Source organism: Pseudoliparis swirei, chromosome 9 (assembly GCF_029220125.1).
Source record: "Pseudoliparis swirei isolate HS2019 ecotype Mariana Trench chromosome 9, NWPU_hadal_v1, whole genome shotgun sequence".
NCBI classification, from domain to species: Eukaryota; Metazoa; Chordata; class Actinopteri; order Perciformes; family Liparidae; genus Pseudoliparis; species Pseudoliparis swirei.
Window position 1 is genome coordinate 15121462 of NC_079396.1, and position 62277 is coordinate 15183738.

Here is a 62277-nt window from a genome sequence, read left to right on the forward strand (position 1 = left end):
AGTTAGTTCTATAAATTGGTACAAGTAACTGATTGCTTAGTTCTCCTTGAATCAAGTAGAGCACCTTGGATGTGAGATTGCAGAGGGAATGTCACATCACATGTCTTAACAGACTGGGAGTGTTTTGACTGTTGAGGTGTGAGGTTCATGCCTGGAGGTTTGCGGGGGCGGTAATTGAGCTTTTCCTAAAGAGTGTGATCTCTCAGAAGCATACCACTCTTATTTTCTCTCTGTTGCATGCCAACTATGTACAGTAATCAGCCGTAAGGTGCTCACCAGCTTTTACCTGTTTGCAAAACTATTACGATTAGTCAGTGTTGGAAACACCCTGGGATCTCCATGGTCGCCATGGTTGCCATACAATAACTATATCTGACGGATGTAAACAAATAGTTTGCCCAATTATGGCTGTTTCCAGCCCTTTAAGGGAGGTTCTTAATTATTTTGTCTGTAATCAATGATGTACACTCACTTATTGGGGTACGATGGGGATGCAAATTATTGTTAATTAGCGTTTTTGCTTGCCATGCTAGATACTGTCGACCATTACAACAAAGACACACTAAAACACCCTACAGTGAAAATGGAGCATCTTCGTATCAACATGCAACATTAAACCCATGTCATGCTTAAATGCTGTATAAAAAACAATTTAAGAAAGAAAAAAAAAATTTCACAGGTTGTATTTGGACCTTATATATATATAATATATATATATATACATAATATATAATATATATATAATATATAATATATATATATATTATATATATATACTGTATATATATAATATATGCAAGAGTGTACATGTTGACCCGGTTTAACCCTTTGAAAACACCCTGTGGTGTTTCCAAGGAGTAAAGCCAAGCCAGCTGCTTCTTTGTCTTTACTCCCAGGTGTCTCTCTAAACTCACCCCTCACAACTTCCTTCCTTCCTCCGCCTCCCCTTCTCGCACTTTACAATTCACCTTCGCCCCCTGCCTCAACCCTCTTATCTAACTTTAGATTATGTTCTGTCGTCCCTACAAACACCTTATTTGCTTTATTGATACACAGATGTGTGATTCCATATGATAAACTTTTTACAAACTTGGCCAACATACAGTTGCATCCAGTTGTCATCAATGTTTCGTTTATTTCCAACAAGTCTGTTTCAGTATCCCTAACTTTTTAGAAACTCTAGGCCCCCTATGTGTTTTCACAAATTCATTTCACAAAATTTCACAAATGGTGACGCCTTTCAGGAATATATTGACTCCCAGTGCTGTCAATCTTACTTTGGTTTTAAGCGCTCAATTCTACCAACTCCGACGTTTCCAAAGAGGTGTCGTTTTCTGAGATCGACCCATCCCCCACAGAGATAGAGTGGTGCATACTTGTTTTATATAGGAAAATATACTTTTATGAATTTTAAAAAATTCATTAATCCCAAATGTGCCAAAATGTCCACTTTGGAGACCTCGCCTGAACTCTCCGTACTTAAACCTCTCTAACTTTGTTCTGCTTCACTTTTTTAAAGTCAAACTTTGCAGAGAGAATGTTCACATATTGTACTATGATTTGGAAGAGATTTAAATTTTTCAACTGGATTATTCCAAAGAAATAATCATCCTGAAAGTGCATTTTTTCAATTCGGACCTGAAACTTTTTTATTGTTGCTATGTGCCATCTATATTTATCTTAACCAGTAACATATAGACGTATATTTACACATCTGAACCAAAGAAGAAATATTTACAAATTACAAAAATAAAAAAATATTCGAATAACCCGAGTGGTTTATAGCCTTTTTAGTTTGGGCATGCAATTTTCGAGCAGAGGCCTAAAAATAGCAATCACGCAATAGGTGTGGCCATATTATAACTGCATGAAAATAAGATGGTGATTGGTTGGTGATGGTAACATGAAAGCTGTTATTATATTATGGCTTAAAGCCAACATATGGCATGACACGCTCAGTCATAAAATGTGTCAGCTAAAGCTGGCAATTGTCAACCCTGTCTCCTAAAAAACTAAGTTCACACACAACTGAAGTGCATTCTCAAACACGTTTCGATGGAAACTTATTTTCTCCCGCATTACAATTACAGCTTTGAACATTGTGAATCAACACTAAACCATTTGTTTAAAGTACTTGAGTAAAAGATCATGGTGTGGCTTTAAATAATAATATTTTTTATGTAACTTTGGGTAATCAAACGTCACAATAAACATTATTATTTTTATTAATAATAAGTCATGTGTTTGGTTGACCCATTCTTCCACTCTGACCTTTTTCTCACTGAGAATTTTGTATTTGTTTTGTAATCTGGGAGAACACAAGTTGCCCTCGAAAGGAGACAACGAAGGCCTCTCGTTGAATGAGAACATCGTCTTTAACAGGCCTGGCTGCTCTGTAGTATTGTTACCGAATACTGAATTTCACAATGTTGTTATATTCAAGCGTGTAAATACATTTTTAAATGCACTGTTATCGCCTACGCCAGGAAGCATTTATGACCCTCCATAAAAATCACTATTTTACACCTGCGCAGCCATCTGGCAACACAGTCTGATTAGTATGTGAGAGACAACACTGGTTATGTGTAATCAGCTATATCTAAAACACAAAATAAGCAGTCTTGCACCAGTTAGAAGAGACTTGACAACAGTGCAACGTATTTCATGGGCAGTGAAACATGGAATATAAATTGCGTTCTTCTGATGTTATTGACTTTAAAATAAATATACCTTTCAGCTTTATCAGACACGACAGGATATTTAACTCATGTGAAATATGGGAAACAGAGGTGCGTTGAAAGCTTTAATGAAAGAGGGATGTTGACTGCTGTTGCAAAGGCTGCTCGCTTTTCTGCTGCTTATTTTAGAAAGTCTGACTGTACACAAGCATAAGATAGTAGTAGCTTTATTGTCAATTTCTTCACATGTTAAGACATACAAAGGAATCAATAGGACGTTTCCCACTCTCCCACGGTGAAACATATAAAGTGCACAGGCACAACAGATAAGACAAGACATTTCCTAATACTAAGTAAACATAAAGATAAAGATTCACGTACAGTTGTTATAAATACTATATATATATAAATACTATAAATACTATATATATATATAAATACTATAAATACGTAATACAATTTTAAACAAGTGAATACAAGTGATTAAAGTGCAGAGTTTTGAGTGATTGACTGATCAATTGACTGATAAGATGACATTAAGTTAGGAGTCATATTAAATTCCTATTTGTTAAAAAACAAAAGCCTATCAAAATAGGTTTTAATGTATTCATTCATGCAGTTGGATTATTAATGTGTTGGGGAAAGTCAGCGGAAATCTCCCCAACAACATGATCTAGCTTATTCACCGTGTGGCATCATGAAAACTGATTTTATTTTCTTTGAGCATTGGACACTGTACTTGTAAAAGACATTCATTATAGAGGTCTCGATCATAACTATGAAAAAGGTGCAAGAATGCAGCTCTCCTGTCAGGTGTCCCTGAATGGACCACCGCAGTATTGTGTGTTTAAATTACCCCCCCCCCCCCCCCACCCCCACCCCCACCCCCCCTGTAAGCCATGCAAGTGTATTAGAGGTCTGCATCCGCTCTATATCTGACTCCTCAAATGCTAAATACTCCACCATGTTCCAGTGCACAAAAATAAAGAAGATACAAAATAAGGATATTGCAGTGTGTCAATTAAAGGAATAATTTCAATGGTTGTCAAGTGTTTTTATTTTGTGTTTGTTGGCAACAGCACCAAAGAAACGGGTACCTCTTTGTGCTTGCACTCATTAGTTATGTGGAGTGAATGACCACACAAATTGAATTGAGTGGAAAATTCTTTGACAAATTGAGTGCAAATAATTATCGGTCTAGCGTGATGCGTAGCCATTAGATGACGTGTTGTGACGTGTTCCGACGTAGGATGTGAGTCACAGAAGATGAGGAAAGTGGTGGTTTTATAAGACCTTTTGGCTCATATATATGGAATTTGCATTAAAGTGGTCAAATTTGTTTATCATAAAAGTAAAGAATTGAAGGGAGAAACCGATGGAAATTGGATTTCATCAAAAATCATGAATGATTTTCGATATATTTACACCATCTTTGGAACGACTGTTTGATTGCTGCTGTCAACCACAAATTAGATTTAAATATGTGGTCGAGGACGCGCGCCAAAGGGATTTCCTGCTTCATATCTGGTTCCATTTTGTAGCATTTATTACACATGGGAGCTGTACTGTATGCAACTCCATGCATCCTGTGTTTGCTCCAATATTTTTGAGATTTTATGAAAAACATTAATGGCTCGTTTCTATTACCGTTTTTTAAATTGTGCTGTATTGGTAATATAGTGCATGTACTTTAGAGGGATTTCCCAACACTGTGTTTTGAGGCAGAGATCTAAGCCTACACATCTATGAGTTGTGAGCTGTGAAGCCTCAGAGCCTGAGGCCAGGGCTCCATTACCGGCCACAATGCCCTCTGTGTGTGAGAAACAGCCAGGCGCTAAACAACTTTTCTATAGAGTTGGGTTATTCTGACGTGATAGAATCTATTGTATCATAATGACTATGATGCTGACACGTGATTTAGATTAGCCTTTTCGACACTACAACAGTCATATCTGAAATCCCCAACATGTCTTTTTCTTGTTTTCTAACTTTTTTCCAAGCAAAGTCATAAACACATATAACCAGGTTAGAGTTTAGGAGATGACATGTATGGATTAACTAGAAAAATGTATAAGTATTATCATCATACAACAACAACATAGTATATATCGGCGTCCAGCTATGGGATGCACAACAGCATGTGATCGTAAGACTTAAGCTCTCATCACAAGTAAAGGTCCATCTCATAACTTTGGCACGGACCCAGATACCAAATTAACACAAGATGGTAGATTCAACGCTTCGGCAAAATCTCTGGGAACGGGCTGCAGTAGCAGTGGAGCGTGTCACAGAAACAATGGTGAGAGAGGCTAAAGGTTAATACAGTTACTTATCCAGCACACACAACCACAGCAACAGAAACAGGCACACATAAACACACACAGGGACTTTTGGTTTCATGAAGTGCTGGGTTTCCTCTGAGAGATTAGGGTTGAAAGACAAACTGTGGGAACAACCGAAAAACGATTCAGCGTGTGACAAACGTCTTGATATCATGTGAGCAACTGGTGTACGTAAGTAAGTGCATCTCTGTGAAGGTCCAGGTATGTTTCGCTGTTGCTCTGACTCCATCTGTACATCCTGTGCACGGGGCGCACAGTGTGTCTGGTGTGAGGCCGGCTGTTTGCGTGCCTGTTTACACCGCATGGCGGGACAATAGCGGGCTTCTGCCCAGCAAGGCCGTGGGAGGAAGAGGACAGAAGAGTCAATGAGTGAAGAGGCTTCTGGGATGCGTCAGCGCCAGGCCATGATGAGGGTGTAGGAGGACGAGCCCTCTAACTCAACAATGCGCGGAGGAACAGCCATTCAGTCATCTGGCAGGATGACACGCACATGCATACAGCCATAGGCACACACAGTCAACAAAAGGTGCAGGTGAAACTCAGCCATTCATCCACCTTTCACCAGATATATGGGTGGTTGGGTCAGAAAACCTCAATCAATGACTGATTCTTTAGTGTCGGTTCTCGCTGGTCATTAGGGGCAAAGAACAACAAAATGTGATGGGAAAGGTTAGAGGAGAAATGAGTCATCAATCATTGAGGAAAGTCCGATCAATACTTGTGCAAAAAAGAAAGGATATGTCATCTTATCATGCTCATTAACAGGGATAACATGTCATGTCAGAGATCAGATTCATAATGTGTGCTTCTACGTTCATTCTGCAGGAACATTCTGCAGGAACAAATCATATCCTTTACAAAAATGTCATGTATTAAAGGAACTTATAAGGTAGCTTATGTGACCATGCTGGAAACCAGTGAATATTTCTTCTTTTAAATAATTTTTTGACAATTCATTTTAAAAGGGGCTCAATATAAAATTCAGAGGATCCTTATTGCCTCAACATGGATCCAGCTGAGCCGATGGCAACGGAGCTGACAGCCACCAGTGTTCACCTGAGGCCCAACTGGGTGGGCGCGACGGCCAGAGGTGCATGCTCACATGCATTGGTGGCTTACTTTCATTTATTTATTTATATTACAAGCCCGGAAAGGTCAGTTTACACCACCAGAAAACAGAAACATCTTGCCCAGAAACAGCGTCGCTGTATAAATATAACACATCGAACCAAAACTGTCTGAATAAATACGTGATTTTCTTTTAAATTTGAGTGAACTGACTCTTTTGGCTTGACCACGTGGATTACTATGAATCTTATGAAACAGTGTGATGGTCAAATTGAGAGAAATATGGCTTCATTCCTTTTGGATCAATGCTTCAATCCATGTGTGAGTGTCAGCAGGCCTGGGCCTCCCTGTGCAGCCCGTGGTGCCAGGAGAAACCTGTCCAACCGCCTTCTTCAGATATCGCTGGAATACATATCGAGCGTGGCTCAGCATTCGCCTGTTAAGAGCTTGGAAGAAAACCGTATTTGTGTTTGGATGTGGATTTTATGCTGATACACTTTAGTGGTGCCCTTCAGCAGAACATCATTATATGGTTTCAAACCATGCAAATGATGAAGATGATGTAGTACTGTGCAGAATGCACCTCTATAATTAAGCACTGGGTGGTAGTATCAGAACAATACATCAGGTCCTTGCAGACGTTCACTGAATCCATCGAGCTGTAGATTGAAGAGCACACATGAGGGCTGCATTGTGGCTCATCCCTGGGACAGCATTGATTTTGTGTTCGGAGGAAGGTGTGTTTTTATTCGTTTGTCATTATTGAACAGTTACATGTCCCTGATATACGTGTTATAATAGCTGCCCCCCTCCTTCTGGAACTCTCTTCCCAAACTCATCCGAGACTGCACTGACCTTTCCACTGACCTTTGAACCTGCATTTAGGTCTCAACCAGAAATTAGAGTCAAATTCATGCACACAGGTCCTCCGAAGCAGCCGCGGCGGGATAATGCCTGAAATATGAGGATATTGGTGCACTCTTGACCTCCTCTCTACCCTGCGAGCCCAAACCGCTCACCCTTCCAAAGCATTTCTCATCCTTAACCGACCCGTGTAGGCTGCAGGGTCAGGGTTCACTGTCTGGGGGGTTTCCCATTTCAGGCTCAGCCTCAATAACGAGGGCCAAAGCAGCTTTGACAGGGACACAAGCCTGTGTACGCACACAAGAAACACACGTCCGCACACACGCACGCAGGCCGCACACACACACATACGCACGCAGGCCGCCGCCCCCCCCCCCCCCACACACATACACACACACCCTAGAAAGCTCAACAACAATTCAACCAGCTTCAAAGAAATGCCCACTTGGGTTTGAACGCCTCAATGAGGTTCAATATTCTTGAGCAAAAGTTTTCCCCTGCGTTATTTCTTCCAGGGTCCATTTACACACAATAATTAGCATTAATGCCAGCTCAACTCAAAAGTAAAATCATTTCAGATGTGGCAATAGGAGGAGAAAGGGATGACACTGACACGCAATCCTTCCCTTCTCTTTTTCTCCTCCTGTCTGTCTGTCGGAGCAGAGGGGTGGGATGGCTGTCTGCTCAGCGCCAGAGGCTCTGACAACGATACGGTTCAGGTCAGAGAGAAGCTGTGAAAGAGAGAAACGCATAGAATCAGAAAGTGGGTGAGAAGGCAAGATGGAGAGACGTGAAAATATAGATGCATAAACAAGAGAGGGAAAGAAATGTCAGAGAGGGGCTGTTGTGACACTGGAGCCTGGAGGCCTGAATGCAGGGTGTGGCAGAGCTCTGCCCAGAATGAGGGGATATTGTAGCTGCATGGTTTGACTTTGCTTGTTGCTCCATCTACCGATTTCTCAAATTTGTCATTGTCTAGTAGCACGGGATGAATTATGGCTGCAACGGACCATCAAAGTTCTACTATTGTAGCTCCATGAATTGAATTGAACTAGAGACAAAGTTTACTTGCAAAAGACTGAGCATATTTACAACATAAGAAATGGTGGACTAATGACGTTGAGGGTTTAACCACAAGCATGTCAGAGGCACGTTGTTGTCTACGTACATGTGCCAAGATAGAAATTACTCAGGTGTGGAACAACAATGAAAATCTTGGGAAGCTGTCACTGTACAGGATAAACCCTGACCTAGCTATTCGGTGACGTCAAGTCTAATATGCAAAGCAGTTGAATGATCCCAGAGGGACGGTTCATTTCCACAGATCTGCGTAAAAGAGACCAACATGAATTGAGAGGATAAATATCAGCAGCTTGTTGCAAATTATGAGCAGCTGTACATTTTTTTTTCTTTTTTGTCACACACCATGTGGAAAGGGTAGGCACTAGGACCTGCCGTGAGCCATACAGGAGGGAGGGAGCAGCTTTGGGACTCCTTTTACTAAACTTTTAGAACAATCCATTTCCCAAAGAGTGTGGGAGGGAGACAGGCAGAAGTGAATGGCACAAGACCTGGATTCACAGCTTTAAAAGCAGGAGGATTTGGAGACTGGGATAATTCTGCCCTGGCCTGGAGAGAGTGAGGTGGAATATAGCAGAGCTCATCTGGAAGTGTTCACTCACTGGGAAAGCAGAGAGGCATTAACAGGGTGGTGAGTCCTACCTTCTTCTTTTACAACTCTAATTGAACACGGTGCTAATGTGTGGGGGGTGTGTGTGTGCAAATAACAGAGACAGAAGAGGGAGAAGAGGAGAAGTTTTCTCCATACCTGTCATTAAGTGAAAGTGGAGCTTCTGAATTGAGATTGAGCTCAGCAGCAGCCAGTTAACTTCTCCGTTGGGGGCTGAACATTCCAGCTGACTACCACACACACACACACACACACACACACACACACACAAGAGGTACTAACAAAAGTTTAGATGGGTTATAAAAATTAAGTTTGCGTTGGCTCAGTACGGTACAATGTTCAGTCAAACAGTAGCTGTCCAGGTATACATAGATGGAGAGAGGTAATGGCAGAGGAGAAGATGTACGGTGAAACAGAATAGAGGTGAAGACTACAAAAAAGAGGTTCTCCAAACTTCAATGGGGACTAGTTCACTGTTCAGAAAGCTCCTGGGACATCAGGTTACTTCATTCTTTCGCTCCCCTTTTTTTCCTGTCTGTCTGTCTCTCTCTCTCTCTCTTTCACCCTCTTTTTCTATGTGTCTCTCTCCGCTCATGTTACACAACCCTTAAAGGACTTGTAGATTCTGATGAGCTCCAATGTCTGACATGAAGTATGTGTTGCTGAGGTTATCCTCACGACTGGGTGGGGCCCGGTGGTTGAATGGGTGTGCATCTGACACTCACATTAGCAATAGTGTGTGTTCATGGAAGCAAGCGTGTGTACTAAACACAGACCTCACGCCCGCCACTCCTACCAGGGAATTCCTGTTGGGCTTTGACAGGAGGAATGTCACCGCGGACCAACGTTTACACACACAAACAAACGTCACAAACATCAAAGGCTTCAGCAGTGTCCCATTGACACAATAATGTGGCCTGCCACATTAAAGATTGGGTTACGTTGATTTAATTTGAATATGAAGTTGTTGGATTGGGGTTTTTTAAAGTGTGTTTGTGTGTGTGTACATCTGTTTTGGATATGAAAACGTATCAAAACTGTCAGTGTAGGCAAAGGAGTAAAAACTCTCTTTTAAGAATAAAGGTGCTCAACCTGGCCAAAAATAAATACTACAAATTGTCTACGAGCTTCAATGTTGCTGCCGGTGTGTGCCGGGGGGGGAGCCAACTGTGTTTTCATCACCTCTCTGTCGGTTCATCGAGGAAGAGGAAGGACGACTGTGGTCGGTGGTTAGCAGCTCCGTCTTTCTATCTAGTCGCTGTGTCCTTGAGTAAGACACTTACCACTGAGTTGCTTCCTGTCGCTGTGTCGACGGGGTATGGATGTCACGTGATTGTAAGTCGCTTTGGATAAAAGCGACTTACAAGCTAAATGAAATGTAATAATGGAGAAAGCCGTCTGGCTATACATCTGACATGACATTCAGTTCAACATGTGGTTAACCGGGATAACTCAGAGCTCGTGCTCTTAAAGCTCAACTGAAAAGAAATTGCATAGATCTTTATGGCCTTCTGTAGATTTCTTTATAAATCTCATGTTGTGTCCCAAAAGAAACCCAAAGGAGAGGAAACTATTGATGGTTTAATGAAGGCACTCGGTGGTTTTGCGTATCAAATTAAGCCATACGTAGAAGGAGAATGTTCTTGTGTAAAGCCAATCAAAGCGGTTCATTGTCAAAGTTTCTACAGTGGCATTTCCTAAGAGTGGAAAACAGAAAAATGTAAACACAACGATAGAGGCATGAATGGTAAACCACATCAAAAATACAGTATGTCTACTAGTTGATCAACCACAAAGCCTTTCATATGGGAGAGCAGACAACAGAGATAATTGCACTTTCTAACCCGTCTCTACCCGGATTGTAATCTACAGTCGAGCATTGCTGTTTGCAATGTGTGCTGCTCCACTGCTGGCTCACGGGTGACTCACCTCAATCATGAAGAATTACTAAAAAGAACATTTGTGATAGCGCTTTAGTGTCATTTCCCTTCCTTTATTCCATATTAATGTTACAGGATTTTAAATAGCAATAAGGGATGATATCTGTAACTCTGGCTGGAGTTTAAAATAGAAATGATCGGCCTCTATATTCTTCAATCCTAGAGGAACTCCCAATAGCAAAAACAACTTAAGCCCTACAAACTAGTGTGTGTGTGTTCGAGTGTGTGTTCGAGTGTGTGTGCGTGTGTGCGTGTGTGTGTGTGCGTGTGTGTGTGTGTGTGTGTGTGTGTGTGTGTGCGTGTCTGGGGCAGATGGACACTGCTGTTTTCCCATGCAGACAAAGATGTCTGATTATTCATGACCCTCTCGGGTTTCCCTTTGAAGCTGAATTACAGCTTTCCCTATGTTACAACTGTGTGCATACACGTAGATATAGTGTGAGAGTGAGTGAGAGATACTGTAAAAGGTGATACATTACAACTAGTTCAATATGTCAACTAAGACCATGGGTTGTTTTCAATGTTACATTTGCACAAATAGAAATATCAGTTGACCAATTCTGGGTCCAAACAACACATTAGTATTCGTTAAGCCATTGGATGAGTTGACCCTGTGATTGAGTGTGAGGTAAAGTCATCCAACTAAAGTGGGGTCTAGCGAATGAGTTTGAACTGTAAATAGTCCGTTCCTTCACGAATGAGGCAATCAGGAGACTGGTGTTTGTGTCCCAAAGTGTTGAGTTATTCAGTTATATGCAAGTGATGTTTGTGATACGCTTTCTGTCCTCATGTTGTTTGTTTTACTTTGTGTACATACTTATTTTATGCCCAACCATGATGAAATTCTTAAAACTAAGTACATGTTTTGCCTAAATGTCGCCTTTTCAGAGTAACAACAGCAAAAAGTGCATTATCACGACCTGCTCACGGTCCTTAAAATGTTGTGCTATTTGTACGCCCTCCCACGAGACACAGGTCAGTGGGCTCATTCTGTTCTGCACTTTATTCTAGTTTTATTTCAAGACTCGGATTTCATGACATGAAAATGCATGTGCCTTAATGCATAGTTACATCGGTGCAGAATCCTATCCGTGTCGAACTAATTATAATACAGGTCATACAATTGCAGATATTTGTTGAGTAGCAGTTGTGCTTGTTCAAAAGCAGCTCAATGGTCAACCCATCCGTCAGACTTCAAGATGTATTTGGATTCAATTGTGGCTTTGCTCAGTGCTCTCCGGTGTGGGGACCCAATACAATGCCATCCGCTCAACAGGCATTCAAATTATACACAGATTACGACAGAAAGAAGAAGCTCAAGCCCCTGAACACAAAGGATGGAATAGCTGCTGAGTGTTGTATAGGACACCTGGGCAGGGGAGAGGCTGCAACAGCACACCTGGACAGTCAAGTTAATTGCGTCTCTTTAACCTGAGGGGCTAAAACCAACCACACTAACCTATAACACAAATATCATTAAAATGATCTTCTTTCACCTAAACACAAGCCTCCAATATCACAAACATGTTTGCTCTCGTAACTCCTGTTGTGAAGACCGAATGCAATGTGCTGGATTGTGTGCGTTAAAGCACACACATATGTCCTTGCCTTACATAAAATAAGAGTTTGCATTGTGGCATTTATTCAGCAAGTTCATCATTTCCTATATTGTATCCATCTTTTCACTCCTGTTTGTACATTTTAATATCTATTTTGCTAAAATTGTATCTTTATACAGCGTAAACATACGGATTGTTCCTTTTATCAGTCTAATATAGAGAGCTCTCATTTAGACCAGTAAGGATTGGAATTATGTCACGTGACTTAAATGTAAAATGAAATTATTAATGATGTCGTGGAAAAAGTGTTCTAAAATGCCAAACATTTGATCCAGGCCCCAAACAAAAAGATTTACCCACGTACCACTTTGTTATATTCGACTATTGTTACTAAATAATCTGAGACAATTCTTGCTGGCAAAATAAAAACGTAATACGGGTTTGTTCCCTTCACGTCTTATCAGGTCACAAAGTTCCCTGGAGGAAGATTAATTAATTACTTCTTCCAGTCAATTCTTGCATACAGTGGTGGGTAGCCTTTAGCTCTACTCACACACTCACAAACACAATAGACCTGTTTTTATTATTGATTACCTCCTTTTTGTATGTTTGCATCTTAGCCTCATGCTGTAGGGCTTTTTGTCTCAGTCACATGTCAATCAAGGATTTAAAGTACCAAAAAAATATGAACAGAGCAGCTTTTGAAATGTATAATTTGCCATAATCTCGCATTATACACATTAAATGCATACATTTTCTTCAAGAATAAAGCATGATAGGGGAAATAAATCTCTCTCTCTCTCTCTGAGAGAAATAGGTGATGTTTAAACATCCCAAACAAAACTTCCCTTTTTGGGAAAAATGAGGAGTATACTTCCTGCTTCCTTTGGGTCACTCGATCTGTGGCCCAACACAGGTCAGTGCAAAGACTCGTCTGAGAACATCTGGGGTAGAGTGAAGCAGCTGAAGTGTTCTGACTGAAACCAGTGGGAGAGGTGAGAGGTCAGAGTTTGGACTCGGGGGTTATGTCTGTGTCCGTTGAGGAAAACGGGGATCTGCAGGTCACCGCATGTCATGATCCTAAACCGTGTGGCACTGGAGCAATGTGGAAAACACCGGAAAACCTGACGTCACCCCCCGTCGCTGCAGTAATTCTTGTTGACGGTTTCTTTAAATACATCTTCTCACAATGTTTGGGAGAAAATGTATTTAACAGAAATCACAACTAACATTGTTTGACATTTGCAACGTATAGAATTGTAACAGAATTGTTGACAGACATGGTTCTTTTGTCCCAGCACCCTTTCCCCTCATATGGACCTCGTTTTCAGCACGATGCGAAATCAAGATAATCCACTCCGGTGTTTGGACTTCTCTATACATTGAAAACTCAAATCCAGGACGCTTAATGCAAGTCAGTCTTTGTGTTGCAGATCTGATTTCCACAGGTGCTCCATCAAAGGGTTGTTTGCCTGTGTCTGCCTGTTTCTATGTCTCCACGCATGTGTGTGTGTGGGTGTGGGTGTGTGTGTGGGTGTGTGTGTGTGGAGGTGTGGAGGTGTGTGTGTGTGTTACAATTACAACTAAATGTGCAGACATGCCTGCTCATTCCACATTAAATGCCTCTCTGACTTTCAATTCTGGCTCGCTCTGCCCTCATGCATGTCCCAAACACACAGGAGCCGATAAAGGGCTTTTCTTACAGCTAGAATAACAGTGTTGTGGTCTTAATCTGTTGACTCAGTGGTGTGTTCAACTGTTTCACGGCAATCGCTTTATATATGCGCTTGTGTGTACTTTTGGATTAAAGTGATGACACCATTGCACTCTCACTTTTCTTGCCCTTTATCCACATGGTAGGTTTGTCTTGTCCGGACATGAAGCTCTCCCTTGTTGCCATCAAAAGAACCAGAATACGTGATCCTCTCCAATGTTTGAATTCACTCCAAAGCCTCACAATTAGCAGCTGCTCTCAGATGCTTTGTTATTTAATTTGTGTTAATGTTTATTTTAGCCATATAAATGTACTTTCAAGTAATTAAGTTTACTCCAACAAAGAAAATACGAACAAAACGGAGACATAAACCACATCATTGGAGACATGGGTTTGTACATGTGTCGTGACATGTATATGTGTATGTACATACATGTGTTTATGTTGCACACGCACACACACATGCACACACACATGCACACACACACACCCCTTCCCACCAAGGATACACGTGAAAGCACTTTTGATGCACTTATTTGGATTATGCTGATTTGGGAATGCACACTATGCAGGAGAAAGAGCCGCTGGCGAGTTATACACAAAGAGCAGAAATGAATGAAGGAGTCATTCTTCTTTGAGTTGTTTCAGCCAGTCAGGATCCAAAAAACTACAAAGGTGTGAATGACTTTACAAGCAGTTTTCTCCACCTCCGCTTTCAAATATTCTGCGCTATGTGTCATCAAGTTATTGTGAGGAGTTTGGGGGAGGATGATGCTGTAGGAAGCAATTTCTCTCTGCTGGATTAAGCCTGTGCATCCAACTCAAGCAAATATGAATTCATCTGAAGCCCCGCTACAGGTCCCATAACCACAAACACACATGCAGTTGTGCTGGAAAGTAGCCTCTCCATCTCTTTCATCAAAACTCTGCTCACACACTGAACATGGCGTGCTGCTAACAGACAGAGGATGGGCCTGGGAGGTCCCAAGCAGACAGGTGGTTGACATCAGCAGAGGGGGAAGAGAGGGGGGAGCTATGGACACTGGGGGGGGGGGGGGGGCAGAGATGACGGAATGATGTTCAGACCACACAGAATAGAAAAAAGGCCAAGAGGTCAAGTCTTCAGTAAGAGGGGTGAGACTGCAATCAAACAAATGCTGGACGTGACAACAATATCCCATTTGGTTCACTCTTCAGAAGATGAGGTACAGTCCTGACAAGGCCGCCGAGAACCAGAAGAGCACTAGTCTGTTTTGGTTTTGTTTGGTTTAATGGAGAACACAGCTTGGACACAAGTGGTTATAGTGACGATGCTAACATGCTGATATGTTTACCATGTTAGCTCTGAGATATGTGAGCACGCTAGAGTAACTAATCTGAAACGTATTAATGTAAACATAGAGGTATTTCACATCGGATATCATTCATCCTCTGAAGACCATACGTGTTTGCACAAAAATCACTGATATATATATATATATATTAGTGCTGTGAAAAATAACGCGTTAACTCAGTTAATTCAATTACAGGTTTAACTAGTTTTGTTTTTTTAACGCATTTAACGCATGCGCAGAATGAGCTTCCAATCCGTCTGTTGTTGGTCGTCGGGACGAAAAAAAAGTCACTTGCAAAATGAGCTTCCAATCCACCACTTCAATCTGAACTCTGTCCGCTCTCATGCAGACGGTCTGTTCATCGGTAATGATCCTTCCGCAGGTTCACCTACGGAAACCTTGTTACGACTTTTACTTCCTGTAGATCAGGGTCTCAACACGTCGATCGCGACCTGCCAGTCGATCGCGCGTAGTGTTGGTAGATCGCATGACATTAAAAAGATTGGCCCGCCCCCTGACATGTTCTCTATAGCACGTCTTTGTTCTTTTATTAAACTAAACATCTGTTGTTGATCGTATCTCCACAGCAGCATGTCATTTCTGTCTCTTCGCGTTGCGTTAACACTTATCGATCTCCGTCTGGCGCGCCACAGAGCTCCGTGCACGCGCATCGGGACCGAGCAAAAAAAAAGTCACTTGTCAATCTGTCCACCTGTCCGTGTCCGATGAGGTTTCAGCTTTGCAGCGGTGTCCCCGCCGTCCCTTTCATCACGGCCCAGTTCATGAAGAAAACCCACACAGTCAGTTTGCCTCAGCAGCTGCTAGAGGAAGACTAGAGGCCTTTAGATTGTATCATGGTGGAGTTAATGGTTGACAAACAAGAGAAACATGTTCTGTTTAACCCTCCTGTTACCTTTACATTTACTAACATATTTTACCCTCGGGGTCAATTTGACCCCAGCAATTAAAACCTCCAGAAAATTATTAGAATTAATATTGCTTCCCAAGTTTAAGTGTGAGGTACTTTATGTTTGTTTGTTGACTACCTAAATAGCCCTTTAAATAAATAAAAAGTTGATATTTCTTATATGTTTGACACAGTGAAAAACAGCCTGGGGTCAAATTGACCCCAAAGAACACCGACATTAAACATTGAATGGGGTCAAATTGACCCGAAAGGTAACAGGAGGGTTAAACATTCTGTTTAGGATGAAGATGTATTAATGTTCCATATGGAAGAAAACTGCTAAATAACTGCTGAGTTGCAGCACCATTGTATAGAAGAATGTATAAATGTATATATCCGTCTTTTGTCATAAATCTCTATGTTCTCACAAAATATACCGAGAATATCGGTAATATGTGATTAATCATGATTAATCCACAAAAACCTGTGATTAACCCGATTAAAAATTTTAATCGTTTCACAGCCCTAATATATATATGTAGTCGTGCTATAATCATAATCATGGCTTAGTGAATTTTCAGCAAAATTTATCAGGATTTGAGGTTACCGCAAAGAGGCTGACGGTTCTGCATGACGGCTCTTTAAAGCCACATGGCAGCAGGTCGTAGTCATGCAGGTGAGGTCTCTACCTATTTGCCTTCAGTATCCTGGAGTGAGATACTTGTTTTCTACATGCTTCAGAGGGACCGCGCTGGCCGGTGACTCTTCGCCCCCAAAGAAAATTGAATTGAGTTTAACAAATCAAATCCATGTTATACCATTTTCAAGTGCAAGGCAAAGCTCAACATGTGTCTGCAGCCTAGGAATGTAACTATTCCTCTCAAATACAGTTGAGACTTTCATGTTAAATCTCGCCCATTATCATCACATAACTTCTCATTGATTCGCTCTTCTCCCCAGTTAAAGCCTTCAGATGTGGATAACATCTATATGCTTATTTTGTAGGAGATACTTTCATGCATACCTTAATGTCTGACGCAACATATACCCAGTTTGTGTCTCTGGGCCAACACCCATGCTCATGGCATCAGACGCGTAGCACAAGCGGGGCGTAATGGAACGTGTGTGTCTGAGAGGACGTTCAGTAGCAGATGTACCTGTGTGACTCACTCACTGTGGCTTTGTGTTGCTGTTGGGACGGCGTGATGTCAAAGCGGCACCCGCAAATCTGGACGCTCGGTTGTGTCGAGGTTACGAGCGGTTAAAGACGCATTTAGAGCATTAATATCCGATTCTACGATGAGTCAAATCAAACTCACGGCAATGAAGTGATTGACTCACCAACATTATTCAGTGATCTTTATCAGACAAACAACTGAGATGTATTTCAATCACATGCATGCTGGTATTCTCTCCCGGTGGATTAGTATGAACATGAGTCTCTGCTTGGCCAACATGGATGCTTTTGAAGTTCTGCTTCGGTGGATGCCCTCGGAGAAAATAAGCAACATGAGCAGCTCTGAGACAGATCTTTTCTCCGCCTGCTGAAGCAGAAAGAGAAATGTTGTTTTCTCTTAAAGTTAATGGGAGTAAGGACACAGCAATGAAACTCCGTGTGTCCCTTACTCCTCAAATCTTTGCAACTCCCCAAAGCGTTATTCCTGCCTCCTTCCCCGTCCTTGAACTCCTCTTTGTCTCCCTTTCTGCTCCCCAACAACCTTGGACTTCCATGCTCTGCTTCTTTGGATCGCAGGCTCCTTTATTTGCCAAATTCCCAAGACATCTCATTGTCCATCTGTACTCCACCCTCCATTACTCCCCATTCCTTGATGTCTCTGATTCTTGACTCTCCTCCGTTTACATCTCTGTCCGTGGCCAGACAGGCATTCCTTCCTCTGGTCCTCCTCGTCTCAGCGCTCCACTTTGGGATGTTAGGTTCTCACCAGGACAGGGGAGTTATTACCAAAGCAATTGCCAAAAGATTAACCACTTGTCATGAGAAGATTGCTGAATGTCAAGGTCTGGAAAGAAATGTTAATCATTGTGTTCATCCAGCTTCTAAGGCCTGGAGGACTGGCCTCCCACGTCTGTCGGTGGAGCACAAGGAGAGGGTGGGTCGACTGGGGTTGGGCCTGGTTGTAGGCGGCGGGTTCTCTGGCTGCAGTTTTGCCTTATTGCCAAACAAGAACTGTATGCCTGGAGTTCTGCTGGGTCCAAGACAGCAAGACAGCATTGAAAGTAGAATTTAGACTGACAGCTGTTGGGTCAGACAAAAAGCTCAAGGTTCACATTATTGCAGAAAATCCCTCCTCCAATATTGTGAACTGTGCGATGAACCAAAAGTAAAAAGTGTGCCGACCTTTGTGGGCACAGTTGTCGTTGTTGACCAATGCTTGGGCTGAAAATTGGACCCAAAAACGTATTACTTGTTTCAAAATGTCGTCTTTTTTTAAAATACAAAAACACAGTTTGAGAAACAGAGCGATCTTCTGCTAGCAACATTAGCATTGTGGCATAAATTAGAGTGACCAACGTGGAACACGAAGCACAATATCCTTTAACAGCAACGTGTATACGCCTTGATATCCACATTACTTCAAGCCAATTGTATATGCATTGCTATGAATAGTCTCACTCACATTGCCATTGAGCCTTTTAATGAAATACATTGTAATTATTTGATAGCAAGCACAACATATTTCCCACCTGTTCATGAACATCAACAGAAACATCTGTATTACATAACAGGCAGGGGTTTTTTTCTCGGAACAAGCTAGAAACCACATTATTAAAGAAAACAAGAACAGAAAGATATTCCTCTGTGTACAATGCGCTGCATTGTTTCAGTTCAAATATTATATTTGCTACTTATCCCTTTCTTCCAAATGCAATTAGTGCTGACTTTTGCTCTCAGCTAAAATGTTGTTTATTCTGGATTCCATTCACAAAACTCCACAAGGATTCAATCTTTCTATTATGATGAATCACTGGTCGACTGCAGGATAATATGTGACAACAGGATGAAAGCTGGGGTTACATTGTAGTCGCGTCTCTGCATTGTCTCAGGGTTGCCCTTGCAAATAAGAAGAACAAAAAGCTCTGGAACAAATGCTGAGCCAACAGCCGACTTAAAAGTTTTACCACATGATGCATTTCTGAAGGCGTGCAAAGTCTCAGCTGAAAAGCAGATAAAGCCCAGAGAGATACAGTATACGCCAAACTTAAGCCTGTGGTTCCTGGAACTGTGTTCCAGTCTCTTGGAAGAGGATAATTGCCTTGTCAATGTTGAAGTTCTTCTGAGCTGTGCTACATCTAAAACAAAGCAGGACATGAAGAGTGCATGTTGACTTAAGATGCACATGCATAATGCATGTCGTTGCACGTATTGTCTGACAGGGACACATTTAGATGGCATATAATATTAGACTGAAGTGCATTGGCACACGTTTCACCTCTTAACTTGAAAAAAAAAGAGTTAAAGTGGAGCCATATGCAGACATTCCAGTGCAATAGTTTGAATTATGCCATTTCCAAAGACACATTCCTTCTACACTAATTGAAATCCCATTGTTCAGGTTTTTGGCATGTCTTTAGACACATAGTTTTATAGCTTTTGAAGCAGTATCCAATTATTTGTAGCCCACAACACAAAAAAACAAACAGTGTCCTCGATTGATAGAGCAACGTTTGAATACATGGGGGGGGTCTGTCTATTGCTAGACACAGAAATAACCATGCATCCAGAAAATTACCTCTGGCATTTAAGCGTGAGAGAAAAAAAATTAGATTCCAGGAGCAGAAGGAGTTAAGAGCCTGGAGAAACGAGAGACAGAAAGAACCGGAGAAAGTCACAAAACAGCAAGATGAAGACATTGGCTCATTGCCAACGTCTGTTCCTTTTAGTCTCCACAACGTTGCTCCCTGCTTTTATGATATTGTCAAGATGCCCTGAATATGAGATACACACACCTAAGTTGAATTTAAGGTCAGCCTTTTGAAAGAAACTTGTTCTTGGAGAAAGTTGGAAACACATTTTACCTGTGAGTTGAACACATGCTCGGCATATTTTCTTGCAGCACCTGATAAATCCATCAAGCTGAAGTCAAAAGCTGCACATGCCATTCCATATTGTAGCAGTGGGTTTGTCCATTCTGTAACGGTAAATGTTCTTTTAATCTTCGTATCTTGCATCATTTGTCATCGGACTGCTTGAGTCAAGTACTTTAACAGGTTATGTGGGCCTGTCACTCTCTTTCTGTGTCCTGAGGCCAGAGCAGCAGACGTGTGGTGTCTGAAGTATCCCTGATGGACAACAGTTGCACTGGTTCTCACAGCAAACGTCTTTGAAACATGAAGACGAGGGGAAAGAACACGGCAGGTGCTGTTTATCGCTGGAACATTTCAATTTAAAACTATTCCATTTCTAAAGTTTGATCATTCACCTTGTATTTTTTCCGCCAGCTTGGAATTGAAACTCAGGACTGGTTCTCAACAGTACCACTTTTACCTGTATCCACAGTACTACCTGCCATGTTCTGAGCCGATATAAAATAATTTGACGTTACCATCCTCACTTGAAGCCACACTCAGTTGCAACATGTATAATTGAAAATACTGAGTGATGAAAGTGAAATTGAAATTATGGAAATATAAGAATAATCTATAGACTTTACATAAGAAGTGGACATTGTCATCGTGACGTCAACCATTAGTTTGTGGACGGATGTTTTCAAGGCTTGGGTTTAGGGACCATTTTGAGACTGCGGAGGAGTGAAGAAGAGGCGCTGTGTGTGCAGCTCGGTTAGTGGCAGCGTGCATCAGGCTCCCTTGATTTAATTTTCACAATTTGACAATTTGACAGCTATGTTTGTATCAAAAAGTGCAATTCCATTGAAATGTTTTTAACCACAGAATATCCGAAATGTACTGCTCATGGTTGCACAGAAACACCTGAAAAAGCTGGTCCTGCACTGGCTGCGTAACATAGAATTAAGCAGAAGTATAAGCGTTGCGCTATTTAAATGTTGTATTGAAAGATCAAAAAGTTACAATGCTATTTTAATGTTACAAAATCCAACTGTCCAACTGGTGATGTGTATCAAACATACGATACTTTTTAAGTGGTTCCAAGAACAGCCAGCCTCACTGACTTCCCAAGAGTCACTTTATTGCTTTTAACGGACGCTGTATGACATCATTTTGCGTGACAATAACTTGATACAGGGCAGCGTTTTGGCTGTTGTATTAGTTTCACGAGGTGGCTCGTCTAAGCTGTGACAAGCAGATTGTTTTATCGACGACAAGCTTCGATTACAACAGTGAATGAAGCAGTGGCTCGATGACAAATAGAGGAAAATGACAAGGAATATGGCGCTAATGTGAAAAGGGATCTGATAAACATGCGAGTTCTGTTGCAACCCTCGAGCTTAACTCAAGCGTTTCCTTTCAAGTGGAACATTCTCCAGATGGTTCAAGCACTGATTAATAACGAGTTTACACAACATTTCTTTAAAGCAATTTCATATGTCTTCAAACATTTGGACGCGTGTGACACATGAAAAGAGAGCAGGGTGACCTGGCAGTGGCCCCTCTTGGATAACTATTTCCTGTGGATGACAGCGGGAGGAACTGGACTACACTGACGTGACGAGAGACACTATTTACCTTTCTCCGTTTTCCTCTGCATCGCCTTCCTCGTCATCTCTGCGTCCGTCAGTCTCTCTCTCACCACCTCATAATCGGACGCTGTTGTCATCGCTTCGATGGAGAGATGCGCGTTTGTTCCAGAGAGCTGTTGACGTGCCACTCCTGCACATCTGTGAACAAGTACTTGTATTTAATGACTCTTGTGTCACACCGATAGAAAGAAACCCGTGCTCAATGTAAACTAATCTCAGATTGATAGCAGGCAACACTCTCCTAAACTGCTCCCGCTTGGTCCGACCTGCCTTGTTTCCGTTGTAATCACACTCGACACACTGTCCTGTGACCACATGCTGCGTGGCAGCCTGCAAATACCAGCGTTTGATCAATAGAGCATCTTGAGGACTGGCACACAAAATGAAAATGTGTTACTGGCTAACATTGTCAGTACCAGTAAATGTGTGGCTGGGCTCCACCGCCTCGGGCGCAGCAATAAGTCTCCGTCTGAAGTGTTTTCCTCTCATGCTGCCCATTGATTCCTTTTCCAGGTCGAGACCTAAACGCTATGTGACTTATCTCTTCATTCCACATGCTTCCATCGGCTTTGGCGGTCTTATTAACCAGGTAGTGTCATGTGGTTCCTTGAACATGCATGCCATGAAGCATTTGAAAGTGATTATTGACTCAATGGAGACGTTCTCGATTTACAGTTTTGCAAAGCTGCTGAGGAATCAGTCTTCCTAGAGGAGGGCACACTCCAGGAAGCCACATGAGGTCATTTTACAAAGTCTCTTCTCATAAACATCCTCCTTGGTGCCAACTGTACAAGCCATGAATCATGAATGGATAACCAACAACTGCTTTGTTTATGCCAATGTGTATTAATACAGTATGTTCAGTGTCTGGAAATATGAACTATACTGTGTCTGTCATTTCTGTGGTATTTGCTTCAACGGCTTGGAATACCTTTGTCGTTATTTGGCTGGTACATGAGAGCAGAACTGGCTCCAACTTGTCAGGGCATCTCTCATGTGCATGTATGAGATTTCTTTACTGTCTGGACACTAAAGAGGAAAACAGCTTCCTGTCCTGTGCACGTCAAAGTGCGAGGAGCCTCACGCATAACTCCGAGACATCCGGTTTTATCAGTACCATATGGTTTGCCCCCCACCCCCGTGTGTTGTATAGGATGTACGGTTGCATGTAAAAGCCATGGCACAATTTCGTCTAACATTTCCTATTCCACGCCCAGTCATCATCACGAAGAAATGTGGCTGAAATTCATAACTTATACAAAATGTATTGAGCAAAAACCGCCAACCCAAACCACAAACAAACACCGTTGGGAACATGTCTAAGCACTGTTCACTGGAAACCGCAGGAGCATCTCACAAGCTGGCACGGCGGTGCATGTGTGTGCGCACGTTTGTTATTTTGCATACAATATTTGTGTGAGGGAGTCGGAGGGATAGCCAGACAGATTGTGATCCAGTGCTGAAGTAATCCCATAATTCAAAAGGTGCTTTCTAAACCGCCCTGACCCCTGTGCTCCGACGCTGCAGTGTTTACGCTGGCTCCACTGGCACTAAACACAAGCCACATATTTTTAACATTAGGATCCTCCAGGCTCACCCTGGGCCATGTAAATAGTGAGCGGCCCGTCAGCCGGGATCAATCAACTCACTGCCTGTTTGGACCAGCTCCATATGTGTGTGAGTGTGTAGGCGTGCATGTGTACGATTGTGTTCATTGAAGCCAAAAGATATCACTCGAAAGTCTCAAACGATGTCTCTCTCCATCTCCCAAGACTAGTTGTAAAGTGCCCGTGCACATATATCACAATAGGATATACGTGTGAAGCTGAATGTTGTGTTGTATCCAGTAACTATCGTACACATATTTTAATGTGGTGGGTGGGGTAAAAGGTAGTGGAAAAGAAGCATAAACAAACATTAAGTTCTTAAAATACTGTATATGTACACATTGCTATAGTGTATCTCTACCACCACCATTTAGAATAACAAGTACTCTTGGTTTGTGGGGAAATTGCTGAAAATGGATACAAGATATTTCTCTTTCACGTCAGAGTTTCGATTTCGGATGGGAAAAGGATCAGTGGCATCCTGCCTGTCCAGTCTTTGAATTGTGGTCTCTGCAGACCACACTGACCTCTGCTGGTTGTTATGTGCTCCACTCTCTCTCTCTCTCTCTCTTTCTCTCTCTCTCTCTCTCTCACACAACAAAGTTGTAAAATGAAACATGTCAGAATGTTGTGGTATTCCAACAATGTACCAGCAAGGTGGGTTTTACAGAACATTGGAGATACGTCACAAATACTAACATTCCAGTTTCAACACACTTCAGTTACGTGAGTGTTTATTAGAGGGGGGGTGTATTCATACACATCAATGCAAACTATTCATAACACAACCTGACATATATATATATATATATATATATATATATATATATATATATATATATATATATAAATGGAGGTGTGGAATGTTGCACTCAAAGTTAAACATAGTGAGTGTGTGTGTACATTTTTGTTTTCTGTTGTCAGTAACCAGTTTCAGTAAAATATCAAAACACACAACAAATAATTCACTGCTGCATAGGAAAGGCTGATGTGTGAATCAATGTGTTTAAGTTAAGTATTATGTCTGTATGTGTGTGTTACAGAACTGTAGTTCAGGGGGTCCAGATGGCAGGCATGAGGGGCCCGGCCTGCACTGGAGTCTGGCTCTAGAGTCCACAGGGGCTCCCACTTCAACTGGATACATTCCACAGGTAGGCTACACATAAACACTCAGCACAGCAACACACACAACAAGTAGTAGTCAGTGTGCACTAAGCATAACTCCTGCATGATGCCCCCCCTGAGATGTTTTGTGATATACATGCCTAAAAGGTGCCTAATATTTCTAGACTAAAATAATATCGGCATTATAATTATTATAACTATGAGGATTGTTTTAGTTGCCTATTTTGTGGAGCCCCCTCAGGACTTGGTGCCCAAGCGCGTAGTGCGCATTATGGGAGCGGCGGCGCTGGTAGTAGTGGATAGCATGCCGCACAAACAACAATGCAACTAGTGGAGGCGGCAAGGTGCTCCGTGTTGCCAGATTGGAAATGGTGAAGTATCGTAGCTACCAAAGGCTCAAAATGGTCGTATTTGAAGGATAATTATCGTGTATCTCAGTATCTGGCAACACGCCCAAGAAGATGGAACGTAAGGGAGATACCATTTCCAAAACGTGTAAGGGTTAAATACTAGTTTGTGAAAGACCCAGAGAAACACAAATATCCGACGAAGCAAAATCCCAGACGTTTTTGGAATCCCTGCCGGATGCATTTTTTTGGTGTCCGGGGGAAAGAGGACGTCTGGTCACCCTAAGTAACCGTCTATAACGCCCACACTGTGCACCAGTATGGGCACTGGTCTCGAGTCTATGGGTGAATGAGTCAATCATTTTGGAAACATTATTGCAAACACCCAGTGGCGGGCCGTGCATTTTCTACCTAGGCCTTCAATGCCGTCTTACTACAGCTGAACAACCTAAAGTAAGATTAGTTCACCATGTATTTATGTATGTATATGTGTATATATCAGATAACCTATCTATCGCTCCCCCCCCCCACCCCCCCCAATATATCAATATATGCAAAAAGTATTGGCACCATATCTAAAAGTGTTTCCCCTTGTGCTCGTCCCAGGACTTGTGCCCATGAGGTCGTCACCACTGGTCCTGCTCCTCCTGATTGGCGTCCAGGCTGTACAGAACATGGGAGGTGGATTGGCCCAGTGTGCCGGGGCAGCCAACCACAAAGTCGGACAGCAGACGTCAGCCAATCACAGAGCAGGACAGCAGCAGACAGCAGCGGGGGACCTCCTCTCTGAACACCATTCTTCACAAGAGCATCATAGGACCAGCCACCACAGGACCAAGAGGCCCCATCGGGCAGCTTCATACACCCAGGATAAGAGTCCTGTCGTCAGGCAATCTACGTCGGACTCCCCCCCAGACCCCTTCAACCCAGTAGTTGACCCCAAGCTCTTCTCCAAGAGACATTACCGCTCCTCGCCCCGTGTTGTCTTCAGCGAGGTGGTCCCATCACACGATGCCCTGGAAGGTGAGGGCGATGACATTGAAGGGGGGAGGGGGGGGAGGGTAAGACGCAGAGCAGGATCGCATGCCATGCACCGAGGAGAGTTCTCAGTGTGTGACAGCATAAATACCTGGGCGGGCAACCTGACACGAGCCACAGACATAGCTGGGAATGAGGTGGAAGTGCTGCCCTATGTTAAAATCAACAACGTGGTGAAGAAACAGTTCTTTTTTGAGACTACCTGCCGGTCCCCAACGCACAGAGGCTCCGGGAATGCAAACGGGGGAAGGCCAGGGGGGCGAGGTGGCAAACAGGGCTCCAGATCAGGCACCTCGGGCTGTCTCGGCATCGACAGTCGCCACTGGAACTCCTACTGCACCAACACACACATATTCGTGAGTGCCCTGACCCTCTTCAAGGAACGGACAGCCTGGCGTTACATCCGCATCAACGCTGCATGTGTGTGTGTTCTCAGCAGGAAGTCTTGGGCGGGACGACTCAGGCACTGACTGGGGGGGACGACTCGTGACCACGGAACTATGAACCAAGCACATACATTTCTACTAAACAGCCACTGCAGCTTTATTGCCAATACTGTAATCCTCTTTCCCACTTCCACACATAAACACACACACTTACACACACATATACACACAGAAACAGTTTCATCTGTCCAACCCTTTGGCCCCTGACCCTACCTCAGTCGGAGAAGTCCTGGTTGTTTTAAGTTATGAGGACTGCATGTCATATTTATAGTTTATACAGTCAAATATGAAAATATATACAGTATGTGTATATATACAAAATGAATTCAAGCTTTTAATGTTGTTGTTATTGTTGTATTGTTCATGCTGTTATTTATTAAACACCTCAGTACTTGCCTGGTTTCTTGTGTCAGTTTAAGATAGCTTTGATTTTCATGTTTTGGTCTTATCAATATTTTCAAATTAATAATGAATAAAATGTGCAGTGACAAACTTGCAGATGATTATAACTCAATGCAGTTCCCCTAAACAATTCTTATCTTTCAGCTCATTGTTTTGGTTTATGACCGACAACAGCACCAAACAGCAGATAAACAAACAAAAGCTACGAGCTGGTGAACATAGTGGAGCATTTAGCAGCTAAGAGCCACTACCTTAGTTAGTTAGTTAACTCTTAATAACATTGAACAAAGACAAAAGTTTGTCAAATCTTACTTATGTGTTTGTTGGTTTGAAAAGGTGTGTCTGTGAGGGCTGTGAGCGTATGATTCATCTTGCCACGCTTATCAAACCCTTCAGTAACCTCTCTTTCCCTGTGTGGAAGAATGCTGTTATGTTCCTCTCCTCCTTCCGGTAATGAATCTAATGTAATTGAAGATAAGGCCAGTGCAGGGCAACCAAGATAAATTGATATCACTCAGATGTTTTTTAAAACATGGTGCTACTTTTTTGAGGTGAAGTAAAAAATTATACATGTTGAAATGCAGGAGAGTAAAATGAGGACCACCTCAAAGAACCTCTCACTTTGGCAGAAGCTGCCAACAGTGCGGTGTTGTTTGTTCAGTTTTCTCTTAGTTTTGCTTTATTAGCTGTGAAATTATTAAAGGCAGTAACCTGCATGTATAAGAAAAATGATGAAGTTGAATTATGGCTGCAGAATCTCGTCTTTCTAACTTGTTTCCAATGATGAATACACAGTGAATACATAGCACTCACTGTCAAAGAGCCCATACACAAGTCGCCATGCAGCTTCTCGTGTGGAAAACCCTGCACGTGTACCACTCATCTCCCAGAATATAAACCAAGAGCACAGCTGCTCAGGAGACTTTCACGAAAAAATAATTTGCCTTAGTCGATGTCTGCAGTGTGACCAGTAGGTGGCGTTGTGCTGCCACAGATAGACATCTCTTCCACCGCAAAAGGCTGCTGCCACTTTGTTGCTGTATTAACTGATCTGTAACCCCAAATGGACCTGTTTGGGCATCATATGGCACCTGTCTTTCTTTATGGGGGTTATGACCTGCACGCATTTGTTCTTGTGCACATGTTGAGAACCACGAAGCAACTGACCCACAGACAGCCAACAACAACAACAACCAACAAGCGGGGACACGTGCTGGTCCCAGCCTTTCCTCTCGAGGCTCTGCTCTGTTTCACGGCCACATTTTTTCACAATTCACAGCACACACTTTTAGAGAGAATGCCATCCAAAGCTCCGGAACATCACAATAATTAGTGTAATTGGTCGGTGTGTTGCAGGACCAATGAACGAGAACTGTAGAGGCCTGAAAATCTGCACGGGTTAAATAGAAGCGATCAGACACCCAAAAAGCAGGAGGCTAAAATTTATTTTAAAGACGTTTATTTACACACTAAAAATCACAAAAGTCATAAACAAAAACATTTAATATAATCCAAGTTGAAATTAAAAAAAAATTATTTATTTATATATATACACATAATATATAATTGAATATATATAATATATAATAGCTAAAAATGTTCAGTGCAACAAAAATCAACGGTGTATAAATACTAGGGCTGTCAGCGTTAACGCGTTAAACTATGCGATTAATTTGGCCGCGTTAACGCACTAAAATATTTTAACGCAATTAACGCAACTTTGTTTACTTCCGGTGTTCGTTGAAGTTTTTACACTCAAACCGAGTGTCAAACCGCGGCAGTACGGTTTAACACTGTTTCCGTTTTTAAAACAATTATTTCGACGCGAAAATAAGGAGCAGAAATCAGTTTAAACTCGTGGATGAATCAGTCGGGTTTCCTCCTGCTTCTCCTTCCTCCCGTCTCCCCCTCTGATACACAGAGGAACCGAGGGGCGACGTGTCGGGGGACGCAGCGCGGAAAGAACTCGTCACACGAAACCTTCAACGTGATTTGTCAATCCGTTTGTCTGTCAACATTTTGCGAAAAAAACAACCAATGAATACTCAGTAAATCACAAAGGACCTCCCACCTCACAGGTGAAGGCTCATTAGCAGCCTGTCAGTCAGAGAACCAGAGAACACGGCACCAAGGCAAGGCAAGGCAAGGCAAGTTTATTTATATAGCACATTTCATACATGAATGCAATTCAAAGTGCTTTACAAAAAAATAGATCAAGAATAAGAAATAAAAAAGAGGAATACAAAGTGCATCAAAGAAACAATTTTAAAAGGCATAAAAGCATAAAAAAAGATTAATAAAAGAAAAAATAAAGATAAAAATCTAAGTGCAAAGAATCATTCCTTCTGTCGTTGTCTTATTATTTCAGGATTAATACAAGATTCAATTTAAGGCAATGGAGAACATAAACGTTTTTAGCCTGTTTTTGAAAATAGTAAGAGTTGGTGCAGATCTAAGCTCTTCCGGAAGTTTGTTCCAACTGTGTGTGGCATAATAACTGAATGCTGCTTCACCATGTTTTGTTTTAACTCTGGGAACAGTTAGCAGACCGGCCCCAGATGACCTAAGAGGCCTAGAGGGTTCATAAGGTGGAAGCAAATCAGAGATATATTTTGGACCTACACCATTTAGAGATTTATAAACGAGCAGCAGTATTTTGAAGTCGATTCTCTGACGTACTGGGAGCCAATGCAGAGACCTGAGAATTGGTGTAATGTGTTCAACTTTCTTAGTCTTTGTTAGGACTCTGGCAGCGGCATTCTGAATAAGTTGTAGCTGTCGAAGTGCTTTTTTGGGGAGACCTGAAAAAAGACTATTACAATAGTCTAACCTACTGGAGATGAAGGCGTGAATTAGTTTTTCTAAATCTTGTTTGGACATAAATCCTCTAATTCTTGCTATATTTTTTAGATGGTAATAGGCTGATTTTGTTATTGATTTGATGTGGGTATTAAAATTCAGATCCGAATCAATTGTTACACCTAAATTTTTGACTTGATTTTTCGACTTTAAAGAAAGGGAGTCCAGATGAGCACAAACTTTCAGCCTTTCTTCTTTAGCACCAAACACAATTATCTCGGTTTTATTTTCATTTAGTTGGAGGAAATTTTGGCACATCCAATCATTGATTGGACAACTGAGCCTCATTGTATAGAGCTGAGATTGTTCTGGAATGTTTGATGTATAACACACGTGGGTATATGTCATATGCAAACGCCTTTAAAAGGTGAATTTACATTTTTTTGTCAAATGGAGAAAATGAGCCCAGCCTCCAGAGGGTGAACAGGACATATTTGAATGTCAGTCAGTTGACCAAGGCCACTGGTTCTGCTGTTGTTCAATGTTAAAGATGACAGGACCAATGGGGTCTCAATATACTTCTTTTTTTTTACTTATCTGGATGTTTCACCGAAGAAACAATTTATCATCCACAATATTAAATACCTCGCTGGCACTTTATAGGTAGGAGCCTCTTTGAAAACACAGCTCTGTGTGAAGTTTTGTCTTTAAAAAGAAAAGAACAAACTTTTAATCGCGATTAATGAATTTCAAAATATGCGATTAATTAGTTAATTTTTTTAATCGATTGACAGCCCTAATAAATACACATTCCTTGTAACATACTTGTATATATACTATGAACTAATATGAAGACAGATACATCTATCCCATAATCCTATATCCGTCCAGCCTGTCAAACATATGGAGCACTATATTTTTGATTTTAAGTCATAAATGGAGCATTTTAACATGCAAAATAAAATATAAGTTTACATGCACTTGTGTTAATTTATGCTTGAGGACTAAAGTCCTCATGCGAATTTGGTTAATTTTTCTCCAAATATGTGAGAGTTTGTAAATGAGTCTAATGTTACCATGCAGGGGCATTACAAGTCTGTAAAAAAGTCCTGAACTAATAAAAAGAGAGGGAACGTCTATAATCCCCTCCCTCTGTTATTTCTGCAGGCTCCCTGTGGACAATACTTGTTTGTGTTTTATTGGGATTTCTGAATACATTTGGGGAACATGTCGTCAAGTGTAAAATCAGTTGAAGGAATATGTTCACCCCGGGAGGGAAGAACATATTCTCCTCAAACACTAAGCTAAACTGTGTTCTACCGAGAGCACTCTGAAGGTCAACCAGGAAACAAGAGCCCGTTGCTCATCGCTGTAGAATTAAACAATACAGTGTTACTCCCCAACTGGTTTTCAAAGCTACTGGTATACGTATTGGTTGTTTGTCACCAGATTTCGGTCCACGCCAGAGACAACGGCATTATCGGTCCAGATCCGGACCGCGGTCCTCCTGTTAGTGACCCCGGCTCTATAAGGACATTTTCTCACCAGTGCCTAATTCCCCGGTGATAAATGAAGTACCCTTTGGATGTTGCCCCTGCTCTCCATGGTTGTGGGGTAAATATTTATATTGAGCATGGTGTTGCTGCTGCTGAGTTGCATTCTCCCAGTCACTGATGACATGGAGGGAAGACATCAGGGGCCGTGCACTCTTTCCATTGCACTAACACTGGACTTAGTTTGTATCTTGGTAGCTGATTCTCTGCACACATTTGGGCAACGTATTTAGGAATAAGAGGTCAATTGTGCTTCAAATTAAGTGAAATATGAATAATTCAGCAGGTCATGGGACTTTAAGTGTGCCTTCTCTTTTTGTCCGTAAAAAGCCTGACCTTTTCCAGGACACTTACTTAATCAAACTCATTTTCATGACATATTTAGAGATTGTGTTCAAAGAGGATGTCAATAGATGAAACTCCTGGACTAATGTAGTGCCATGGGGAGAACAAGTGGTGGAAACTAATTCAGCTCCCAGTATTATCTGTTGAGAATTAGTCAACTGTCATATTGATGAATAATTAGGCAGCTTGCTTTTTAAAACTCTTTGACACTTTTATAATGCATCACCGACATCTGGTTTGAATGCACAGGAAAGGCTTGGGTACGGTAGTTGTGCTGTTTCAGTGATGAAATGCCTCAACATCCCAACATCCTCATTTTTTAATCTTGTAAATCCTGACTGTCAAATGATGTGATTACAATACAAACCAACTCCTTTCTTCAAACAGGATATGCTTTCCTTGCTGCTTTGTGCATGAGGTTTGAGTGTGTAGTCATTCATTAAATAGGCTGGTTTTCATCTTCATGTGCAGGATGACATTTTTGATTATTATTTTGATATGTCTTAATCTGATATGCAGGTAAAACAAATAGCTCACTATATCACAGTAAAAGAGATCCTGGCTGACAAATATCTCATGGTGTACTCTCTTTGTTGATACAAAAGGTTAATTGATACAGGACTTCCCTTTGAACACAGTCACTGTTTCATAGTTGGGGAAATGAATCACAAACTCCGTTTTCGTTTCCATACCTTTATGATGGGAATATACTGCTTACTAAACAACTATTAACCCCTTTCACTTATTATGGAAATAAGAAAATAACACAAACTCCCTCATGGGTTTATTAACACACACACACACACACACACACACACACACACACACACACAAACACGCACGTTAAGAATATTAGCACAGTGATTGTAGTGTTTCTGATTACATGCTTGTTTCTGATTGAGTCTCAAAATATAATTCAAATACAAAAACAACATGATGAACACAATGTAAATATCACTTTATAGGTAAACGGTGGGTTTTGTTGCCGAGTCCTCATCGTGTAGTCTCGGTACCCCCTTCAGCCCCCCTCTACATTGTTGAAAGGGGCGGTCTGGAAAGAGTCTGTGAGAGAGAGAGAGAGAGAGAGAGAGAGAGAGAGAGAGAGAGAGAGAGAGAGAGAGAGAGAGAGAGAGAGAGAGGCACTTCTCGTGTGGACCGTTATTGTCACAGTGCGCTTAGCCAACACAAGTCAGAGCTTTTTGCAGGATAACGGCAACAACACAATCCAGCCAAAATGTCGAAAGTGGAAGGAGGAATGAAGTGTGTCAAATACCTTTTGTTCGTGTTCAACTTCATCTTCTGGGTAAGTGCTTATAGATGAGTGCGCGTGTGGCGACGGGATGCGAGGCGCGAACACGGAGCAAGTGCAGCAGTGCTGCCTGCTCACAGTGCCCAGCTGACGTTCACACACACACACACACACACACGTGGTGTTTCAGTCCCTGCGTCTACATTGTGTTCAGTGTTGTCTTTCAGCCTCTTGTGTGCTTTATTTCGTTGCTACCCTGCGTGGCGCGCACATGGTGACAGACAGAGGTTTTTAGCTTCGGCTCACCGGCTTCAAATCAGATTTTCCACAGGGGGAAAAAACCCGCCCTTATTTCCACGGCGAAATGTGTTTTTGAAAGGAAGACTGAATGAAAAGGCAGAGAGATTGAGAGAAAGCACGGAAACTAACTCCGCAGTGGGCTTTCTGAACAACATCAACAAGCAGAGCTGAAGAGATGATTGATACAGTTCTGTTACAACCACGTTGGAGCACAAAGTCCACTCAACTGGTGATCTTTAGAAAGCAGCACTTTGACACCCAGAAGGCACAAGAGGTCAGGTGGATTTGAAAGGTGCGTGTGTGCGTGCGTGCGTGTGTGTGCGTGCGTGTGCGTCCTGCACACATGTCTAGCACATGTCCATTCATAAACCCATTCCATCCTTGTTAAGTCCATTGAGTGCAAATGAACATATACCACTGTTCTCACTCCTCAGAGGGAACGCTCCTGTATCTGTGTGTGTGTGTGTAGGTGTGTGTGTGTGTGTGTGTGTGTGTGTGTGTGTGTGTGTGTGTGTGTGTGAGAAAGATTTTCCAACCAGCATCTGTGGAGTGGATCAGGCACTGAGTGCAGTGTGAATGGATCCATTGTGACAGCGGGACAATAGCATAACTTCGGTGTGCTGCTCCTGGCTGAGCATTAGGTCCGCCGCAGCCTTTATTGCGGCGACCCCACTGGTCCAATCATTGGGTTATTCTGTCTCCTCTTACCACTATGGCTGTTGCTGAAATCTCATTTTGTTCAGTACATCTGGCTGAATGTGGGCACTTGCAGAGACACAGAGAGGTGAATATGAGAGATGACGGACAGATGGAAAAAAGAATGAATGACTTCCTGACAAACATGTTCATGAAAAGCAGAGAAAGGAAGACAGAAAATGTGATAGGAGAGAAACGGGTCATTGGGAGATTGAGAGGGATATTAATGTGCGTGTGTGCGCGTGTTACGATCTCAGACACTTAGGAAGTAGGACCCAATTGCTGACCGGGACGGAGATAAAGATAAAGTATTTGTAAGTACTTTATTTTCGGTTCTGCAGTGAACAATGAAAGCGCACGTAGTGAGGGATCAAAAACTTTTCAAGAGCACAACATAACCCGACCCTGATGCATGGCAAAGACCAGACGAACTGACAAGACTGACAGCACAACATAACCGACCTGATCATGGCAAAAAACCCAGACTTAACTGACAAGGAACACTGGGGACAGGGAATTTAAGCACATGGTAACAAGACACAGGTGGGACCAATCAGGGCGGGCTGACACTGATGAGCATAGGAGACAGGTGTGATGACAGGTGTGATGAGAAAACAATCAGGAAGCCTGGAATGAGAGAAAGCGAACATAAATGACCTGAACTTCTCTAGCATATCTGTCGGTGCACAACAGTACTTCTCTAGGGCCAACTCCTGATGGCCCAGGCTGATTGTAAAAGTCGTGGATAAGAGTCTTGTCTACGATAAATGAAGCAGCTATCCAGCTTCTAGCCTCAGGACCGTAACCCTTCCAGTCTACCAGGAATTGCTTGCCCTCCCTATTACGGACCTCCAGTAGCTTACGGACCTTGTAAACGCCACCCCCTTCAAAGAACTGGGGCGGTGGAGGGGGCTTGGAGGCGGGAACAAGTGTGCTCTCACACACCGGCTTGATTCTACTAACGTGAAACGTTGGGTGCACTCTCAAGGTCCTGGGAGTTGCAAGCGTTCCGACGCCGGGTTGATGACTCTGGACACTGGAAACGGACCCACAAATCTCGGAGCCAGTTTCTTTGAGGCGACATGGAGTGGTAAGTCTTTGGTAGAGAGCCAAACCTTTTGGCCTGGACTGTAGGAGGAGCGACCCTGCGATGAACGTCCGCAACAGCCTTCATCCGAGCTGAACTGGAGAAGAGACTGGCGAGCACCAGCCCAAACTCTCGACAACGTCTGATCATGGCATGTGCCGATGGAACCATCACCTCTTCCTCGTTGTTAGGGAAAAGTGGAGGCTGGAAACCATTGACACAATGGAATGGAGAGAGACCTGTGGCCGCCGTGGGAAGGGTATTGTGGGCAACCTCGACCCATGTGAGGTGGTCACCCAGGTGGTCTGGTTCGGGAGACAGACAACGAGCGTAGTCTCTAGTTCTTGGTTCAGACGCTCCGACTGTCCATTTGACTGAGGGTGATATCCTGATGACAGGCTGACGGTGGCACCTATGAGTCGACAAAACTCTTTCCAGAAGGCGGAAATGAATTGTGGACCCCTGTCGGAAACAATGTCATTAGGGAATCCATGGATCCTGAATACGTGATTCATCATGACCTCTGCGGTGACTTTGGCAGAGGGAAGCTTGGTCAATGGGATGAAGTGAGCCATTTTGAAAATCGATCAACCACTGTTAGAACCGTAGTCTTGCCTCTGGATGAGGAAATCCTGTCACAAAATCCATCGAAATGTGTGACCAAGGACGATGGGGAATCGGCAGCGGCTGGAGCAAGCCCATCTTAACTTGAGATGAGGTCTTATTACACGCACACCGGACAAGCCGCTACATACTCGGCCACATTTTTCTTCATGGATGGCCACCAGAAACGTTGTTGAATCCTGAACATTGTTCTTGCTACTCCCGGATGGCACGAAAGCACAGATGAGTGAGCCCAGTGGATGACCTTGGAGTGAAAAGCCTCAGGAACAAACAGCAGATTGTTGGGACACTCGCTAGGCGCTGGATTCATGACATTTGCCTCTTTAACGTCTGACTCCACTTGCCAGGAAAAGGCTCCGATCACCCGGTTAAGTGGAAGGATGGTCTTGGGCTCTACCGCAAGTGGTTCGGGATCGTAAAGACGAGACAAAGCATCGGGTTTTGATTCTGAGACCGGGACGAAAAGAGAGTGTGAAGTTGAATCTACTAAAGAAAAGTGTCCACCTGGCCTGACGGGAGTTGAGACGCTTAGCCTTTCTTATATATTCTAGATTCTTGTGATCTGTCCAGACTAAAACGGTTGCTCTGCACCCTCCAGCCAGTGTCTCCATTCCTCGAGGGCAGCTTTTACAGCTAACAATTCCTTGTTTCCCACGCCATAATTCCGCTCTGCCGTTGTCAACTTCCGCGACAGGTAAGCACATGGATGCATCTTGTTGTCTTCTGCAGAACGTTGAGACAGTACTCCTCCAATTCCCTCATTGGAAGCATCCACCTCGACCATAAACTGGCGCTGGGGATCTGGAATGGTGAGTATGGGAGCTGATGTGAATCTATCTCTGAGAAGTTTGAAAGCAAGATCCGCCTGGGGGTCCACTTGAAGGAACCTTAGGAGAAGTCAGAACATGCAGAGGAGCAGCAACAGAACTGAAATTCCTAATAAACTTCCTATAGAAGTTAGCAAATCCTAGGAACTGCTGAACCTTTTCCTGGAGTCTGGTGTGGGCCACTGGGATACTGCACTGACTTTCGCAGGATCCATTTGGATATGATTAGGTGAGACTATGTATCCTAAGAAAGACACCTCTTCTGTGTGGAACTCGCACTTCTCTGCCTTGACATATAGCTGATTATCCAGTAGTTTCTGCAAAACTTGGCGGACATGGTTAACATGAGATTTAGCGTCTGGGGAGAAAATCAGTATGTCATCCAGATACACAAACACTGAAATATTCAAGAATTCCGCAAAACCTCATTCACAAAAGCTTGAAAACAGCGGTGCATTGCACAGTCCAAAAGGCATTACCAAGTACTCATAGTGACCATTCTGAGTGTTGAATCCAGTCTTCCACTCATCCCCTTGTTTTATTCTAACCAAGTGATATGCATTTCTTAAATCCAACTTGGTGAATATCTTGGCCGCTTGAAGCAGTTCAAAAGCAGATGACATGAGTGGCAGAGGATAGCGGTTCTTCACCGTAATGTCATTTAGTGGACTGTAGTCTATGCAAGGTCTCAGAGACCCGTCTTTCTTTCCCACAAAAAAGAATCCCGCTCCGGCTGGAGACGATGAAGGACGGATAATCCCTGATTTGAGTGAAGAGGAGATGTATTCATCCATTGCTGTTCTCTCAGGTCTCGAAATCGAGTAAAGTCTCCCTTGGGAATGGGGCTCGGTAAGAGATCAATGGGACAGTCAAAATCTCGGTGAGGAGGTAGCGACAAGGCTTTAGACTTGTTAAACGCTTCTTTTAAATCATGGTAACAGGAAGGTACCTTCTGTAGATCAGGATAGTCAGGGTGATCTATAATGATCCTACTAGAGTCTGTTGGTGCATTAACAGGTTGCGAAAGTTTACACCTGCCCTTACAATCCTCTCCCCATTCCTTAACTTTCCTGAAGGCCAGTCTATGTGAGGATTGTGGATCTTCAACCAAGGAAACCCCAAAATAATCGGGTGCTGAGTCGACTCAAAAATATGAAATTGCATGCTCTCGGTATGGTCCTTATTTATAGTAATCTGTATGGGCTCAGTGCAATGGGTAACTGTGAACAACAAGCGGCCGTCTAAGGCACTGGCACTAACAGGATGAGATAGCGGACAGTTTTTATTTTTAGCTGTTTGACTAGGCCCCAGTCTATAAGGCTTTCGTCAGCCCCTGAGTCTATTAACACACCCTGGTCAATGGTCTGATTGTTAATACAAATGTCTACCTGAGTAACAGGTCGAGGAGGAAGTCTGCGGAAACTTGCTCACCAGCGCCTCCTTTGACTGGTGAGCACGATCTTTTCCCGGCATGAAGCGAGTTGATGACCCGCTGGCCGCAGTAGAAACAGCAACCCTCCCGTAGAGGGCGCTGCCTCTCCTCCAGAGAAAGCCTGGTTCTTCCAAGCTGCATGGGTTCACCGGAGTCATTCGGAAGTGTAGTCCTCAGATGGTCCGGTAACATGAGCTGGAAATCCTCCGCTGGCGGCGCGACCTCCGAGGCGAATTCTGGAAGCTGGGAATAACATCTTGGTTGCGCCGACGCCCTCTCTCTTTCGAAGACGGTTATCGATCCGATGGCCACAGCGATGAGGGATTCCAGATCCCGGGTGTCTCCAGTGGAGCCAGCTGGTCCTTTATCGGTTCGAAAGTCCTGTCATGAAGGCGCCACGAAGAGCCGGAATATTCCATCCGCTGTCCGCTGCTGCTGTACGAAACTCGATGGCATAATCAACCACCTGACGGTTGAGCTGACGTATTTGAAACAGTCTTCTGCTGGCCTCCGTAGCAGGCGATGAGTGGTCAAAATGCGCCTCATAGTCTCTATGAAATCGCCAATGAGTAACATAGTTCGGTGTCTCTAGACCATTCTGCAGTAGCCCAGGCTGCAGCTCTTCCCGTTAAATGAGACACAATAAACGCCACTTTACCATGCTCAGATAAGAAAGCTGCTGGGTTGTGTTGAAAATGCAGATCACACTGTACCAGAAAGGCTCTGCAATTCGAAGAGTCTCCGGAAAATCTCTCCGGAAGAGCCAGCCGTAACGGGAGGAAACAGCCTGACCTGGGTCGTCAGCTGGAGTATTGACAGGCAAATTCTCAGCTGTGGATGACGTCACCGGAGGAGCAGTCTGTTGATGAGTGAAAAATTATTCATTTGGGCAACCAGTTGTTGCATCTGTGTAGATAATTCTTCCTGAACCCGGCCTGGCGTCCTCTCAGCTCTTGTATTTCCGGCTGACTTTGTCCAGTTTTTCCTCGTGATGAAAAATCGTCACGCCCTGTACCGACAGAGCGGCGTGAGCGTTCTTGGTCGGCTGGGTCCATAATGTGGTCAGTCTGCTCTGTTACGATCTCAGACACTTAGGAAGTAGGACCCAATTGCACGACCGGAGACAGAGATAAAGTATTTGTAAGTACTTTATTTTTCGGTTCTGCAGTGAACAAATGAAAGCGCTCACGTAGTGAGGATCAAAACTTTTCAAGAGCACAACATAACCCGACCTGATCATGGCAAAAGACCAGACGAACTGACAAGGAACACTGGGAGACAGGGGAATTTAAGCACATGGTAACAAGACACAGGTGGGACCAATCAGGGGCGGGGCTGACACTGATGAGCATAGGAGACAGGTGTGATGACAGGTGAAAACAATCAGGAAGCCTGGAATGAGAGAAAGCGAACATAAATGACCTGAACCTCTCTAGCATATCTGTCGGTGCACAACAGCGCGCTCACATGGCAAAAGCAGGACAGCTGACCCAGATAAAGATAGAAAGTCAGATATGTGTGTGTATCTGTGTGTGTGTGTATATGTGTGTGTGTGTGCGTGTGTGTGTGTGTGTGTGTGTGTGTGTGTACATGACACACAGGACCATAGAAACACCCATACGGGCACTTTTTGGTGCTGACTGCATACGTGTTCTGCACTTGTTCTGCTGTGAATGAACTGTGATCCATCTCTGTTCACAATCACTGCATCCCAATCGCTCTGTTGATTTGGTGAAGTGAGAGATGATGAGAAGAGTGCATGTGGAGGAGGGGCAGACATGTTTCCTTTCAAATCCACCCAACCCCCACACACACACACACACATCCCCACCAAAGAGCAAAAACAGACTGGTGGCTCTTCAACACATACTCTAGTGAAACCTGTGGCGAAACGTGCTGACACTCACACACTTAAAACACAAATTGATGTTGTTTGGGAGTTTTTCCTGATCCGATGTGAGGTTCTGGGAAAGGGATGTCTATATGTACAGATTGTAAAGCACTCTGAGGCAAATTTTTAATTTGTGAGAATGGGTTATACAAAATAAACTGAATTGAATTGAATGTTGTTTTTTATCTGAATAATGAAGAGTGTCATATAACTAAACAATTTATGCCCCTAAATCAAAACGTACAAAGTGGCTATGTGTTTCTGAGTGAGATTCCTATAGGGCTCCAAGACCAAACCGTACATGTAATACAAGCCACACTCTTGTATAAGTTACGCTGATAGCTCCAAATACCAGAGCTTACAACAGAACGTCAATACCTTGCTGGCTTGTCTGGCCTGTAGTTCAGAGACCTATGTAGTCAGAACGCCTCGGAGGTTATCAGTGAGGAGCAAGTACTACTTACCGGTGATGTTGGGTTCTTTCTACCAATCAACAACAACCGATATGACGCAGTTTTAGACTGAGCCCTATTATCTGTATGACGTTTAATTGCTTTGTCCAAGTTAAAAGTTTATTGTTTTTTCTAATACACCGATTGTATAGCGAACATCTTACCTCTGTGGGAGAGTTCAGAGAACATGATCAACAACTAAACAGCATGTGATATTATCTTTTGAAGGAAACATTGGCTTCCTTAAAATCATTGCAGTTTTAGACACCTATGGGGCGAGTCCAAATCAAACAAAGTCAATTGAGATATTGTTTTTAATCAATAAAATGAGATTAGATTGTTTGACAAAAGGATGTCAAGATGGATTTCTCTATTGTAAGAAATAATTTCACTTCCAAAATTGACACACAGCGTTGATACTTATTGTGAAGAGGCGTCTAACATTTTGAACATTTGTGATAAAATGCACTGAATTAAAAAATCTGTATTGACAGTAGATATTGTCCCAAAAATCAGCCTGACAACCTGTGACAGCTGCTGGAGCAGAACAGACGCGGACGCAGAGAGCTGCACATTCAGCGATGTTATTTTAAAACAACAACAAAAAGCTTGACGGACTGAAGGGCCACATGTCAGGCAGGAACAGCTGGAAGAAAGACAAAAAACAGGTAACACAAGGCTCCAAACGAAGAGGATCTGACATGAGACAGGGGGAGCAGAGAGACTAAATAGGAAAGCAGGCGGACAACAAGAAACGGGTCACAGCGAGGCTCACGTGGAAAAGGTGAAATTCATCAGGCCGGGGCAGACTAGAACCGGAGATGAACTCAAACCCAAACCGTCGGACCACGACACACAAACACACTAGTCTGTGTTGTGACGGTTGCTGTGCGCCACCACACTCCCCCACCCTCGCCCCGTGGCAGAGCACAATAGGATTTACTCCACCCATAATGATCCCCCTCCTATTTACACTTTCCTTCTGCCACCATTTTTAATGTGTGCTTGCATATGTTTTCCCAAACATATGCCAGACAGAAGACTATTTTTGACTTAGCTTAAATCACTCACCAATTACTTCTGGGTTTACAGTAGTAGTCCACAGATGTGTTGCTTTTGTATACTGCATTTTGTTATAATTGTTTTCCTGAAAATAAGGTCTAACCTAGAAAGTGAATAATGTCTCAGACTGTCTGTGACCGAGACCACAGCCCTGTGTCTGCTCAGCCCCTGTTCCATGGAAAGTCCCACCACAAAAACACAATGTAACTGCACTGTTAAAGAGTAGGCCTTGTTCCTGTAAAATAACCTCACGACAGTAAGATTTGTATTTACAAAGGTGTCATGGGACAGAGAGGGTAAGTCTGCTATTCTATAGATGTATAGGCTATATACAGGGCCTGTATAGGCCGCAGGTGGGAGTTTCCACTTTGCCTCTGAATACGATGAGTCTGTCTTCTGTGTCCACAGGCAAAGAAAAACGATGATGGGTCGTCTAACAACTTGCACTCTCTTTTCCTTTCCCTCGTCCCCTCTTTCATTGTGTCTATCTGTTTCCCTCATTGGGCGCCAAAACATATAGTCACAGGGAGACAGTGGCTCTTTGTCCTCTGGGTGAGGAGGGACGGGGGCAGATTAGGTGGGGTAGAGGAGAGGGGTACGTGGAGATAAATCAAGGGGCGGGGTGGTAGATTTGAGAGGCACATGGGGAGAGGAGGGAGGGGAGGGGTGTGTCTGGTGTCAGCAGACTAAGTGGCGATGGTGGGGTGGGGGTGGGGGCGTAAAGCAAGGGGTATGTAAGCAGTGAGGGGGTTAATGGGACCTTTGGGATGAATGAGTGCTACGGTTGAGAATGTACTTAAGATGTCAGCCACTGCCTGCAGTGTTGGAAGCCTTTTCCTAAAATGAGGACTTCCAGTGTGGTATGCATTCAGTGCATCTGGTTTTGAAAAAGGCGTTTAAATGAAGCCATAATAATAAAGCGGTTCGGCTGAGCTCTGAGCGCTTTGCATCTGTGAAACAACCATCTGCTCCTCCGACACCAACAACACTTATATCCACACGATTCAGTGGGCAGTAGTCCTCGCCTCACACCTCCAACAACGCCATCGCACCGCCGGGTGCTCCGACAAATACCAGGGTTATATAGATCCAGAGCCCCGAGCCACACAAATCCTGCCTGGTTCAGTGAGCCTATACATCTGCAGCCTTCACTTTAATGTTCTTTATCACTTCGGATCTGCTAATCCTGAAGCCCCAAGCGCTCAGCTGTCCCATACATCACGAAATCTTTAGTTTGGGAGGAAGCCTGCTTCCCAACACCTGTCTTATTGCGATGCTTTACAACTCAGCCACAAACTTTACTTCAGACCAACACGACAACAGGACAACACTTGACCTAGAGGGGAGGAGTGGAGGAGGGGAGAAAGTGAGGACGAGAAGATAAAGACTGAAACCATTTAAATTGTGCAGACCTTTTAAGTGGCTTTGAGTGGACAGACGTGGACTTTTGGACGTTTGTTTTGGTCTGAACTCGGCGATGGGGTTTGTTTCTCTAAATGAATTAACTTGTGCCAAAGGACACAGAAAAAAACGGTCTCTGTGACAAGCGCTCCTTAATACTCTCCATTTAGACAAATCATTTCATTTATCTGCAGACACACACACACACAAACAGACACACTGACCGTGTTTACATGCATTCAAATTATTGGCTTAGTCGGACTGAAATCGAATTATCCGTTTCATGTAAACACCTTTGTTCGACTATGTGCGGTCCGACTACGATCCGATTCACACCCCTGGATAACTCGATCCGATCCGGTTGATAATTCGACTATCGCGGCATGTAACGGTGAATTGGATTAGGAACTGGACTTTGCGTCTTTGCGCATGCTTGAGATCCCGTCGCCCTCCTCCCTCCCTCCCTCCCATGTCGTGACCCGGAAGTCGAAAGAGACGATAAGTTGTCACTGCCGGGAGCCTGGCCGGCAGAAAACAAACAAACAACGCCAATAGCACCATTTGCATTCACTGTACTCCTATTAACATCATGCAATAATAGTAGAGGGATGTAGCTTCGCCTCGCTCTCTGTTCGCCATCTTTCTCGAAATGTTGATGTTGTTGTTGTTGGTTGTTGTTGGTAGTGGTGAAGAGGTCAAGCAGAAATGGCTGTGTCACCACGAGTTGTAATGAAAACAGCGCCGCCTATCGTATCGGATATGACATGCTTTCGGCCAATGATTCGAATTACTCACTGCCATGTATATTGGGATAATAGCAGATCCCCCAAAAGATAGCAGTCCGACTAAAGCAAGATTCGAATTATACCATCATGTAAACGCACTGACTGTTGTTTTGAAGCTCAGCTCGGAAGGTTTCTAGACTTCATAATCCTCAGGGGGCATGGGCTCAGTGATCATGAAACCTCTCAGTATTGATCCATCAGCGGTGCGCCCAACACAGTCTTTGCCCTTGAGAGCATCTCAGATCTCACGAAAAACAAAGCGTTTACTTCAAGCTCTTCCACTTAGACTAGAGAATAAAAGTTTTTAGTTGCAGTAAGTTTGCAAGAGCATTGCAGGGAGTGTGATTTAGTTGAATGTATGCTGATGGGGGATTAGATGAAGGAAACTATGAGCAACATGGAGCCACATTTCCAAACAAGCAGGAGAGCCTGTTGAATCTCAAGGTGCCACCCTGCTGCCCACAGCCAAGCGGGTCCTTTCCTCCCAAATGGGACGCCAGAAATCACTCTGGGTTTTTTCAAAGATATATAAATTACATTTCTATGGGATCTAGAACACATAGATGATTTACCCATGATACTATTCAACGTTGTTGGTTTGCCTATTTAGCCTAATTCTATCCAAACAGCTCTTGCAGAGATTATAGTTCTGTTGCTGAAGTGCAGAGGGTGGAGGGTCGGAGTGGAAACTCCACAGCACCATTTGCTTTATGTGGAAAATCCCATTGAGGGAGAGCAAAAGAACAAGCCCTTAGAAGGCCTGAAAATCATGGACTTCTACTCTTCTTCGTTGATTGAAGAGTGTTGCACGTGATGAATTCTGAAGCCCAGAACATGTATTTTCTACTTTACTGACTATAATGAGGACAGCCTGCAACCCTGTGATATTTCAATGATTATTACATATAGAGTTGGTATTTATTAGGATTCATTTACAATTAAAGCCAACAGTATTGACAGTGCATGTCTGTGGGCTACTTGTGTCCAGAGGTCATTTATTTGTTCAATGTATTTTGTCTGAAATAAGTGGTGATAATGTATCTTATTACAAGTCCTTCTCTCTGCAGTTGATGGGATCCTTTGTTCTGGCGGTGGGACTTTGGCTGCGCTTTGATCCAGAAACCGTGTCTCTTCTCAATGGGGACAAGGCTCCAGACACGTTCTTCATTGGTGAGTACCATAACAATGAACACACCATAACAGTGTACACACAGTGTTATGGATACTTTTTTATTTTTTGTTTGGATCTTTGGATTTTTATGTTGCTCAGAAACCACTCGAAATGAATCAAGGAAAGTTTAGTTGTTTCAATTTAAAGTATCAACAGTTAGACTTTTATGTTGTCATTAGACACACATCCTTACCATAACATGTATTAAAATGTCATTCTCAGTCTGGAAAGTCTTTAAATATGTTTGATCACACATTTTAATGCAACTCCCTTTGCCTGTGAGAGAAGGTCTGTTTAGGTATTGCCTCCACAGGCCTCCATGCACATCACACACACACACACACACACATTTCACAAGCACATATAGCAGCCCACACACGCACAGAAATTGTGTTGAAGGGAAAAGTACTGAGTCAGGCACTATTATTATTGTGTGTGGAACGCAAAAGTGTTGTGAGTGTCATAATTTAATGGTTGTCTCCCCAAGTTTGCCATGCACGGTGAAACATCCGAGTGCACCGTGCTCTCATGCTTTCTTTGTATTGTTAGGCGTGTGTCTGCTTCTTTCGAGCTGGAAATGAGTGTGAATAACAGCAAAGGACTGTTGTACATAGAGCTTAAATGCTTGAGGGAAACCACAGGGCTGCTAACCACCTTTAAATCAGCCACCCAGCCGAGATGGAAAGAGACGGAGGAGGAGGAGACACTGAGTGTTAGGACAGTTTAAAGAGCATTTGGGAGAAGTAAATCATAGAAACAGATGGGGATCCATGGCAAAGACTTGAAGGAAAAACAAGTTGGGGCATCAATTGAAATGACAAAGCAAGAGGAAGCAAAAGAGGTGTTTCGCTCTCCTGTGTAGGACTTTCCTTTACATCCTCTCTCTGATGACAGCAATCAGTGTGATACTTCTGATAATGTCAGTTATTCTAACAATCTCCAGACTAAACCATCCTCTTCCTGATGTGTATACCGGAAGCAGTTAATATGTGATCTGGTTGTGTCATAATGGTGAGAGTTAATGTCTTACAAATGCTTATAATACCTTCAAGGTATTTCCTTTCCTTTTTCTGTGTTTGCATGAGCACTAAGGCTCAGGTGTGTATGTGGTTGGACTTGATGGGTGTCTTCTTGAAGTCAGGTGCTCTGAGGGGATAGAGCTGCACATGGCGTTGACAGTGAGTGCGCTGTCCCCGCAGACACAGCTGAGAGCAATCAACAGTTTCTATGCCCCGTTCCCATGGAGTCAAGCCCACACAAAACTATTTTGACTTTGAGATGATGCATTCAAAGAACATGACAAACAACTTCAAGGGAAAACCAAGACGAGAAACGGCGTCTCGTTCAGTTGGTGACCGCAGCCTCAGCCCTCGTCACCAGCTGCGATACGTTAAAGCTGATCAGCAGGCTGATTGACCGTTAGACACCTTTAAAGATGGAGCCAGAGATTGACAAAGATGGTTGATATTTGAATTCAACACCCAACGAAAGTCCTCCCCACCATATTGACTGTTCCTCTCGTTCCCACTGGCCTTCTCTCTCGATATCCGTGAATCATCACCCTGTAATGTGCACAGCCGCAGACGACCCTGTTGCTGATTGGCTCGGTCCGATTGGTGTCTCCCATTATCAGATCTGTGTCTGTACACCAGATTATTTTTCGATGCACACACAGAACAGTCATTCTGTGTAATACTCTGAATTTGACAAAACGAGTGTTGGATTTAAATCACTGACTGCAACTTTAAGGCGTCAAACTAAACTCTTCTTCCTAACAAACACAATTATTGTGACACATCAAGTCTTTTTGTTGACACATCAGGTCTTCCTCTCTCTTTTCCACCTAAGCGTGTATGGACGAGGGGCTGACGCGTCCTTTCTTACCCCATCCTCTGCAGAGCGGTCGCCTGGCAACACACCCCACCTGTATGAGTGCAGAACCAATCGGTTTCCCAATGAGTGGGTTAATGGGAGATCAGGGTCCCACATAAAGCTCCCGCCTAATAATCCTGTTGGCAACAAGGCTATTTACAAGGCATCTCGAAGGAGGACCCAATTAAAAGGCACAATACGTGGGTCCACTCCTAAAAAAGAAATCAAATAGCACAGCATCGTCCTAAATGTGAATACCAGTCGGTGATCGAGATACTGACTGTTTCAACTTGCATTTATAGCTCTATGCTGCCCCCTGCTGGTGCTTCTGTAGATTATAATTGTCAGATTTATTATGCGGAAAGCTAAACATGTTAACAGATGTTGAGGGAAATCAAACCATTTTTACCAACGCATTTTAAACTGGAATATCTGAATGATGTTGATAAAAAGTACATCAAATTAAAAAGTATTGTGATGGTTGTTTACCTCATGCCTTACATGTCTGTGTATCCTTGCATCAGTGTCTCTTCTCCTGTTCCTCCAGGTGTCTATATCCTGATAAGTGCAGGCAGTATGGTGATGTTGGTCGGCTTCTTTGGCTGTTGTGGAGCTGTTCGGGAATCTCAATGCCTGCTTGGTTCAGTGAGTACAAATGCACACATACCACAAGAGCAGCATCTGAACTGAAATGCTTTCCTCTTAGTTGTCTTTAATTGTCTTTAAACGTAATATTTATTGTCTTTTTTTATTGTTTCTGTGGCATTCTTCAGTTCTTTGCCTGTCTGATGATCATCTTTGGTGCGGAGGTGGCAGCAGGGGTGTTTGGATTCATAAACAAAGACAAGGTGCGTTTAATATTTGTTTGCGTATTAAATTGAGTTGAATGAATCCTAATGGCACCACATCATTCACTGTCTACTTCCTCACAGATTATCAAAGACGTTCAGACCTTCTACACAACAACCTACAATGAAAACAATAACAGCACATTAATCATTTCATACCAGAAAGTAGTAAGTATACAATGAAATATTTAGAATAATTCAATATTATTAATCCATACAAAATGTATTATAGAAACGTTTTGCTTCTACATAATGAAGTGTTTTACTTCCCACTTTCAGTTGAACTGCTGTGGGACCACAGAAAGCCCCTGCCCTGACCCCCCAACAGATGCTAAAGTGAGATTTGACGCCGGCTCCAAACTCAGGGGGGACATACAATTCTGCCCCTCTGATAAATGATTCATAGTGTCGTATAAATCATCTTAAAATCATCCCTAAAACTCGACGCTGCTTGATTCCTCTTATCTTGGGTCTGCAGGACTGTAAGACAAGCATCAAAGAGTTCTTCAACAGCAAACTCTACATCATTGGATACGTGGGCATCGGCATCGCTGGAGTCATGGTGAGTCAGCCTCTGAGAAGCCTTGAAAACACGTGCAGATACCAACACATTGTTAGCAAGAATAATTTGCTTCAAAATGTGTATCCTCAACAGATCATTGGGATGATCTTCAGTATGGTGCTCTGTTGTGCCATTCGCAACACCAGGGAGGTCATCTAAGCTGGACCCTTGACCTCTACCTCTTCTGTACCCAGCCCCAAAAGACTGTCCATCCTTCAGATGAAATGTCAACCGTATTTCTATCATCCTTCCAGGGACCCAGGAAATAGATCATGTTCAAAAATAACCTTTCCACTATGGTGCTCAAACCAGCTATCCTGGCATCATTTTCCACTACTTTATTATTTGCACTCCCAAGCAAAGTAGCACCCTCTTCCTTCCATAACATCCCGATAAGACAAAAACAGCAGGATCAGTGTGATTTCTGATGTTTACCTGACAATCTGTCAAATAGTTTTCCTCTTCGTGGCCATTTGGTCACCATTATACATTTCCACCCACATACGGTTGCAGTAGTGTCAATGCTTTTTCACACAGCCTTGCCACTGACCCCTCAACTGTGGGAAACCTTAGCCCCGAGAGAGCCAACCCAAGAGGTGAAAGCAATGTTGTGTTACATGAGATCACAGCCTTAAAAAAAGGTTGGCTGGAGACTCGGAGGGAATCCTGATTGGTGCAATCAGATTGGGATGTCACGAGGGAATGGCCAGTGAATGTTTCGGGAATGCATCCATCGTACCGCCCCAGTGCTCTTAAACTCACACACAGTACACACTCTGTGTGAACTTCACAATCAACAGAGATGTGTCTTTACAGGAAAGATCTGCAGTTATCTGAAATGAACAGTTCATCGTCTTGGAGAAGAAGCATATTCGCTTTGTTGTCGGGAGATAGTTGAGGAGATTGAAGCCAGCAGTCGGTCGGTTAAGCTGTATCTCATATTGACTTTAAAGAAATGAGAGTGGAATTGATCTTCTCATCTCACTCTTGGCTAGAATGTAAATAAGTATATTTCCTCACGATTCCTTTAGTTTTAGGCCATTTACAACAAGTCCTGCATACTGTATATAGTTCAAACAATCCACACCAGCTGAACTAAAAAAACACATTTTATTTTTCGGACCCTGAAGAAAATGCTCTCTTACATAAGAGAGTATTCCTGAGTCTCTGTTGACTGTATATCAATATCATGTGGATGTTAACTGGCAAAAGGCAGTCGGGCTGTGAAATTGGGTTATTCAAACCAGTAGTATCTCTCCCCACCTCCATCTTCTTCTTTCCCCTCTGTGCCTTAAAAGTACACCACCCGCAACAAAACAAAAACTGAGAAATTTATTCCGCTCACCTCTTCAAACGCAGCAGATAAGAGGTTTAGAAAGACAAGCTCGACCTCCAATGACTTCCTTTCATAGGATCACTCAGGCCGCTAATTAATTAATGAGTTAATTATGTAGGACTGGTGTGTAAATATATGTGACTTTCCTTGTAGATGTACGTTACTTGTGGATGATAGTAGAATCTACACACAGCTTGTTAAATAGGGACTACACTGTAGATAGAAGCATGCAGTAGTTGCATAATGTCCATGTAGTCATGACAGTGTTTGCACTAGTCAAAGCAAATCCACACCACTCACAGCTTCTTAACATGCCTTTCTTTGATAACGAGCTCTCTAAACAACGGGCTGTAAGAACGTAGTAACGCCTGTAGCTAAAATGTACATATGTTTGTAGAGTTGGACTGCAAGTAATTGTTACACACATTCGACTTGCCATTATTGTTTTGGTGTGTCACACTTCTTCTCTGCTGGAGAGCTGGAGTGGTGGAAGCAACAACTTCTCTGCCAACTATTTCAAAAGCCTCTTGGTCACAAGTGAGGATATAAAAAAGGCTTTTTTTCTCCACTCCAGCAGACGGTGTTTACTCTGAGGAGTGACACAGCAGAGTCACGAGACTGTCACTTCACAGGCTGTGTGGAGTTACAATAGGATGAACTAGGAACAGTTACGTGGGACTCAATCATCTTCTCAGTTGTATTTGTTTCAACAAATCTAGGGATGTAATGAACTGTGCACATAAAAAGACAGCGCACAGTCGAGCCTTTCGTAGTTGATTGTGTGTTAATTTATTTTGATACCATTCCAGGCTTCTCAGGAAGATAGTTGTTTGAAGTTTAATAAAGCTTTTAAAGTTGTAATCGTTTCCCGTGTCTTATTTCAGGTTTATTTCTGATAGTTTATAGTTATTTCCTGTTCTTTGTGTTTGACAAGTAGCTTGAAATGGGATGTGTAGAATAACTTGTTAGATCTCGTCACCAGACATTTCAAACTCCATTACACATGCAGCCTCAGTCACATACTCCACTGGCTGAATCCACACTCGGTCTTCCAATATTGAAATAAAACCTCCACACTGTACCAAATGTAATGTATACCGGATGATACTTTCATCGTCTATTATTTTAAAGTGGTGCAGGGTTTTATTGAAAGTGTAAAAAGCATAAAAGGAAGGGGGAAAAAATCCTTTTAATTATTGCTTGCGTAAAATAAAAATCAGCATACATTAATGAGTTAAATATGGAGCAGGACCTGCTGTCTAAGTATTACAAGGAAACGTATGATCCCCAGGAAAGCCAGTACTAATTCACTGTAGCACATAAATATATAGTACAAGGAATCGTGTGCAGAGATCCAAGAATTAGTTATATGTAAGTATTGCTTTAACAGATTGGGGTAAAAAACAAGTCAAAACTAGAATGGGCACTCGGTAGAGCGCATACCTTCGCATATCACAAGATTGGGCATTGAATTATGAACATTTTGGCATTAGTTGCCTGCCAATTGGATACAAATTGACCTTGCTATGGTAAAAAGAAGATGTTGACCTTTCCATGACCTTGACCTTTGACCCAATTGATGCCAAAATCTAATCAAATGGTCCCCAGATAATAACCAATCGTCCCACCAAATTTCATGCGATGCGGTTTTTAAAAAAAAATTGTATGCGAGGAACACGCATACAAATAAATACACGGCGATCAAAACATAACCTTCCGCATTTTCAATGCGAAGGTAATGATCAAGGTAGCCATTACAAATGATGTTTACAGAAACACATTCAAACAGATGAACTTATATCATAACATGTTTTTTTTAATTTGTATTCCTTCCCAGCTGACAGGATTTAAAATCCCCTCTGATTAAATAGGTTGCCAGGTTTGGTCACGTGTTTCACATCAGTTTCATCTTTCTGCACTTGAGCTGAAAGGGCAGCTGAATATTTGGTTATGCGACGGAGGCTCCAGGACTCCCCAGGGTCGAGTTACCCCAGCGCTGCAGCTTGAGCATTTCTCTCAAACGTTCTGGCCAGTGATGCATGTGCAGAGGAGCTGGCGGACGCACCTTAAGACAGCATCAGAGAAAGTATCACACCGTCACTATTCCCTACAGCTCTACCTGAGAATATATGACTGAAGATGCAATTTTTCCAGCTGCACACACACTCCACAAGTAAACACTGTATTCATAAATATTTATTCATCAGAAATGTATTTACATTTGCAAGTCAATTAATTAAGTTCATCACAATGAACTTAAAATATAATAAATGTTCCTCTAAACTGGTTAAAACACTTTTGAACATGTTGACATTTTAAAATCCGCTCTTAATTTGTGTCTAATTTGGCAAAGTTTGAGAAATGAAAACATACAGGATACATATTTACATAAAACTGTTTGACACATGACATTTTCTTTTAGAGGGTGCTGCCCAAAATTGCTCTGCGTTCTGCTGCTTAATACATGATACACTTGTGTGGGCTGCTGTATCTCCAACAGACAAGCGAACCGGACCAGTCACGAACCACCACTATCAACGAGTGGCTATTTATAAGTCATGAGACACCTTTTCCAAAAGACTTGGTCCCAAAAGCATATCAAATCACATTAATAAAGGCCTGGCCCTCATTAGACGAGTTTAGCAACATCTAGTCTGACTCCGAAGTAGATTGTGGGTACCAGTCAATCATTTCAGCCAGCATGTTCTTGTCTATCCATCGCTGCATTCTGTGCTTAGTGTTGACCAAGACAACCGTGATTTGTTTGAAACACAAACCAGATTGTGTGTGTGTCCCCCCCCGAGTTAAGAATATTAATGTGTGGAGCCAGAGCACAGCGGAAGGTCTGGCGAGACTAAACACAATTTACTTCTCTCCAAACAGCAGGTCTCCAAAGCTAACTGCAGAAGGCCTTATTTAGTTGCAAACTTCAAGTCTGCTTGTAACATGAAGAGTTTTGTCGGCTGCCACGTTGTCCCTCAAAAAACCCAAACACCTCAACAACATTGTCCTGAAAGACAAACACCAGAAAGCACCTACGCATAGTTTCAGTTTAGTGACCAATTATGAAGCAGTGTAGATAAAGATAATGGGAAAACAATTCAATAATACAGGAAATCCCTCCTTGCAACGGAAAGTAATTCAACACAGGATTCCTGTATGGCATACAGGAAGTCCAGATGTTCCTTCAGTCTTAAGCTGTGACCTTTTAAACAATCAGTTTTACAAACCAGGTTGTTCAAAAGGAAGAAAAAAACACAGAAAAAACAACATATGGAAATACAAGTTGCAATCTCGTAAACTAGACCAAGTTGTGCTTAAAGCCATAATGTGAACTATTTTGAAATAGAATGGCATCTCTCTGGTCCCGTTAGCGTTTTTATCCTCCAACACTAACGAAGGTACACAGTAGAGAACTCGGTCCGGGGCGATGCCCAGTGCATAGCTGCCTGTAATTTAAAAAGGGTCAGACAGAGTAAATAACTGGTTTATGCAGAGTAGATATTGTAGGGTGTGTACCCAAGCAGGAAGTCTCCAACCCCTACAAAGTACACAACCTGTACGATGCCAAAGAGTGGGGCAATAACTAGGGCCCGGCAACCGGCACCCTTAAGGAATGCGCCAGGACCCTCCTTTCTCAGGATCTTCCTGCAATGAGGAGAGTGTGCAGGGTTAGCATGGAACCGGTGCCACTCGTACAAACCCTGTGGAAGCAAAGCCTTGATGTTGGATGACAGAGACTTATTTACCTGACGCAGTCCGCCACTCCATTGTAGGTTTCCTCGTTAGCTCCTTTATTGAGTGATTGTAGCCTCGTCTTCACCACTGCACAAAACATACCAAGCACATTAGTTATCTAGAAAAAGACTAACATTTCAATTAATATTAAGTATAGTCGGTGACCAGATATCTGCATAGATTGAGTCACTGACCGTCACAAGGGCTGACAGCCACAGCAGCAATGGATGCAGCCAGGCAGCCAGACATGAAGGACCAATAAAAGGGCACTGATGGGTCTTCAGATGAACGCTGGCCCAGCTGGTGCAGATGTGCAAAAAGAGGGAAATACAGAACAGAGAACGGGATGTCCCTAGAAAAAGGCAACAAAATAAGCATTAAGAGGCTGTTGACCAGAGACCAAAAACCAGTTAAATATATATATATATATAGAGAGAGAGAAAGAGAGAGAGAGATTTATCACATTTACTCAAACTGTCACTATATATTGAGACTAGTGCACGAGAGAGAGAACCTGTTCCTTTGCCACCGTTGAGTGCTCCTAATGGCATTTGGATGAATTAAGCGAACGAAGAAAAACAACCAGTCAGAGCCGAAGAGTCTCTACGACGTTCATGACTCAAGAACCGATCAAAGTGATCAAAAAGAAAAAAAGACTATTTTCTCTTCCAAAATGTGATTTCAGAAACACATTTTAGTGAACGGTTTAGCTGCAAAAAGAAAAGCACTGTGCGGGCGGCGCTCGGTTTTGGCTCGACTGTTTAACAGGGAATGACCGCTTTTCAGGCAGAGGAACCTGATATTTTTCACAGATTATCTCTCTACTTCCAGGATATACTGACAGCTTGAACAAATATGACTATAGTTATCGACTGTGGCTTGAAGGAAGAGCAAACATTAAAATCCCATCTCACCTCATCAATGTGGCGCCGAGTCCCCTGTACAGTCCCGTCACTCCTTTGGTGCGCAGCAGCTCTCTGGTGATTTGTGTGGCGGACACTCGCGTGACTTGAGGCGCAGGGCTGGAGTTGTAGGAACGGCTCAGAACAGCGCTGGTCCCCCCCATCTTCAGAGTCGTTACTACACTAGGCGCCATCCTCTGCTGGGCCGCTGTCAGATAGAGGAAACATGTTGGAACCGTTTCAGACGGACGTAAAAAGCACATGAAAGCATTATTTGATGCTGCTGATTTACTTGGAATTACCTAGCCTGCCAGCATCCTGCAACTGGATCTTGAGCATCTCCATAGGTGTGGTGATAATGACCTGGCACATTCCTGCACAGCATCCTGCCAACATCTCCTTAAATAATGTCAACCTGCCGCTGAAGACACGTGAACCGGGTTTTAAAAAGAAAAAAAGGGAATGACATTGCCGCACAGGAGTCTGTCTTATTCCGTGGTACTACTCACCCATCTTTGCTCAACCGATGGCGGAAGAAGTCATTAGCAGCCAGTTTGATGGCCTTCTCGGGAGTTACCAGGGTGAGATTTACTGCTGCGCCTGCAATAACAAGCATTGTCAAATGTAATACTAATGAACCATTGATGCAGCAAGATGTCCGTCATAGGATTTAATTACACATTACAGAGGTTGACAATCAGATAAAGCAGCAATGGTTTATGTGAGGTATACAATGGCCATTAGCTCAGTGCAGTGAGTTGTGGTTATGTGATCGCCGCCTTACAAGACGAACCACAGATTAACCTATTTAAATGTATCATGAATTTTTTTTTAAAAATAAACTCGGAATAAGAAAAGCATCCTTCTTTGGGCGTCAGATGAAATTGGTCGGTTTGGCTTAGGCCAATTTTAAGTGCATAACGGGTCTCAAAAACAAATGTGATATCCATGATATTCTATTCAAGAAGACTATTCAGGCACATCTTAAAAACATCCGTATGGTATGGACAATGAGACTAGTCTTACCTCTGTACATGCCAAAGTAGCCTTCTGATTTTACTGTCTTTATTAGGCAATCCATCCTGAAGGAGAAAATGCAGAGACATCGATAGTTATGCAAAGGATTTAAAGGATACCCTTATTTTGACCTTTTTTTATACATAATATAATTAAAGAGAATATGATTGTATAAAATAAAACCAGAGCTTGGAAAATGTTAACCTTGGAAGAGTCTTCAAACGAGGAGATAGTTGTCAAATGATGTGTGGTAGGTAAATATCTAAAGGGTAAATACTAAATACTGAATGGGTCAGGGAGGGTTCATCTGTGATCTTTTCATTTGGCTGGCTCTTACATGTTCTTGTAGAGTTGCTGCCCGCTGCACTGGTTCTGTAGGCGGGTCTTGGCCAGGTCGATTGGAAACACACAGGTGACTCCGACTATGCCTGCAATCCCTCCATTTATCAGTTTGGCAGGGAGGCTGTTTAAGGACAAGTCAGAGCAGACATGCACATAACAATCATTCCCTTTCTTACAACATGTCTACACACCAAGTTCAAGTGATGTTACAAAACCCTCTGGAGCTGAACTGAAGAAGTACAAGGATGTGGTCATCTAAAATCACAAAATTAAGGACACCATCTCCAACGTGTGAGGCATTGCAACTCAACTTTTTAGAGTGTGACTGCCTCCGGGAATCTGGTCACCCAAAAATAACTTGTCAACAGAGTAAATTACACTACATACATATGTGCAGAAGGCATCGCTCACCCTAAGGCTTCTATGCTTAGCCATGTTAGCTCATGAGAAACACAGGGGTAACCAAACTGTTTTATATTACATTAATGCAGTTAAATAATCAAAGAATGCTTCATTTCTATTTTGCTCTTTGAGCAGCCTACATACGGCATCACGCTGGAGGGTTTGCTGTCGTGTCCTAATGGACAGAGCAGCTGCATACCTAATCTGCTGTTGCTGAGCCATGGTTCTTGGTTCTTGGTTGTTGTGAGTGCAAAAGATGATCTGCACAGAAGGAGGCAGCAGAGGGAAAGCAGGCTGGGAGTTGCAAGGCAGGAGTAGAAAGAAGGTCAGACTTATATAGAGAGAGAGAGTCCAGCCCCGAAGATCCAGGGATAAGTTTCACATTAATCTCCACCCACTGGACCACCGGCCAAGAATGAAGGCAAGGTCCGTCATCACCCGACTGAACTCAACCCCTAAGCTAACCAGCTCACAAGATGGGGAGATGGAGACGTCGCCCCATCTTGTGAGGGAAGTTGCCAACAAGTCCTCTGTCCAAAGCCTTATGATAACTAAACTAAACATTCATGGACTGGTTTAAAATTTAAAAAAGTATAAATTTATACCACCTTATTCAACTTTGAGCAGTCAGACTATGCAAAAGGTGCTGCCATACACTGTCTTGTTTATTGAAATTATGTATAGAGACACATTCATTGTTATTTATACTATAGTAACATTCATAATCCAATCCACATCTACTCACTTAATAATACAGATATTAAAAAAAGATAATTCTGATACGGTAGCCTTTACTGTGTGTGCGCTTTGAATATAGTCACTTTCCTAAAATGATGTTATAATAGTGAATAAAATACTGATTTTTGTGTTGCCTAAATCATCTCCTTATGATACTGGCCACCTCTGGTAACATCGCCTACATCCTCATTTGAACACATCATGTGAGTATACCCCTGAAGTATAACATAACATCACAATATCATATGATCAATATGTGGTCACGTTTTTGGTGTTTTCTAAAAAATCAGTTAAATGACATTTGGCCATTATATTAGGAAGGTGACGATGTGTTCCCACGATTCACATGCATATATCTGCTCTGCATACCTGCCCTGCTACTTTAACGAGCTAACTGAGCTACAGTCGGCGAAACTGACAAGGATAAAGGTCAAATATGGCCGTTCGAAGGAAACATAACTACGGTAGACTATAAACTGTGTGCCGGTAAGAAAATGCATGACCCACCTTAAAATGCGAGATTATTTGCTGCTTTTTCTGCAAAGAGAAAACGCTGTCTCGCTTCGCTGCAGGACCGAATGAATGAACAAGGTGCTGACTAGGCCGCAAGGAAGCGCAAACAGCCAGTGGCGATTTACTCCTGACGTGACGGCCAATGAAAAGAGTGTATTTGTAAAGTGGGAGGGCCAACTCTGTTCATCGACATACTTCACGCAGGTGAGCGTGATGCAACTTTTCCTAAACCTTTCTCACAGGTTTGACAGACACCCGAACTAGCCACGTTCAATAAAATCCATTCAAATGAACAAAATCATTCCTAAATAGGCATATTAGAGTAGGGTTTAAGATGGATATACATTTGTTACGTGCTCATGTATTTCCATAGACTACAATTATTCTCACTTTTTTAAATTTACACAATTGTACACAATGACGTTACAACGCATGTTCAATGCAGTGTTTTATTGAAATACCTTACCGAACAAGAAAAAAACAACACGGGCAACTCCAATGCACAACCATAACGTCTGGTCCGTCAGCATATCATTTGCCATGCATGTGCATCGCATGTGTTCGCATATTGTCATGTTCCCACAGAGGGCTGGGTCTGGCTCTTCACGCCGCCGAGGGTCACAGTGCACCGGTCATTGGAGGCACGGCTGGTGCGCACACAGTGGTGTGTGCGCGCGTCGCAGCCCTCGCAGCTGCACCGATGGGCAGTGGGATAATACAGCTGCGAGTTGACATCCTGAGGGCAGCCCGGCACGTGGGCGGTGCGGTACACCAGGGAGAGAGGCACACAGCTGCGCTGGATCACAAAACGTCTCCCGAAATGTACCCGCAAGTCGGTGTCCTGAAATGAGAAGTTTAGTTCGGGCACGCTTTCTCAATGGTTCGACCACAAAGGTACACTGAGGCAGGTCTATGTGTACATCTACATTATATTCTACTTTATCTTAACATTATATTATATGTATACACGTATTACTTTTATGGAAGTGAAATATATATGTGTGCAGTGTGCCTCTTCTCTTACACCACTGTCGAATTTAGAATTGAGCAAAAGCATGTTTTTGAAGATTTAGGATGCTGCATCTAATTTTGTTGCAGTTTGTTTCAAGTATTCTTATCATTAGCATCACCACATCCAAATCACCTGATCTTACACGTTGTTGAAATATCTACAACATGAAGAGTTGTCATGAACAGTGTGAGAGTGTGTAGTCGCCTGTGTGTAACAGTAGCCGTTGCAGATGGTGTTGATGGCCACACACTGGGCACAGTCGCGCCTCTCAATCCATAAGGTGTGATTGTTCAGCACGCAGGCGCATGCCGCCGCACGCATCAACGCACACAGCAACATGCATTTCCACACTAACAAAGGCATGCTGATAGTGCAGGCAGTGAGACAGCCACTCACAAGTAGGCTATAATGAAAAGGCAACAATCGATGCACAGAGAAAAATATATCCTTGCAAGAATATTAATTTATTAAGTTTACAAAAACCTCAATTGAAGAGAAAAAACACACCTTGACATATTCCTGTTGTTCAGGAAATTACAGAGATGTCCAATGACAACAGTGTGCATTTAAGTGTGAAGGATTTGTATCCTCAAGAAATTGTTTCAGTTGTCCAAAAATATATATTCCCCTTTTAAAATTAGATGATATTTCTGTGTCTGGATTCTTCTTCTCGTTGTGTCCACTCAGTTCCCCGTTCCTCTCCTTTGTGAAAATATGGAAAGATCAAGGGTGGCCATCCTCTTTTATCCACCCGAGTGCCCCAGTAAACTTCAGTTTCCAACACCATTCCAGAAATCACATGTCAGCTACAATGTTTAGAGTTAAGAGTAGTCTCAAAACACATGGCTAGAGCGTGTGTGTGTGTGTGTGTGGGTGGGTGGGTGGGTGGGTGTGCGTGGGTGGGTGTGCATGTGTGTGTGCACGAATGTGCAGTGTTCATTTTCACAGGTCATATTGAAGAATATGGGATCAACCATTTGGCATGCTGGTGAGGGGGGAAGGGGTGGTGGTGTAACACAATATGCCACTGCAGGTTGAGGATGCTGCAAGACAATATCTGTAAAAAGAACAACAAAAGACGTGTGGCGGTCCAAGCTGATCCATGTGGTTGATTGCACACGTTTTAAAAGGTGCACCAAAATTGTTGAAAGTGAACTTTTTTAAATAGACACCATGAAGTATAATTAGTTTTGGCAAATTTGGTAAATATACAATACCTATGCTATAAATAATCATTTAACAAATCAGTAACACACATATGAATCAGTTATAAAATGTGATAAAAAAACATACAACTTTAAATATCTCTCGAATAAAAAATATTGTAACAATATAAATCAAACGCATGAACAAATGTATAATTTTTTTATTTTTCTTCAATTTCTGTTTTCCCTCTGGGAAAGAAGATGTGATCCAAACCATTCTAAAAGTGATCTATTAAATGATAATTAAATTAAATTAATGACACTATTGTTTGTCATCACATTTGACTGATGCTGGGTCAGCACACACATGTTTCTGTCTCTACCTGGGGGGAAAGGCGACGCCCTCTTTTTTTAAGCCATTAATGCTCCCATTATTCCAATCTGTTCCTAATGTGAGTGGCCGTGACCTCAGATTGGCTGATGCTGGATGCAGGCTTGTTTATATCAGTATTGTTTGGAAACACATGAATATTATTCTGAATTATCTAGAGGTCAATATATCTACAATTTGCATGGGCAAAAATAAAGATCAGGCTTCTTATAGAAAACTGATTTAAATCTATAAATAAATCTAAATAGAGTGACAGTGTAATTAGTATACATATACACACACATCATTTAACCTGAATTCTTTGTTGTTTTCCTACTATTTTCTCCTTCTGACCTGGCTTCCATTTCTTTTATCTGGCTGACTTTCTCATGTTGGGTCACATGTAACAAATCCATCAGATAATTACAAAAAAAGGGGGTCGTGGTCAGTTCATCAACTATCTGCCCTGACACAGATCCAGATTTTTTCTCGGACAGGTGGATTATTATTTGTGTGAGCTTCACGAGGCAAGAAAGCTATCACATTACAAATCAGGCTACCAGACTTCATAGGTCATACCTGGATTTGAAGCAAAAAGCACAACAAAACAATGAACAATCACTTGACTTGTCCCCAAAAGTCAACTTGTGCCGAGACAGAGACACAGCATATAACACAAATCACAGAGACACATCACGCACAAAAATATGCAAAACTTGATAATGACTATAAATCATGAAAAATTCAACATTTATGGACTGTGTGGGTTTAAGTACGTACCGTTTCCTTGCAGAGTTCAGAGAAGAGATGCCACAGGGTATGAAATATTGTATTTATGTCTGTTAGTTTAAATAATGGGAATCCCCAAAAATACTGAAACTTGCCATGCAAGAGTGAACATTATTAGTTTTAAATGTGTAGTTTTAACTCTGATCCCCAACCACATCGAAAGAAAAGTCCCAAATTAATTTAGGAATAGGAATTTTATTCAAAAACGTTCCTTGTCTTCCTTATCATTATGACATCTACAGATGTTGTTTTAGGTTTTAATTCAGTGGCTCTCTGTTTAAGATTGTACAGTACGGGAAACTACACGCTCTGATAAGGCCCAAAACTGGGTCAGCAGGAACATGACCCATTTTGGTAAAAGGTCTGCCCTGGCCATGCTCCCCAGGTCAACAGGTCACACTACACCACCACCAAGTCAGTTTGCTTTCCTTGACAGTGTTTTTGTTTTATTTCACTTCATTATTGAGATAAGATGTTCAGGGTCATGGACACTCAACTGAAATACAAATATTAGGGCTGTCAATCGATTAAAAAAATTTAACTAATTAATCGCACATTTTGAAATTGCGATTAATTAATCGCGATTAATCGCAATTAAAAGTTAAGAGTTAAAAGTTCATTCTTTTTAAAGACCAAACTTCACACAGAGCTGTGTTTTCAAAGAGGCTCCTACCTATAAAGTGCCAGCGAGGTATTTAATATTGTGGATGATAAATTGTTTCTTCAGTGAAATATCAGATTAGTAAAAAAAAAAAAGTATATTGAGACCCCATTGGTCCTGTCATCTTTAACATTGAACAGCAGCAGAACCAGTGGCCTTGGTAACTGACTGACATTCACATATGTCACGTTAACCCTCTGGAGGCTGGGCTCATTTTATACATTTTACAAAAAAAATTAAATTCACCTTTTAAAGGCGTTTGCATATGACACATACCCACGTGTTATACATCAAACATTCCAGAACAATCTCAGCTCTATTCAATGAGGCTAAGTTGTCCTGGTGCCTTGTTCTCTGCTCTCTGACTGACAGGCTGCTATAGAGCCTCACCCGTGAGGTGGGAGGTCCTTTGTGATTTACTGAGTGTTCATTGGTTGTTTTTTCCCCAAAATGTTGACAGACAAACGGATTGACCAATCACGTTGAAGGTTTCGTGTGACGAGTTCTTTCCGCGCCGCGTCACCCGACACGTCGCCCCTTCGTTCCTCTGTGTATCAGAGGGGGAGACGGGAGGAAGGAGGCGCAGAAGGAAACCCGACTGATTCATCCACGAGTTAAACTGATTTATGCTCCTTATTTTCGCGGAGAAATAATTGTTTTAAAAACGGAAACAGTGTTAAACCGTACTGCCGCGGTTTGACACTCGGTTTGAGTGTAAAAACTTCAACGAACACCGGAAGTAAACAAAGTTGCGTTAATTGCGTTAAAATATTTTAGTGCGTTAACGCGGCCAAATTAATCGCATAGATTAACGCGTTAACGCTGACAGCCCTAATAAATATACATTCTTTGGTTTTTCACACCAGACCCTGAGAGTGGCCGTCTCCTTGTGATATACTAAAACTAATCGATTTTAAGTATGTTTACTAGGACTCTCTCGAAACACTTAATTTCCACAGATGTTAAGGTTGCCGGTCTGAAGTTATTGTTGGCAGATGAGCATGTCATTTTAGACACAGAAATAATGATGGACCTTTTCCATATAACTGCTACAGAGTAATGGTCAAAGGACTGTTAAAAAAATAGTTGTTGGGAGCAATTCTTTAGCAGGGGGACAGGCAAGCCATTTTGCCTCCTTCATATCTATATCAAAGTGCTAAATACAGGTAAAAATGTTGCACATGATAGATAATTATATATCATTTTATATTTTTTAAATATGATATATATATTATAAGATTGTTTAAAATATATATATTTATATGTTTTAAACAATCATATATATATATATATATATACCCACATTTTTGGTGTTTAATATATCTAAACTTATATCATAAAATATACAGTATATATTGTTTATAATTAAACACCAAAAATTGTGGGTGGAGAGTAGTCTGAATTGGGTTCTGGAGCTGTGCCCCACCTCATACATCGCACTCATTTGCTAGCCGCGAGTAATTCCAAGCCTGTGAGCGCCACATCCGCTTCATGACGCTGAAACTGCGCCATGAAGCTTCTCCTGCGACAAGCGCTCACATTGGCCATTGCTTTCTGTTCACTCACTCACCCGAATCAGGTGATGCCCTGCGAGGGTAGCTATTGGCTCTTGTCTCA

General features: G+C 42.5%; 4 protein-coding genes across 5 annotated transcripts; 2 read left to right on the top strand and 2 right to left on the bottom strand.

The window, feature by feature from the left end:
• Positions 1-8530: 8530 nt before the first annotated feature.
• ngfa (nerve growth factor a (beta polypeptide)) lies at positions 8531-26732 on the top strand. Of its 2 annotated transcripts, none has more exons than XM_056422828.1 (3): positions 8531-8663; positions 24425-24532; positions 25460-26732. In XM_056422828.1, exon 3 carries the CDS (start codon positions 25471-25473, stop codon positions 26359-26361), a length of 891 nt encoding a protein of 296 aa, XP_056278803.1. In that variant the 5' UTR covers positions 8531-8663; positions 24425-24532; positions 25460-25470; the 3' UTR covers positions 26362-26732. The 2 variants fall into 2 exon arrangements, with proteins under 2 accessions (XP_056278803.1, XP_056278804.1); XM_056422829.1 differs by lacking the exon at positions 8531-8663 and adding an exon at positions 21751-21922.
• A 5848-nt stretch (positions 26733-32580) lies between these two features.
• LOC130199384 (CD9 antigen-like) lies at positions 32581-49892 on the top strand. Its single transcript, XM_056422843.1, has 8 exons — positions 32581-32739; positions 44310-44412; positions 46833-46930; positions 47059-47133; positions 47218-47301; positions 47413-47469; positions 47612-47695; positions 47789-49892. Exons 1-8 carry the CDS (start codon positions 32671-32673, stop codon positions 47852-47854), a joined length of 636 nt encoding a protein of 211 aa, XP_056278818.1. The 5' UTR covers positions 32581-32670; the 3' UTR covers positions 47855-49892.
• A 1317-nt stretch (positions 49893-51209) lies between these two features.
• LOC130199371 (mitochondrial glutamate carrier 1-like) lies at positions 51210-56752 on the bottom strand. Its single transcript, XM_056422809.1, has 10 exons — positions 56678-56752; positions 55632-55726; positions 55026-55151; positions 54698-54753; positions 54181-54271; positions 53974-54092; positions 53684-53879; positions 52964-53121; positions 52781-52856; positions 51210-52679 (listed from the first exon to the last, which is right to left on the bottom strand). The coding sequence occupies exons 2-10, from the start codon at positions 55652-55654 to the stop codon at positions 52520-52522; spliced, it is 1005 nt and encodes a 334-aa protein (XP_056278784.1). The 5' UTR covers positions 55655-55726; positions 56678-56752; the 3' UTR covers positions 51210-52519.
• A 502-nt stretch (positions 56753-57254) lies between these two features.
• Positions 57255-58058, bottom strand: LOC130199390 (thyrotropin subunit beta-like). Its single transcript, XM_056422850.1, has 2 exons — positions 57900-58058; positions 57255-57524 (listed from the first exon to the last, which is right to left on the bottom strand). The coding sequence occupies exons 1-2, from the start codon at positions 58056-58058 to the stop codon at positions 57255-57257; spliced, it is 429 nt and encodes a 142-aa protein (XP_056278825.1).
• Positions 58059-62277: the final 4219 nt, after the last annotated feature.

Excerpts from the sequence above, each read along its gene's own strand:
- ngfa (XM_056422828.1), top strand. The coding sequence starts at position 25,471 with ATGAGGTCGTCACCACTGGTCCTGCTCCTCCTGATTGGCGTCCAGGCT.
- LOC130199390 (XM_056422850.1), bottom strand. The coding sequence starts at position 58,058 with ATGCCTTTGTTAGTGTGGAAATGCATGTTGCTGTGTGCGTTGATGCGT. Across the intron at positions 57,525-57,899 it reads ACGGCTACTGTTACACACAG|GACACCGACTTGCGGGTACA; the intron begins GCGACTACACAC and ends TTCTCATTTCAG.
- LOC130199384 (XM_056422843.1), top strand. The coding sequence starts at position 32,671 with ATGTCGAAAGTGGAAGGAGGAATGAAGTGTGTCAAATACCTTTTGTTC. Across the intron at positions 32,740-44,309 it reads TGTTCAACTTCATCTTCTGG|TTGATGGGATCCTTTGTTCT; the intron begins GTAAGTGCTTAT and ends TTCTCTCTGCAG. Across the intron at positions 47,470-47,611 it reads ACCCCCCAACAGATGCTAAA|GACTGTAAGACAAGCATCAA; the intron begins GTGAGATTTGAC and ends TTGGGTCTGCAG.
- LOC130199371 (XM_056422809.1), bottom strand. The coding sequence starts at position 55,654 with ATGGCTCAGCAACAGCAGATTAG. Across the intron at positions 54,093-54,180 it reads CATCGGTTGAGCAAAGATGG|CGGCAGGTTGACATTATTTA; the intron begins GTGAGTAGTACC and ends ACGTGTCTTCAG. Across the intron at positions 52,857-52,963 it reads GGCTGTCAGCCCTTGTGACG|TGGTGAAGACGAGGCTACAA; the intron begins GTCAGTGACTCA and ends TGTTTTGTGCAG.